General features: G+C 30.7%; 1 protein-coding gene and 2 pseudogenes across 1 annotated transcript; all 3 read left to right on the plus strand.

Moving 5' to 3' along the window:
* Nucleotides 1-12,703: 12,703 nt before the first annotated feature.
* On the plus strand, nucleotides 12,704-16,063 carry LOC129317380 (receptor-like protein Cf-9 homolog; annotated as a pseudogene).
* A 28,784-nt stretch (nucleotides 16,064-44,847) lies between these two features.
* Nucleotides 44,848-48,138, plus strand: LOC129317381 (receptor-like protein 9DC3). Its single transcript, XM_054961714.1, has one exon. The coding sequence runs from the start codon at nucleotides 44,848-44,850 to the stop codon at nucleotides 48,136-48,138; it is 3,291 nt and encodes a 1,096-aa protein (XP_054817689.1).
* Nucleotides 48,139-69,258: 21,120 nt separating this feature from the next.
* Nucleotides 69,259-72,089, plus strand: part of LOC129317015 (receptor-like protein 9DC3) — a 3,269-nt pseudogene continuing 438 nt past the window's right edge.

Below are 72,089 nucleotides of genomic sequence, written 5' to 3' on the forward strand. Positions count from 1 at the left end.
CAAAGTCATTCACTAACTTTATTTTGCATGAATCTCACAATTGTTAAATTTATATCCAATAATATAATCACAATGCGTGCACGCGAGTGAGGGAGAGTGAGATACGCACACATTCACAATTGATTAATATTTTAACTCTCATAGTAATATAAGTGGAGTTACTTGGAAATAATTCAAGTAAGCAAAGGACTGAGTAATAAAAATAATTTTAATTTTCAGATTTTGTGGTTTGTGTCCATATTTTAAAGATAAAATATTGATAGATATAGTGTTTAGCAGTTATGGGGTATATTCAAATGTTAAAGAAAAGTTTTTATTTTCTTTTTATATGACGTGTTGTTTACTTTGAATGTGAGTGGATTAGAATGATTCAAAATTCAATGCATTTGGGGCAATTTCACATCCATCAAAAATCTTAAAACATCAATTAACATTACTCACTAAAATTTTCCAAGTCAAGTGAGAAAGAAAAAGAAGCCATCCATTTTGCAAGCACTTGCATTAAAATGATTTTCAAATTTCAAAATTGATCCACAGTATGTGAACCCTGCAAAGTGAAGATTTGTTTGACATTGGTCCATTATTATAGCGAAGACTTCAAATATTTAATTCGTTATATAAATACTTCCATCCTTGCTTTTCTTTGTTCTTCAAACACACAAGCGCGCATTAAAAAAAAAAAAAGAGAAGTTTAATTCTAGAGAAATACTTAGGTAGATCAGACGCACCATGTCATTTGTGGTCTATTCAATTAAAATGTATCAAGTAGTTTAGATAAAATATTGTGTGATATTTTTTAAATTGATTTTATTTTTATATGCGCATTTGATTTCTTGTTTTTTCTCTCTCTATTATCATTAATATCATAATTAATTTATATTTAATGCCATCTAAATGTCATGTTTTTATTAGATAGACCATAAATAACATGGTGTAGTTTGTCTACCTAAATATTTCTCTTCATTCTATTATAATTAATTTTAGTAAAATTGAAAATAGGTCAATATATATTTATATAGATCATTCATATGTAATAACAGCAAGTCAATAATATAAGAGATAACCAAATCGTTGATACAAAAAATATGATAAGGAGTATCTTTTAACAAATACCCTTGTTTATAAGGAAAAGTCTTCTAATCTAAGACTTGCATCTGTTGATCCAAGTCAAACATCACGGTTTTTACAGGCTTATTTTATTCTGTTTTCTGTTTTTATGTTCTTAAAAATGATTCTATAAAATATTTTCTTAGAACAAGTTTTCAAAACAAAAAAAAAATGAAATTTGAATCATTATTTTGAAAAACATATAAATTAGTGAAATAAAGGGTGTAAGAATAAGTTATTTTATCAATATAATTGTTATTAATAAAAACATGATATTTTCTCTTTTCTCTAGTGTTGCAGAAAAAAAGGTTACAGACATCTCAGATATGTTCCGGTTTGTTTAGTTTTCCAGAACGACTTTGGTAACAGCTTTTGTTTCTATGTGGGAACCAACAAGACCTTATTATGGGCATGAGGTTGTATAAGTCAAGGGATTTAACTAATCCACATAATTGATTAATATTTTAACTTAACAGTCATAGTAATAAAATTTGTTAATATGGGACCTGTTTTGAAAATTCTATATAGGATGATTATACAAAGCTTTATTCAGGGCACATCAATTCATCTATACACATCATAAAATGTCATTTACTAACTTTTTTTTTTATATAGTAGAAGAAGTAGATTCCATCGACTAGAGAAATTATCTCCATTGTGGTATCGAAGGCAAAGTCATTCACTAACTTTATTTTGTATGAATCTCAAAATTGTCAAAATTATATCGATTAATATAATTACAATATGTGCGCACGCGAGTGAGAGTGAGATGCGCACATCCTCAATTGATTAATATTTTAACTTAACACTCGTAGTGATATAAGTGGAGCTACTTGGAGATAATTCGAGTAAGACGAAGTCTGAGCAATGCAAATTAATTTTAAAAATATATTCAAAAACAAGAAGCCTTATATTTCATTAGGTAGGATCAGCTATATGAATTGCACAATATTATTGTATTCTATTGGCAACCAAATCTTTAGGTATGTTATTAACTAAAAGATCTAGTTCAAAAAGTTAAATGTTTCCCTCCATGATCTTTCTCTATCCCTTCAAAAAAACTCAACACGTCCTAAAATAATTTTTTGTTCATGTTCAAACTGCCTAAAATAATTTTTTATCATTTTCTCCCCAATTGATTCATAATTGAGAGAAGATTTTTAATTAGGTTTAATGAAGTTGGAAATAATTAGTTAATGCATCAAAATAACCTCTCCAATGGCTTATAATTAGTTGATCTGGACCAAATAAATCATCCCTCTAGTAGCATATATTTAAGAATGGATTGAGTAGTTTCTTTTTCTTTTTATTCGACACATGGATTTTGTAGGATATAGCATATTTATTATTTGATGTTGTACTCAGTGTGTGTAGGCGCGTGTGCAGAGTAAAAAAAAAATTCCAGTACATATATATGGTGGTCGGTCCCCAAGCATTAGAACCATTTTTACATGTTTTCCGATTGTTTCTTACCATCTTTTTAAATTTTATAAAAATTAACGATCAACTTACCAATTGAATGAGATTATTCAAATTCTAGAATTATTATTATTAATTATAGTTAAGGGCATCAGACATTCAATGCTTTGCCGATAATCATTCTAGATGTGATGTTAATTTAAATATATATTAACAAAAAAGGTGTGTTTTCATTTCTTCATCCATCAAACCTTATCCTCCATATTACATGGACACATGTGGTCAATAAAATTTGTCAATATGTGGACCTGGTTTGAAAATTATTTATTGGATGACTCTACAAACCTTTATTCACGGCACAATAATTCATCTATACATATCATAATATGCCATTCACTAACTTTATTTTGCATGATTCTCAAAGTTGTTCAATTAATTACATCAAATAACATAATCACAATGCATCCACGCATGAGGGAGTGATCAGTGGGAGTGATACACGCTCACTAATCCACAATTGATTATTGTTTTAACTGGACACTCATATATAGTAGTCTTACTTGGAGATAATTCAAGCTAAGTAAGCTGAAGTCGGCGTAATGTAATTAAGTTTCATTTTCAGTTTTTTTGGTTTGTGTCAAAATTTTAATGCGAAAGAGAATTTTTTCTTTCTTCTTCTGTACGCGTTATTTACTTCGAGTGGATGAAGTTTTAATGCAAAAGACAATTTTACTTTGGGTTTTTCTGTCCAAGTCAAGTGAAAAAATAGAAGCTATCTATTTTGTAGGCATCTGCGTTAAAATGATTTTGAAATTGTAAAATTTATCCACAATATGTGGACAGCAAAAGCTTGTAAAATGGTTTGTTTAATATTTGTCCATATTATAGCGGAGACTTTTCTTTTCTTTGTTTTTATTTTGGGGGTTATGATAGCGAAGACTTTGAAGTCAAGTAGGAAAGAGGTGACAAATTTCGTTAATTCTTTCTTTTGTTATTTTCTTTATTTTTCAGTCATTTATGTGATAGTATGAATTGACGGCTCTTCAGAAAAAAAAAAACAAATTTATCTTCAAATATTTAGTTATATAAATACATCTACACTTGCTTTTTTTTCCTTCTTCAAACGCATAAGAGTTTGGCCCAAAAAAAAAAACGCATAAGAGTGTGTTGTTTTTAAAAACAGAAGTTTCTATAATAATTAATTTTACTACAACTGAAGAAAGGTCAATATATTTTAATTTCATCCATATATAATAACAGTAACATATGAGTTAAAATCAGATCGTGTTGATTAAGTTGTTAAAAAAATCAGATGATGAACGTCTTTTGAAAAAGTATTGACTAGATTAACCAACATTATTATTTGCTCAGCTTAATTAGATATCTCATATATATATATTTATACCGTGTTATTTACTTTGAATGAGTGATTTCCAAGCCCATCGTGATACAGGGAACAATTTTTTTTAATACATGAATTACATGCACATAATATTTACCAAGTCAACTGAAAATGAAATTAAAGTAAGCCAATTGTTAGTATCTGCCCCATATTGACGGATATGAGCTAAGTCTAATAACTGATCATGAGAAGGTTTTGATATTTATATTAATATATTTATGAATATTTTTGCACTTTAATCTAAATGTTAATTTTCTGTCTCTAATAAAACTCCTATTTAGGGGAAGTATCATTGTACTATATTAACAACCAAGTATTTGGATATATTATTAAACAAAAGATCTCGTTCAAAAACTTAATCAATTGTTCTCTTTGATCTTCATCAATCTTTCTTCAAAGGACTCAAGACTATATATAAGTTTTACTCTCATTAATGGCATCTCCAATAGCAACTCCGCCTATGTTTATAGCCGGTCCCAAGCCCGGGTAAAGGAGGAGGGTTGTGTTAGGCCATCAACAGTCAATGTAAAAATTTGTTGAATCTATCATGAACATGGACAATAGACGTTATAATGTTAATGCTAGGTCGTTGCCCGTAAGTAACGCGCTGCATGGCTCGAGTACAGTGATAAGTGAGTTAGAGCCGCTGCATCGGCGCCCGGATGTAGTGTTAAATAAGCAAGGGCTACCACGTCATTCTGGACGCACGCGGCTAAAGAAGTTAGTCCATAAGAGCAAAATTAGATTTGGTACTTGGAATGTTGGGACATTAAATTGTAAATCTGTAGAGGTTGTAGGGGTTATGATTCAAAGAAAAATCAATATCCTTTGCTTGCAAGAAACAAAATGGTGTGGAGAAGAAGCTAAGGATATTCAAGGTTTCAAACTTTGGTATACAGGAAAAGTAAGTGCACACAATGGAGTAGGCATCATTATAGATAAAGAGTGGAAGAAGAACGTTGTAGAAGTTAGCAGAATTGGAGACATAATTATTTCTTTAAAAATGATAATTGGACGTGAGACTGTTAATATTGTTAGCGCTTATGTGCCGCAAGTCGGGACAAAAGCCAGTCTTAAGGAATTATTTTGGGAGGATCTGGAGGGGTTGATTCAACACATACCACAGAGTGAAAAGATTTTTATTGGAGGAGACTTTAATGGGCATGTTGGGAGGGAAGCTGGTCAGTATGCGAGGGTACATGGTGGTTTTGGTTTTGGAGAGCTAAACAATAAAGGACAAACTCTTCTTGATTTCTCATTGGTGTATGATTTTAAAATTGCCAATACTTGTTTCAAGAAGAGAGATGAGCATCTCATCACTTACAAAAGTGGAGCCTCAAGGTCACAGATTGATTTTCTTTTGGTTAGGAACACAGATAGAAAACTTTGTAAAAATTGTAAGGTGATCCCCGGAGATGCTGTAACAACACAACATAGGGTCCTAGTCCTTGATGTGTGTATTATGAGTAAAATCCAAAAACATCGACAAGTAGTAACACCAAGGATTAGGTGGTGGCAATTAAAAGGTGAGAAGCAAGATATTTTCAAGCGAAATCTTTTAGATAAAGGAATTTGGAATTCTCAGGGAAGTGCTAACATCATATGGGAGGATATGGCTAAAAAGATATGGGAGGTTGCAAAAGTAGTTTTGGGAGAATCGAAAGGTTCTGGTCCGAGAGATAAGGAGTCTTGGTGGTGGAATAATAGTGTACAGGACAAAATCAAGGATAAGAAGAACTGTTTTAAAGCCATACATTTGTGTAACAATGAGGAAAATTGGGAGAGGTACTGTATAGCTAAGAAGGAAACTAAGAGAGCTGTGGGTGAAGCTCGTTCTAAAGCTTTTGAAGAATTTTATAAGAACCTTGAGATGAAGGAAGGAGAGCAAAATATTTATAAGATTGCCAAGAGTAGGGAAAGAAAATCAAGAGATCTAGAACAGGTAAGGTGTATTAAGGATGAAGAGGGAAGAATTTTAGTTACAGATGATGAAATTAAAAATAGATGGGAGACTTATTTTTCTAAACTTTTCAATGATAGAGAGGATTCATCTAGTAACTTGGAGGATTTAGTAACTGGTGAAGGAAAACAAAATTTGTCATTCTATCGAATAATACGTGATAAGGAGGTAAAGGAAGCTCTTAAGAAAATGGCAAATAGTAGAGCCAACGGACCTGATTGTATATCTATCGAAGCGTGGAAATGTGTTAGGTGAAGAAGGGGTAAGATGGTTAACTAAGTTATTTAATGTGATTTTACGGTCCAAGAAAATGCCTGATGAGTGGAGGAGAAGTATATTAATTCCTATTTATAAAAATAAAGGAGATATTCAGAATTGTACTAACTATAGAGGGATTAAACTCATGAGCCACACAATGAAATTGTGGGAGAAAGTAATTGAGCACAGGTTGAGATTGGAGACAAGTATTTCTGAAAATCAATTTGGTTTTATGCCAGGTAGATCAACTATAGAAGCGATTTATCTACTAACGAGATTAATGGAAAAGTATCGTTGTAAAGATAAAGATCTACACATGGTTTTTATTGATTTGGAAAAAGCTTATGACCGTATACCAAGAGAAGTGCTTTGGAAAGCGTTGGAAAAAAAGGGAGTACGGATTGCTTATATTAAAGCCATACAAGATATGTATGAGGGGGTAAAAACTAGTATAAGAACGCCTAGTGGTCAAACAAAGGATTTTCCTATAAAGATTGAACTACATCAAGGATCATCTCTGAGTCCTTATTTGTTCAACTTGATTTTAAATGTTTTGACAGAACATATTCAAGAGGAAATCCCGAGATGTATGCTCTTCGCGGATGATATAGTTCTTATAGCAGAGACAAGAGAAGAGGTTAATTGCAAACTTGAGCTATGGAGGAGGACATTGGAGTCGAAAGGTTTTCGTCTGAGTAGAAGTAAGACGGAATATTTATATTGTAAATTTAGTAAAGGACTATTCGAAAATAATTTGGAAGTGAAATTGGGAAATCAAATTATACCTCAAGTGGAAAAGTTTAGATATTTGGGAGCCATTATTCAAAATGATGGCGAAATCAGTGGAGATATTTCACATAGAATTCAAGCTGGGTGGTTTAATTGGAGAAAAGCTAAAGGAGTTATTTATGACCGCAAGGTGCCTAATAAACTTAAAGGAAAGTTTTATCGCACTGCTATCAGACCGGCAATGTTATATAGTAGTGAATGCTGGGCTCTAACGGGACAGCAAGAGCATAAAGTTGGAGTAGCAGAGATGAGAATGTTACGATGGATGTGTGGACATACATGTAAAGATAAAATTCGAAATAAGCACATACGCGAAAAAGTGAGGGTGGCACCTATTGAGGAAAAAATGGTAGAAAATCAGTTGAGACGGTTTGGGCATGTACAAAGAAGACCAAGGGAGGCACCAGTGAGAAGAGTGGAACATATAACTTTGAGTCCGATTAAGAGAGGTAGAGGAAGGCCTAAGAGAACACTCTTGGAAGTTGTTGAACGTGATCTCTTAATTAATAATATTCCTAAAAGCTTGATAAATGATAGAGCACAATGGCGTCTTGCAATCCATGTAGCTGACCCCACCTAGTGGGATAAAGACTTGTTGTTGTTGTTGTTGTTGTTGTTGTAATGGCATCTCCAATAGCCTTATTGGTACATGTCCAAAATCTTTTAATGATTTTCTACTATTTTCTCCTCAATTGATTTTTAATTGGAAGAAGATTTATTATATGATTTAATAAAGTCGGGAATAATTAGTTAATACCTCAAAATAATCTCTCCAATGCCTTATTTTTTATTATATACATGGGTTATATATGTAAGATATATCATATTTATTTTGCAAATGAAATAAGGAACGTGTAAAAAAATCAAATTACCACGTTAATAATGAGATTACTCAAAATCTAGAATTATCATTATTAATTATAGTTAAGAGCATCAGACATTCAATGCTTTGTTGACAATTATATTAGGGATTTAAATCTTTTAAAGTTGAGAAGTCTAAATTTCTGTAAAGTTTTTTTTAAGAAAGAAAGAGAAAATTTTATATTTATAAAAATAATAAAATAGGAAAAAATTTAAAAAAAAAAAAGAAACCTTCACGTAAATACACAGATCTCAACTTCAGGATTGAAATCCTTATTTTAGAAGCGATGTTAATTTTAAAAAAGTGGTTGCATTTGTTCATCCATCAAATCTTATCCTCCATATTACAAGGACACATATTCTCAATAAAATTTGTTAATACAGAACCATTATTGAAAATTCTATAGGATGACCATATAATTCATCTATGCACATCATAAAATGTCATTCACTAGCTTTATTTTGCATGAATCTCAAAATTGTTCAATTTAAATCAAATAATATATAATCACAACACATGCAAGCGTGAGTTAGTGAGAGTGAGAGACACACTAATCCACAATTGATTAATATTTCAACTTGACATTCTTATATAGTAGAGTTATTTTTGTAACTTTGAGATAATTCAAGCTAAGTAAGTTGAAGTCGGAGTAGTGTAAATAAGTTTTATTTTCATTTTTTGTGGGTTGTGTCCATATTAAACATAAAATAGAGTAAATTGATAGATTGTTAAGCATTTATGGTGTATACTTTAATGTCAAAGAAAGTTTTCCTTTTTTCTTGCGTACGTGTTATTTAGTTTGAATGGATGAATTAGGATGATTCAAATTTTAAAATTTGGTGCAATTTCACGCGTCACATTTACGGAAAAATCTTAAACATCAATGAACGCTAATTACACAAAAATTTTCCAAGTCAAGTGAAAAAAAGAAGAAGTAGAACCTTGTGAAACGGTTTGTTTAATATTTGTCCATTTTATAGTGAAGACTTTGAAGTCAAGTAAGAAAGAGGCAACAAATTTCATTAATTTTTTATTTTATTGTTTTCTTTATTTTGAGTCATTTATATGATAATGTGACTGTGAATTGACGGTTCTTCAGAAAATAAAAAAGAAGAAGAAATTTTTCTTCAAATATTTAGTTACATAAATACATCCATACTTGCTTTTCTTTATTCTTCAAACATATAAGTGTGTGTTGTTTTAAAAAAAGAGAAGTTTCTATGATAATTAATTTTAGTATAGTTGAAGAAAGTTCAATATATTTTAATTTCTTCCAAATATAATAACAGTAACATTGAGTTAAAAGCAAATCGTGTTGATTAAGTTGTTAAAAAATCTGATAAGGAACGTCTTTTGAAAAAGTAAACGCAAGATTAAACATTGTTATTTGCTCAACTTAATTAGATATCTTATATATCTCTATACCATGTTATTTACTTTGAATGAGTGAATGAGATTCTTTTGGTTACAAGAGTCAAAATTTAGCAACAAAGTTATAATTGGTCAAAATTACAAGGACCAAGTTATAATAAATTAAAATTCAAGAACTGAATTTCAATTGATTCAAAATTACAATAAACAAATAATTAATTTTTCCTATTATTAATTATAGTTAAGAGCATGAGAGACATCCAATGCTTTGTTAATAATTATTCTAAATGCGATGTAGTTAATTTAATTATACTTGAGTAATATAAGGTGTTTGCTTGTGTTGGTCCATCAAGCCTAATCCTCGATTTTACAATGCATATGACACATGCGGTCAATAAAATTTGTTAATATAGGATGACTACTCTGCAAACCTTTTCTCATGGCACATCAATTGAACTATACATATTATAAAATGTCATTCACTAACATTTTTTATGGTACAAGAAGTAGGTTCTACAGATTATTTCCATTGAGGTATTGAGGGCAAAGTCATTCACTAACTTTATGTTGCATGAATCTCAAAATTGTTAAATTTATATTGAAATAATATAATCACAATGCACGCACGCAAGGGAGTGAGAGTGAGACACACGCATCCACAGTTGATTAATATTTTAACTTAATGCTCATAGTGATACAAGTGAAGTTACCTGGAGATAACTCAAGTAAACTGAAGTCTGAGTATATGCAAATAATTTTGATTTTCAATTTTTGTGGGTTTTGTCCATATTTAAATATAACATAGAGTTCAGTCAAAAAAATTATAAAATAGAGTAAATTGATGGATAGAGTTTTTAGAAGATTTTTTATATACCGTGTTATTTACTTTTGAATGATCGGATTAGAATGATTCAAATTAAATTCAATATATTTGGTGCAATTCACACCGGTCAATTTTATCTCAACTTCATTGTTAGTGGGCCATAAATTCAACTTTTTAAATATTTTTATCATAGACTAAAGTATACTTTTAGTTCTTTAACTTTATATAAGATTTTACTATAATGCTTTAATCCTAAAATTATTAATTTTAAATGATTATTTTTATGTTAATCATTATTATTTTGAAAAAAAAAAATTTAATATGTCAATGTTTAAAAATATTTTATCAATATTTAAAAGTTTAACATAAAAATCTGTTGTGGACAAAAAAAAAATACTTTATAAAGTTAAAGGACTTTGTATAAATTAAAGGACCAAATATATATCTTAACCTTTATTATAAAATATTTAAGTTTAATTTAGGGTGCCCACTGATCCTTCAGAATAAAATTGAGGGTGAAAATGTCCATTGATGTAATATTTTATAAAAATATTAAAAAAATTATAACGAAGACTTTGAAGTCAATTAAGAAAGACACAACAAGTTTCGTAAATTTTTTTTTTGTGTCGTTATTTTCTTTATTTCTAGGTCATTTATATGATAGTGCGTAGAAAATTCCGCACGTCGGTTGTTCAAAAAAGAAACAAAGAAAGAATAAAGAGATCTGTCTTCAATTATTTAGTTATATAAATACTTTCATTCTTGCTTTTCTTTAATTTGTTCTTCCAAATTGATTCTAAAACTAAAGTCCTATTGATTCTTACATTGCATATGACATAAATAGTGGAGACCTAGATGATAAACAAGCCTATGGTAGTGAGGTTTAATAGGGGAACTTGAGTGAAACACTTACCTATATACATTTGAAAGTTGAAAGTTAAACACTTGACCTTTGTGAGGGGCTATTGCTTAATTTATTCTTACCAAGTGAACCCTGAAAAATTTATCCACAATATGTGAACCCTGAAAAATGAAGATTTGTTTAACATTTGTCCATATTATATAGTGAAAACTTCAAAGAGCCACCTAGTTTGGTTGGCTTTTTTTATTTTCTTTATTTCTCGTCTTTTGTCTATGAAGAAAATTCCGCATGACAGTTCTTCTCCGGGAAAAAAAGAAAGAAAAGAAAAAAGAAATCTATCTTCAAATATCTAGTTATATAAATACTTCCGTCCATTCTTTTCTTCGTTCTTCAAACACAGCGTGGGTTTTAAAAATAAAAAAGAATTTTAATTCTATAATAATTGATTTTAGTAAAATTGAAAAAAGTTCAATATACATTTATATATCATTCATATATGATAACAGTAAGTCAGTAACATAAGAGATAATCAAATCGTTGATTAAGTTGTTGATAGAAAAAATCTTATAAGGAACATCTTTTAACAAATTATAGACAAAGCATAGCCACCATTAATTTTCTCACTTAATTAAAAAAATAGCCACCATAGTATAAGGAACAATCTTCTTTTAAACATGGATTATACGCACACTAACTATTTTCCAAGTCAACTGAAAAAGAAATTGAAGTCACCCATTTGTTAGTATGTGATATTTATACTAATACAGAAGACTTTGAAGTCAACCAAAAAAGAACTAACCACCCAGTTTCGTTCATTATTTACATGTGGGACCTAAGGAGACAGGTTTTTATTACCATTTACCAACGTCTTACCAATTTTCTTATAAAAAGAATAATATTTCAAAAAAAATAATCCATATTCAAAATTTTCTACAAAAAAAAATCAAATGAGTTGTAGGATGATGATGAAGACTTGTCCGTGTATATCATATGATTTATGGACATCAATTAACAATTAACATGCGTGTGTTAGTTATATTTAATTGAGCCTTTATAGTTTGATCAATTAAATTTTTTAATCCCCAAAGGCTAAAAGCATTATATTTTTTATTTAAAAAATTAAAAAATTTTATATTTTTATTAAATCATTATATAACTTTAGAATTAACTACATAATTTTTATAACTCAAAATTTCTATAATTAGGTTGTCTTCTAAATATTTTTTATACGTATATAGAATCTTCATACAAAATTAATAAAAATGTAAACAATGCATTAGATCAATTTTTTTTTTTGGATTTTGGCTAAAAGTATTAAATTATTTTTTTTGTGAACTTCAAGAGTATCTTTGTTTTTTGTGACATTTAATAATTCATTATCAATTTTAGCCTTTAGGATTAACATATATAAAGATGACTTGGCAAGGAGTTAACTAAATTAAGAAACATAATAAATCAAAATTTTAATTAAAAAATTAGTTTTCCTTGTGCCACAGAGATGTCATAATTTCTGTATGTTTTGTTATGAACCTGGAATGTGAATTCTAAGTCAAATCAATTTATTGCGACATATTGGCTTAACGTTAAAATTAATGTTATTCAATTTTTTGTATATGAGAGTTGTTATAGCTAAATTAATTAAATACATCAACAGAAGGCATGTTAGAGTCACGCCTTTTCCGTTTTCATTTTTTTAAAAAAAATAATTTGTGGTACAAATTAAGCACACATTCGCTGTCAGAGTCATGCTTTCCACACGTCTTTGGTAAGGAAAAGGCTCCTTCTATAAATGAATCTTCATCTTGTGGATGCCAATTCACTCAATCGTTTCCTTCCTACGTTCTTCAGTTATGGCATTTGCAATGATGCTCTGTTTCTACTTGTTCTTTCTTTCTCCTTCCCTTTCTTCTTCTCTCAAACCCCCCTTTTGTGATTCTCATGACTCCTCTGCCCTTCTCCATTTCAAACACTCTTTCTCTCTCAATCATTCTGCTTCAATTGCATGTGATGAGTTTATTGAATATGACTACTACTATGACTACTACTTCGATGACTACACCTTTCAATATAGGAACTCATCTTATCCAAAGACAGCTTCATGGGAAAGTGATTCAAATTGCTGCTTGTGGGAAGGGGTCATGTGTGACTCCATGTCAGGCCATGTGATTGGCCTTGATCTCAGTTGTAGCTGGCTTCAAGGTCAACTCCATCCTAACAACACTCTCTTCCAACTTTTGCATCTCCAAACACTCAACTTGGCTTGCAATGATTTTAGTGGGTCTTGATATCTTCTCAGTTTGGTGAGCTTTCCAGTCTCACTCATCTCAATTTAAGCTACTCTAGTTTTACTGGTGAAATTCCTTCCAAAATTGCATATTTGTCTAAATTGGTCTCTCTTGATTTATCTTGGAATGGATTTTCCTCATTTGAGAAGTGGAGTACTTTGGGACTTGAACCATCCACATGGGAGAAGCTCATTCTAAACATGACTGATCTACAAGAACTTGCTTTAAATGATGTAAATATGTCTTCTATTTCACTAAGCTCCTTGTCATTACTCGTGAATTTGTCATCCTCTTTGGTCTCCCTTAGACTTCAAGATATTGAGTTGCAAGGGAATATCACAAGTGACGTTCTCTGCCTAAAAAATCTTCAGCAACTAGATTTGTCAAGGAATGGAAATCTCAATGTTCAACTTTCAAAGTCCAATTGGAGCTCTCCTCTTTCACTTTTGGATCTTAGTAACACTGTTTTCTCAGGGGCAATGCTTGATTCCATTGGCCAATTGAAATATCTTAGTCATCTAGATCTAAGAAATTGTGAATTTGAAGGGCGGGTTCCTTTGGGGTTCAGGAATCTCACCCAACTAACTTATTTGGACATTTCTTCCAACAAGTTTAGTGGTGACATCTCATTCCTTTCAAACCTACAACATCTCACTTTCTTAAGCCTTAGAGGCAATAATTTTGTTGGTGAAATCCCGTCTGAAATCTCACAGATGTCTAAATTAGAGTCACTTGACTTGTCTTTAAATTTTGGTACGAAGGAGAGTTCATCACTTAGACTTGAACCATCTACTTGGGAAAAGCTGATTCTAAACAAAACCAATTTAAGGATACTAAGGTTAAGTCATGTGAACATGTCCTCTGTTACACCAAAGTCTCTTTCTCAGCTCATGAATTTGTCATCATCTTTGATTGATCTTTCTCTTAGTGAAACTTCTTTGCAAGGTAATATCACAAATAGCATTTTCTATTTGAAAATCTTAAATATCTAGACATGAGTTGGAATACAAATGCAAAGGTTCAACTTTCAAAGCTCAACCGAAGCTCTCCTCTAAGGGCTTTGGTTCTTGATGGGACACCTTTCTCAAGAGAAATACTAGATTCTATAGGCCATTTGAAGTCTCTTGAAGACCTATATCTCAGAAATTGCCAATTTGAAGGGCCTATTCCTCCAAGTTTCAAGAATCTCACTCAACTCACCTCTTTGGACCTTTCGTCAAACAAATTTAGTGGTGGGATCTCATTCCTTTCAACACTTGTAAATCTCACTTGGATAAATCTTTCCAATAATAACTTTAGTGGTCAAATCCCATCACTTCCAACCTTGAATGTCTCCATGAGTTAGATCTTTCAAACAATAATTTTAGTGGTGGGGTCTCATTTCTTTCAACACTAGTAAATCTCACTTCCTTATCTCTTTCCAATAATAGTTTTAGTGGTCAACTCCCATCCTCACTTGGCAACCTTGAATGTCTCAAAGTCCTAGATCTTTCAATAAATAATTTTAGTGGGGCAATTCCAGATGTGTTGGGAAGCTTAGTGAATTACGCTATTTGGAACTCAATAATAATAATTTCAGTGGTCAAGTTCCTTCATCCCTTTCAAATACAAGTGTTAAATTCTTGATCTTAGCTTTAACAAGTTAGAAGGAAACCTCACAATTTCATTCTTTGGAGCTGAATTTTTTTCAGTCTCAAACAATAAATTTAAGGGAGATATTTCCTTTCTATTTTGCAATGCAAGCTCACTTGAGATACTCAACTTGTCTCACAACAACTTGTCAGGCCATATTCCACAATGCCTTGTTGCCCTCCCAAATCTCTCTGTTCTAGATCTACAGATGAATAATTTTTCTGGAACTTTACCAAAGAATTTTTCAAAGAGTAATGTCCTACAAACTTTGCATTTCAACAGCAACCGATTCAAGGGATCATTGCCTATGTCTTTGGGTCATTGTACTGAGCTAGAAATATTTGATGTTGGACAGAATGAGATTGAGGATACATTTCCTTGTTGGCTTGATGCTCTATCAGAGTTGCAAGTACTTGTTTTAAGAGATAATAGGTTTTATGGGGTGATTCCTAGTTCCAATACCAAGCATCCATTTCCTAAGTTAAGGATTTTTGACATTTCCAACAACCACTTTAATGGATCTTTGCCAAAAACATACATCAAGGAGCTTAAAGGAATGATGAAAATAGATGATGTTGAAGATGGTTCACAATATATGGGAAGTAAAAATTATTCTGCATATAAGGATTCAGTAATGATCACATGGAAAGGTTACATTATAGAGTTGGAAAGGATCTTGACAATATTCACCACCATTGACTTGTCAAATAATAAATTTGATGGGGAGATTCCAATTGCCATTGGAGAGCTACATGCACTAATAGGGCTAAACCTCTCCCACAATAGAATCACTGGTTCTATTCCAAAATCATTGGGGAATTTGACAGGTCTAGAATGGTTAGATCTATCATGTAACAAGATTGTGGGTGAGATTCCTCAAGAATTGACAAATCTCAACTTTCTTGCTGTTTTGAACCTTTCACAAAATCAGCTTGAGGGGAACATACCAAGAGGTAAACAATTTGATACATTCCAAAGTGATTCATATGAGGGAAATGTAGGATTGTGTGGTGTTCCATTGTCAAAAACTTGCGATATTAAGGATGGATCTTCATCAACTTTTGAATCTCATGAGAAATTAGGATTTGATTGGAAACCAGTAGCCTTGGGATATGGATGTGGAATGGTATTTGGAATCCTCATGGGATATGTTGTGTTCTCAATTGGGAAACCTCGTTGGCTTGTTAAAATTTTTGGAAGTCAAAATATGAAACAAGCAAAAAGGACAAGAAGGAGGGCTCATGCAAATTGAAGAAGAATGAAGCAGCTAGAGATTGGGGATTTGGATGTTGTTGTGGTTTCGTTGTAATTTTTTTTTTTTTGGTTCTTTGTTTGGCTTGTTGTATCATGTCAATTAAGTATTGTACTGACAATAAGATCAGTGTATTATGTTTTCTTTTAAATGTAATAGCTTGAATATTTTTTTTTATGTAATTTAAGTGATTTGTTATCACTATCGTTTTTTTTTATCCCTGTGTTTTGAAGTATGAGCAACATTAGTTAGTTTCTTTATTATTTTATTTAAACTAGCAGACCATTGAAAAAATAAAAATAATTAAGATTCTATTACAAAATCTGAATTACATTCAATCTTATTATTGCATTGTTTTTCTAAAACAATCTTATTGCATAAGTTGGTCTGTCTTCAAACATCATAGCACATCTTACATATTTTCCAAATCTTTCTTGCGAACTTTTTAAATTTACAAAAGCAAAAAAAAAAAAAGAAAAATCCAAATTACCAATTGTATGTGATTACTCAAATTTCAGATTAATTAATAATAATGATAGTTAATTATTATTAATTTTGAGCATCAGGCCATCAGACATTCATTACTTTGTTCATGTATAATTATTTCAGATTTGAAATTTGATGCTAATTTAAATTATAAATAGAAAGTCCTTGAATTTGTATCCAAAAAAGAAAAAGAAAAGAAAAGCCCTTGCATTTTCCCATCAAATCTTAGTCACATATGGTCAATAAAATTTGTTAATATGGGACCCATTTTGAAAATTCTTTATAAGATGACTCTGCAAACCATTATTCACGGCACCTTAATTCTTCTACACATGTGACATATCATAAAAGGTCAATGACTGATCGACTTTTTTTTTCTTTGTACTTTTAACAAAATGAAATGAAGATCTTTGTATTTTACTCTAAATTGTATGAGAATGATCAATTTAACGAAATTAATATGGAGACAATTTGAAGGAATTTTAAATTTTGAGGACATAAATTCTTCAATGTGTTAGGTGCAATCTCCCCCTCCTTCATGGAGCCTCAATCTCAACAGTTATTGAATTTCTCACGGCAATAGTCATAATTTGTAAGTTTGATCGTGATCAAGCTAATCGTCATGAAATTATTACATTTTTATCTCTATTAAAATATTATATAAAAAACCAAAGACCTAATATATAAACTAATATATAAATTTAAATAAGTTAATATACATTCATATTCACAAATTGAACTCAAAATAAGTAGATGATAATAATCAATAATCAGTGTTCATTAGTTACTCATGTAACATTAGCATTTAGAAAACTGATTAACTCCAATTTGATAAATATGTAGAGGCTTCAAGCACCAATTCTTAAGATGATAGATTATGTTAGCATCACACCATTATATTTTAAAATTTCTTCATATATAATAATAACTCTTATTAATAATATGGAACACTATTTTAAAATTTCATTATACACCTTCTTGCACATCATTCACTGTCTAAAAGGTCAATTCTTACATATTTCACACAGATAAATTATTATTATAAAATTATAAAATAGCAGAAAAAAGATTTAATAAAAGGACTTTTGTTTCCTTGCTATAAGTAGGCTCATTCTTCCATACTAAATTTATTAAAAAGTACATGACAATTTTTTTTATGCCCTTGGGATCATTTCAATATTTTTTAATTCCTAGGGACTAGTTTTTTTAGTCTTCCTTATTTTTTAAAAAGATTGTCCAAATTATTTGTAAAAATGATGCGTTCACTTTTTTTTTAATGAGGTTCCTTTAATACAATTTAATGTGCATCTCATCATAAATAAAAGTCTCTGTACAAGTTGTGATTATTTGTTTAATATTTGTCTATGTTATAGAGAAGAGTTTGTAGTCAAGACAGAGCCGCCAAGGTTTGTTAATTTTTTTTTTCAGCAATTAGTTTCTTTATTTATGGGTCATTTATATGATAGTTGAAGAAAATTCCACATCTCAAGTCATGCATTGATAAAAAAGATTGAATTTATTAAAAGGGTTAAATCCTTAACTGGATTGCCAAATTTTAGGGGATTTCTGCTATGCTATTAAAAGGTTGTTGTTGATAGGTTAGCTAAAGCTGGACATTTTATTCCTTCAAGGGCTTCTTACCCTAGTCAACAGGTTGCAAAGGCATCTGTCAATTATATAGTCCAGTTTCTCTCCATTCTCTATTTTCCTTTCTCTCTCTCCTCTTATCTCTCTTTCCTATTCCCCTGTACTTTATTGTCTCCTTTATTTCTCTCTTCCTGTCTTTCTACAGTATCATTTTGCTACCCTTCCAAAGTCCCCAACTTTATGAATCTTCCATAGCCTTCCGCTGATTAGTTTTAGCAATTACACGGACATGCTTTGGCACGAGACATGAAAATCCAACAAAAATCTTGGTACACTCAATGTATAGTGCAGCAATAACCTTCTGAACATGTTGTCTTAAAGAGGAAGGCTAACACTCAAGTAAGACTGTTAGTAGAAGAAGCACACTTTTTTAATATTAGAGGGCAATGGAAATTCATCAATTATTACTCTCTTTCATACAAATTCACTTCAAAAGAGTCAGAACTATTGATTTGTTACACATATATACGAGCAACAAGCCCGTCCTTGCACAGATCAGGAAGTTCCAGCTACGAAACCTGTAAAATATCTAGCATGATTAAAATAAATTTAGGTTGTGTTTGGATGGATGGATTTAAGTTGAGAATTTAGATTTAAAATCTCATATTTGAAATCTCACATTTCAAATTCATAGATTCTAAATTATTTGTTTGCATGATATAAAAAATTTCACATTACAATATTAAAATATTTTGTTTGGATCTAAATTAAAATTTTAAATTTTAAAATTTTTTTTAAAGATCGGTCAAACTCGACGATTCAAATGTCCAACTTCCAATAGAATCAGATAGCCAAAGCCGATAGGGACTGTGACACCGGTGACAATCAGGTTAGGACGCCTAACTTCCACCTAGACTAGACCATCATGATGACAGGGACCGAACGAATGGGGCCAGACAATCAACTCCTACTGGGACTGAACAGACAGAGACTGAACAACTGACTTCCACTGGAACTGGACCAATAACAGTGACAGGGATTTGACTGTCAACTTTCGCTGGGAATGAACCAATGATAATGACAGGGACCTAATGGTCGACTTCCACAGAGACCGGACTAATAACGACCAAACAGTTGAATTCTACCGAGACTAGACCAACAACGACGATAGGGACCTGATGGTCTACTTCCACCGAGACCGAATCGATGGTGACGACGAAGACTGAATGATTGACTTCCACCTGGACTAGATTATAGGCAATAGCGAGGATCGACCAACCACCTTCTACTGGGATAGGATGGCCGACTTCCATAAGGACCAGCGATGATGGCCATTCAGACCAAACCCATGATGACGATCTGAATAGGATGGTTGACTTCAATTAGGATAAGATGGCCGACTTCCATCAAGACGAGGCCCATGCAAAATTCGATTGTTGGGTGGTCCTGTCATCGCCATTGGCCCGATCCTGGTGGAAGTCGGTTGTGTTGTGGTTACCGTCACTCCAATCCCAATAGAAGCTAGTCCTTCATTTCCTGTCATCACCATTAGTTTGGTCCCTATAGAAGTCAATCGTTCAATCCCTGTCGTCGCCATCGGCTCAGTCCTGGTGGAAGTTAATAGTCCAGTTTAGTGGTTGTTGTTGATCCGGTCCCAATGTAAGTCGGCCATTCAGTATGATGGTCACCGTTTGTCTTGTCCTTATAGAAATTGGCCATTCGGTGCCCTTCATCGCCATCAGTCCGATCCCAGTGGAAGTTGGGCTTTGAATCGGTCCAATCCCAATGGAAATTGGCTGTCCCCATCCTGAATGTCGCCGTCAGTCAAGTCTCGATGGAAGTTGGCCGTCCTGTCTCGAACATCACCATAGGTCCAGTCTCAGTGGAAGTCGGTCATCTCGTCCTGATCGTCGCTCTAGGTTCGGTCTTGGTGGAAGTTGATCGTCTAGTCTCGATCAATGGTAACAACTTGTTTCCATCAACTTAGACTATCTAGTCCAATTACCATTAATAAGTCGATCAAGCCTTCATGGATTCGAGTCAAATTACAAAAGAGATTGAGTTAGGATTTGAAATAATAAAGGTTTAGAGACTGAGGTAGAACTTGAATTTGGGTCCAAATCAATCCGTACATTTTTAATTACCCAAAAAATGAATTTCACTCCAATCCAAATCTAAATTTAGATATATCCAAACATAGCATTAAATTTTTTTCCTGTTGAATTAAATTTTGTACAGAAATCACCTCTTCGAAGAATTTTGGCAATTCGTTGTATACTTGCTTGAGCTCATCCAACTACTTAATAACAAAATTGTCCACAGCTTAACCTCATGAAAGAAGGAGCATTTATCAAACATGCATAGACTGAACCTGAAAATCCACGGACTAAATTATTTGTTACAATCTCTTTCAAGAAGCCCCGTGTATGAAGAAAGATGTTGTTGTCAAAGCTCAATACCAGGAGCATATTTTATAATTTCATTTTATTGGCATATTAAAGTGGAAATAAAAAGCAAGGAAATTAGGTTTAACCTCATCACAGAAACCCTCTTTAAACACCGTGGCATGCCCCATTTCTTTTTGTCCTTTTTACATCAATTACACCAATTACTTGCAAAACATGTCACCACTTAAGGCAAGGATCCAATCAAACCAGGTTATACCCGACTTGAATAAAGTCTGTCAATTACATTGACTATTAGCAGTGATGAAATCAGACGCCTTAAAGCATGCATCCTTTTTACAACAAGCTTGATGCAATAAAAGCAGAATCAGCTGAAAATAATGACACATGACTTCTGCTGTCTCAAATTTGATTGTCCCATACCAAAGGAGCAATACAATAATCAGTTTTCAATCTTGTGAGTGAAAAGTAAATGAAAACCTTTTATGGGGTAATTATTGTCAAGATTTGTTAAAAACATACTTGAAAGGGCAACTGAATAGTTCAGTATTTTAACATCTATAAACTACATTTTAAGCAGGCATATTCTTGATAACATTGATGCAAGAAAAACATAATGTCGGCTAAGCAGAAAAATGACGACATATGGGTCCTCTCTCTCAAGATGAATTGTCCTCTGTTCAAAACTTCTAAGAAAGGAACAATATAAGTTTTCAGTCTTCTAAATGAATTGAAAAAATCACTCTTTTGAGGGGAATTATTGTCAAGATTAATTTAAATCCGCTTAAAAGGGCAAGTAAATAGTCCAACATTCTAACTTTCATATACTACATTTTGGGACAAAATCTGAAGGATAGGGAACTATGATAAGTTGGGAGTAGAAGTGAAACGGTTAAAAGAAGAAAGTAAATAAAAAGGTAATTAGTGTCCATTTAGTGTTTATTGCAATATTTTAATCTTACACCTGAACATAGGAACCGAGTAACAGCAAGACACTCACTCAAAGGAGAAATATACAATTGAAATGAAGTTAATGGATAATTTTGTTTGTGGCAATGATGAGGCCCGATAACTTATTTAGGCCTGTTTAAATCAGTTTTATGCTTCAGCACATCTACATTAACACAAATTTTACTGCTACTTTTAAATTAAACTTCCACCCACCCAATTCAAGGGAAAGTTTTGCACAAATACAAAATACATTTCCATGCCATTAGTTTCCATAAATATGACAAACAATAGTCACCATTTTAATGAAGTTGAAGCTGGTGAAATTGAATAAGTTACCAGCTCATAGACATAAGCAAGCTCTGTCATTATGCATGAAACTGCTTGCCAGAGAGCTAAACACCAAGAAATCATTTAGACTTTGACATAATCGTACACATGCATGCTTTAAGAAGAAAGATTTGCACCTACTCAATGATATTCAACTTCAAGCACGTCAGTTCTTCTCGTACACCTTCAGATATTCCAACTTCAAACATCTTGTTTATGTGCAACAGTGCACAAATACTCTAAAAGATGTAAAGAATACAAAACAAGAAATAGTCTTTTTATCAACAGGTAAAAGTAAACATTGATTCACAGCAAATGTGAACAAGAAAAAATTAGCACGCATTCTTCATGCCAGCATCTGAATAAGAAACTGAAAGTTTAAAGATGTTAGGAAAATTCACTTTCAAAAGAGCTGTCCAATCAGAGCTGTTGCATATCAAGCTTGGGGAATCAAATTTCTTCGGTGCTGAAATTAAATATCTAAAAATATTAGTATGCAGGGAATGCAGAACAGAGAAGCATTGAAAGCAAATTTTAGTAAACAATTGTCACATCATAATTTTTTCATTGTACCGAATCATGTTGGCCTATCTTCAAATAACAGTAGTTTACGCTTTTAGGAACCCAGCATAACAGAATGAAAACCACCCTACTTCAACGATTAATGCAAAATTTCGACCTATGCAATTAGCAAACATATATAGTTAGTGTTGCGCACATCATGCTTTTTTCAATTACCTGAGGGTCTTAAGACTCTTGAACATTACTGAAACTAAAGAAGAGAACTTCACAAATAGTCCTATAAGTATCACATCCCAAAAATCGAGGGTAACCGACACAGAATGTGAACCACATCGCACATCCCTCAAGAATCGAGAGATTTTTCAATTACCAAACATAATTATATTTATATTAATTTATAACATGCACGACCATTTTCATCTTAATAAAAGTTTTAATATTTTTATAGAAATTTTGGTAGAATCTCCTTATAAATAGGATCTCCCAAAAACTCTACAATACAATGTTTTACACAAAAGATCATTTTAATTAGGAGCTCAACTCCTTCCAGCTAGTAGGCAGAATATACAATAAAATAAAGAACCTAGCTATAGACTACGTGGAGTACCTAGATATAAATTTACAAAAATAAAATTTCATAACTCAAATTTTACATTGAAAAAAAAAACTTCAACCTTAGGTCCTTCAATTTTGGTCAAGAATAAATTCCCTCAATATTCATTAGCAAGAGGTTCAGCATTGGCTACATTATATGGACCATAATCATTTCCAGTGAATAACGCCCCAATAACAAATAATTAAACATGAATAAAAAGAAAGCTAAAAATAATTATGTAAGTTAAAAAAAACAACGATCTCCATAAAAATTCAAATAAATTCAGAATAAAAGACTCTACATAACTTTAAATGAAATCTTGAACCATTAGGTTATCATATCAAATACTGTTATCACTTAATTTCAAGGAAGCAAATAAATGAAATAAGTAATTAAAAATAGATTATTAATTAAAACCAATGTGATATAAAATCATTAAATAATCAATTTCATATTTATAAGGACTTGTTAGGATAATTAACAAACGTGGACACACAGTCTACAATGATAAGTAATCAGATGTGATCGAAACCACAAAACAGACGTGAACACACAGTCCACGAGAGTAAGTAACCAGACGTGGTCAAAGCCACGAAACAGACGTAAACACATGGTCTACGAGGATAAGTAACCAAACATGGTCGAAGCTACAGATGTAGGTAGGAGACCCACGAATATCAAACGTGAAAATAGAGCTCACGAAAATCTAACTAGCTAGTCATTTACCATGACGCGCTAAAGGCTAACAAAACTGCCGTTAGCAATCAGTGTTCTGTATACAATCCCTTCTTAAATTCACTTTCAGACATGTGAGAAAATCATCACTTTCAAAAATAAAATTTCTCTTCCAAATATCAAACTCGCATGAAATGTATAAAAACATTGATTTATCTAAATATGAAAATTCATAATTAATATCTCATAAATTGTTCACCAATTTTTATAGTTGACTTTATCAATTAAAGGATTACTAGAATTTGTAAAAGCACTTTCGTCAATCTGAAAAATATAAGTCATGACTCTAAGAAGCAAAGCAATTTAATTAACATAAATAGCTAAAGCAAGAGAAATATATAAGTATTTGTAAATTATTAAAAATAATATTTTGATGAAGAAAATTTTCTAATATATAAATTGATTGGGACGTTATCCACTTACCTGAAATGTTTTCAAGATTCAAAGTTCCCCTCTTATAACTTCAATCAAATTTCTTCTCTTATAAACACCCTATAAAATCTATCAAGGTCTTAGTTAACACTGAATAAGTTCAAGAGTTTCCTCCCAACATTATCACCCCAACTATAATAGATTTGAAATTTTTAAACCAAGACTTTACACATAAAAATTGCTCAATAACCATTGCTAATTACTCCATTAAATTAAGTTTTTTGTTAGGACACCAAGAACCACACACTAAAGCTCTTTAACATTCAACTAGCTATACACATATCCCCACCACGCTTTATTGTTAAATTCCTTCATAATATTCAAGTTAGGCTCAAGAATCATTAACATTCAAATTAGATATACTTTTTATATGTGAGTTATTTAAATCTCAAAATACATCTTCAGACAAAATTGCTTTTAGCAAGCATTTTATCAAACACTTCATAAGCATCAAGTCATAAACTAATACCAACTTTTCCCTCATCGATTCCAACTTTCAAAATTTACAATGAAGATTTTTAAATCCTTCAAACTCCAACATATATATATATATATATGCCTTAACAGAAAATTAATCTCAACCACATAAGTCCCAATTCTTATCTATGCATTTCACATGGTTAAACGAAAATAAAAGTCCACAACTTAGCCAAAACACACGCACAGGACAGCAAAAAGAAAGAGAACTTAAAGTTCTATACCTCATATTACCAACTAGAGACAGAGAAGGGAAGGAGAATTCGAAACTCATGCTGAACAGGGGAATGGAGACTTTCAGTTATTGCAGCAACAGAGGAAGAAAATAAAAGGACCAACAGCAACCTCTTTCAGTACAAAGAATTTTCAGCTAGATTCCAGCTGAATCACGTTGACAGCAGCAAAAAGAGGAAGAAGAAGGTGTAGCTCAGCAACTGTGAAGGAGGAGGAGGAGGAGGAGAAAATCTGAAGCACTCCCACCAGCACGCCGACGATGAGTAAAAAGAGAGGAAGTCGGACGGGAAGCAGAGTAGGGAGAACTGAAATTCGAGGTTCACACGCACACCGGACGACGTCACAGCAAGGGAGGGGAAAACGATCGACGACACACCTAGGAGAACTCGCGACTCAAACTCTTAGCAGCCGCGGACGAAACTCTGGACTCATCAGTACCGGCGACAGCTGAAAACCAAGAAGGAAGTACAGGGGAGAAGCTTCCCGATCGGTCTCCATTGGCGGTGAAGAATTAGAGCGTTCGTGTCGGTGAAGGAAAGGAAGGAAATGGATTGGACGAGCGCTCTGTTTTCGCGTAAGTGATATAAATTCTGAACAAAATGAATAATTGGGAAAACTACAAGAATATCACAAGGAAAAATTACAAAAATTGGCACAAATTTTTTTTATAATTTAAAACAAGATAAAATTACATTATTTTTAAATAAAATTCAAACTCTGGCCCTTAAAATTTTAAGATAAGTTTCTCTAAATTATCGCTCTTTACTTGTTATAAAACTAATTTAAATAAAATATTAGTTGAGAGAAAAATTAATTTACATTAACTTTAAAAAATTTGGGTCATTACAATAAGAAATTTAGTCCGATTAGTGAGAGAAAAGAAAAAAGGAATTGAGTTAATCTGTTAACTTCAGCAAGTAAGGAATGTCCTTCACAGATTTCAGGGTTTTGTGTAAAGAAGCAACCAGTTCTTCTGAGCAAACAAAGAAAAATATCTATTTTCCACCAAAGAAAATTTGCATTTAATGGTTAATTGAAAATTCAGTGGATGTACAGAGGGATTTTATATTAGGAAAATAATATTGTAGTTTAACCTCATTCCCATGAATCTGAAGCTAACAAAATTATAGCGAGAGCTTATACCAGGTGGTGTCACACACTGCATGAAGTAGAAATGGTTAGTTATGCATGCTACGACATTGGCATAATCTAAATTTGAAAGCAACAAACCTTATTCATGACGTACAGAATCTCTTGTGATTGATGCATTGCCAGATTCCTTTTATTCGAGAGTGTCTACAATCCTCTCTCTCTAATATTGGAAGAAGGCCACTGCTGGCCCGAACTTGCACTTCACTTCTCATGTCCATCATGGAATTCAACTGCAGTTGCAACAAGGAAGTAAGAACATGGAAACACACAAGAAGTTTAGAAAACTGAGATTGACAGCAGAAATCAAACAAAATGATTGGGTAAGCAAACATAGGAATATTACACATTTAGATCACTTTACAAAATCAAAGGAAGGGCCTTCAGTAAGAACACATATTGAAAAAGAGACCATATAAAATACCTAGTTAACTTAAGCAAAGAACATAAAACAAATTTATCAACAATAAAAGTTCCTTAATTTTCATAGTGATGAGAGATTAAATATACAATGTACCCTGTGGGTCCAGCTATTAAATGCTCACCAGTTTTTGGAATCATGTCTTTATGCAAGTAACAAATAGTCCAAGAACAAAGACTACAATTACTAACCATGTGCATGCATTTATGTTAGTTACTGGATGACAACCTCAGGAAATGGACCATCCATTGTTATGATATCCTTAGACATAGATGATCGAGCACAATACTAGATATATCCTGACTCATGTAGCAAATCCTCTCCGTGACATTTAATCCATCATCCATTCCTGCTACCTGAAGATAGATTAATTTTCCATTCGCGGTAGGTTCATGAAAAAGGTGTCATAATATCAATAATAGTTATATGTGTTCTGATTAAATAAACTGGAATTTAATATGAGAATTGAGAAGTTTTGATGAAGCTACTATAAAATTATAGGGTAGCACCTAGATTAAATAATAATAATAATAATAACAACAGTAATAATAATAATAATAGCCTACTAGTTCACTGCCATTACGCACCTGATTTGGATAATTAAAAAAGAATATACATTAAAGTTAACAGAGGAAACTCTCCTGCATACACGTCAGCACATGTAGTAACAGAGGTGATGATACCCGGTCGCCATTATATATGCTAAAAAGGATGGCCCTAAACATCCACCATTATTTGGTAAAAAATAAAAAAAACATCCACCATTAACTAGAAGGTGTCTACAAATCACTAAACGTCAACCAAGAATACAACATAGGTCTTTTGTTACTTTTGTAAGTGAAACCACTTTAATTTTGATGCGTTGCAAAGAGCAAACATATCATTGTGAATTATGAAGAACGGACATCCAAGTTTAGTATTTATATATTTCAACACCAAAAAGATACAAAACCATATCTTCCCTTCAAGATCATGACAACTTCAATACCAGTGCCATGCTTGTACATAGCTAAATATTGAGATTTTCACAAGCTTTACTGTAGGAGCATTGTCTACTTGACCATCTGCATCACTTAAATAGTTACCTCAACCACATAATAAGCATTATACCACTTCGTTGCAAAGCAGACAAGAGGGCTTATCCACATTTAGTGCTGCTGTAAATGACCAAAGGGTTCGCTTGATATTTTACTGTAAAAAGATATTATAGCTATGAGATACATAAAAAAGTAGAATGCCACAACTACCAAATAAAAAACTCAACCTAAAGTCAAGAATGATAGATATTGATGCTACGAAACATACATGCAACGTGAGACCTAGGAGGAATATAGAAATAATATTCAAATATAAAACCAAATGAGCAGAAATTTCATAGGTCTTGTGAAGAAACTATTTGAGGCATCCCGTTAGCAGCTTAAAAGTAGGCATCGACTCAGACGGAAATGAGCAACAAAATGATGCCATTGTCAAAATCAGTCGCATTGTAAATGAAGAGGAGTGCGACTCTGAAGCTAATAGTCTTAACACTGAAAAATTCAATGAAGGTCCTAAAATTGAAAACGTTGATCATTCCCAGTCTCTTATTCTGTAGGATAAACAGACAGACTTGCTTCAGGAGTTCGGGTTGAACTTCTACCCGTCACACGCATTAAAACTTAAGCTTCAAGATTCCCCCAGATAGCGGTCTCAACAGGCCAAAATTGATTCCGTATTTGCTAGTTCGTGCTGTTGGAGATCAGTAGCAATGAAACTGAATTTCAAATCGGAAGCCAGGTTAGTGATCATCTTTCCTAATCATACAATTCTTTTTTACGTCAAATTACTTTACAACAAAAAGAAAAAGAAAATCCCTCTTTTATTTTTACTTGATTCCCGGGGGAACCGATCCGCCACGAGGCTTTGTTCTTCTGGAGCAAACGACTCCATAGAAGACACATAGCAACAGTGTGTTGGAACTTCAGTATCTCCGGAACGGAAAGGAAGCGAAGGGCTCGCTCTTATATATGTTTTACTTTTTAGTGTGCTCTAAATTTAAACTTGCCAAATTAATCAAATCAAGTCAAAATATAACAGCTATTGGTTAATGTTATAACAGCTGTCAATTTTTTTTAAAACATAAATTGATTATAATTACAATTATAAAGATTTAAATTTTGACAGTCTTACAATTGCTGTAAATTTTGAGTAATATAAATTGATTAAGTATTAAAGTTATAACTGCTGTGAACTTTTAAAAAATATAATATAAATTGATTGAACAGGATATCGATTAAAGCAATGGCATTTATATTTTGCCAGTCTTACAATTAATTACAATAGCCGTCAATTTCAAAAAATATACATTGATTAATTATTAAAATTAAACAGTTGTCAAATTTTACTTTTGTTAACATTATTGCCTTTTTACTAAAAAAAAAAAAAGGGTGTCGAATCTCTGTCTTTAAAGACAGATTCCAAGCAACGGTCTTCTCTTGGTCTTTTTTTTTTTTTGACCTGATCATCTCTTGGTCTTTGGGCCATATACATGTTGGAATTAATTGCATTTTTTCTTTCATCGTTTGTCCATCGTTTGGTTGGGCTTTATGTAAGAAAGCCCATTCGATTAAGAAACTTGATTGGAGTAACAAAAAAAAATGTTAATGCCTTAACTCAAGATCAAATATTAATTTTACCAACAAAAAATAAAATATTAATTGAATCAATTACTCAATAATTTAGTATTTCATCTATCTATTATTATAAAGCACATTTAACTAAATTACATTTTCAATGAATTAGTTAATTTTCTTTAAAAGATCATATTTTTATATTTTTACCTTTTTTTAATATAGGTATTTGATAGGGTTAATTCGAGCATTGTCGTGCTTAATTGAAAGTAGTTCTTCGAAAGACATTTTTTGCATTTATATGGATTTGAATTTAATACCTCATACTTAAACAGCCATAACCCTTTTTACTATAACCAACTTCTATTGGTCATATTTACCTTTATTCAATTAAATATTTTAATTGAAAAACATTCTTAATTACACCTCCTAATTAAAAATATTTTTTTAAAAAATTATCAATTACATCTTTAAATATCTAAGATACTTATAATAATTAATACCCACTAAATGCCTTATATTAAGTATCAAGAAATTATTTAGGAAGGTGGTCTATAATAGGGACATGGGTATTTTTAAGGGAGAATAACAGCTAGGTCCTAGAATATTGAATTAATAATAATTAAGTCCCTAACAAAATAACCGTTGTATGGTTCTAACTATATAGTGATTGGTTTCAAATAATTGTTAAATATCCAAATTATATAACAGTTATTTCAAAATAACTGTTATATATACCCCAAATATATAATAGTTATTTCAAAATAACTAGAAGACTTGTTTGGAATTTTTCTTTTCAAAATAGTTGTTGGCTATTCTCACAAGTATATACTTTTGTTAGGAATGTGTGTCTATATTATCTAAAGTAGGCAAAAGTCCTACATTTAAAGTTTGAAAATAATTCAATGGATCTATCTTTCCATAAGAAAGGATTACTAATAAAAGGTTGAAATATGGTAAATATTAAGGTATTTACAAGATTAGAGACCGTTATATATATTCAGACATTTCTTGCCCAAGGACAAAGGAATAGAGCATGCTCCAAAATTTCTACCTCCTTAAGATATACAGGACACATATCAAAATAACAGCAACTCCTCCTTTTTTGGGCTGCTCTAACAGGTACTGCTCTAGCAAACATATCCATAGGAAATGATTTATTTTTGGAAGAGCTTTAACCTTCCATATCATCTTCCAAACGATTTATTATACGCTTCAACAGACCCATTTCAGCACTCTTACTAATCATGCAAGACAAGACTTCTGCCATTATGATAAAGATGTATGGAGACAAGGATCACCTTGCCTCAAACCTCTCCCTGGAACAATAGAAGCTAATGCAAACTCACTTGTCAAACCAGTTCTTCTATTCCTCAAATAATGAAAAATGTCGTGCAATAATGACATTATCATGTATCAATTTTCCAGGTGTGAAAGCCTCTTGACTTTGAGAAATACAGAAGCTTCATAAGGGTTTTAGTCTGTTAGCTAAGACTTTTGACGCAATTTTGTAAGAAAAATTTCATAAACATACGTCTAAATTGTGAAACATAGTCAGATTTTTCAACTTTTGGAATTGAATTGACATTTGTCTAGTTAAGCTTAGCTATAGTACCCTTGCTTTCAAATAAATGTTGCACCATGCTACAAACTTCTTCTTTCACATCACTCCAAGAAGCTTGGAAAAACTTGCCATTAAACCCACCAGATACCTTTATTCCCTCCCAATTGACATACAGAATCATAAATTTCTTCTCTAAGAACAGGCCTCACCAGATCTGAATTCATATCTCTTGTTATTCTACAGTCAACATATTGTAGCACCTTACTAAATCCCAAGTAACAGAAGGCCAAAAGAGAACTTCATAATAAACAACAAATCATCCTAGAAATATCACTTTCTTCCTCCAACCATTGATCATTCCTACCTTTTATCTTCAAAACAGTATTTATCTGTCTTCTCTGGACTGTGGACAGGTGAAAAAAAAAAAAAGGGAATTCTTATACTCGATTGCAGCCAAGAAATTCTTGACCTTGGTCTCCAATATTCCTCCTCCCTCTGCCAAATTTTTCTACTTCTTCCATATTTCACAACTTATCTGCGCGGAAGAACCATTAGAGTAGTCATTAACCTTTTTTTCTCATTAGTTCATCAATAAGTTTCTTATAAGGATATTCTCTTCTGCTCCATTCCTTTAACACCTTCCTACAGTGATTCAACATTTTAATAACATCATTCACAGCATTTCCAGCTTCCCATCTAACCTCTTTCCACCCTTGTCTCACCACTTCATTCAGCATAATCAGGATGAGTAGGCCACATATTCTAAAACTTAAATATCTGTGGAGACTCTTGTAGCACAGATCCACTTGTATCATATTATGGTCAGAACCAACAGCCTCAAGATGAAAAACCTGTGCTCTAGGAAATTTCTCCCTTAAATCCACATTACCAAACACTATCAATTTTTTCTTTTATATGATCATCTCCTACTCTCTTATTACTCCAGGTGTAATTTGAGCCATTATAGCCCATATCTTTCAAAATACAATCAGCAATAGGCTGCTGAAATTTCAATATCTTCCTTATTGCCCTTGGCTTTCTCCCTAACTTTTCACTTTGAGAAGTCATGCCATTGAAATCCCCAGTCCACAACCATTCATCCCTCACTACCCCAGCCAAATTCTGAAGATTTGTCGACACCTTATCTCTCTCTCTCTCTCTCTCTCTAGGAGGGCCATTTACAGAAGTTATAAACTCTGCAGACCTGACCTGATTTGGACATGAATAGAGTGATCATAAGAAGCTAATACTTCTACTACCACCTCATTAGTCCGCCACAAACTTAAGCCACCACTTTTCCCTCTAGGCTCAACCAAATACCCCTCCCCCTCCTTTTTTTTTTTTTAAAAAACATTAATTCTTTATAGGTTTCTATAGCACATTACTTAACCTACCCTTGCAAATTATTTCCTCTTTTTAAATGTTAAACTAACTTCTACTTTCCATCTTTTTTGTTTTTGGACTACGTACTGTACATTAATTTTCTTGTTTTTTTAATATATTGATCCATTTTATCAAAAGAATTATTTAATTTTTTATTTTCAGAAATTTGAAACAAATTAAACTGTTGAAAATAGTTGAAACATTGTTTTCCCTCATTACTGAACCTTGTGCATTTGTGTGGCCCAAAAAAAAAAAAAACCTTGTACATCGCATGCAGGTGGGATGGCGGATCTTAGTTTTTGTCATGCTTCTTTTGCTTACAATTAAATTTAGCTGGTGAAAAATATTTGATCGTTCACATGCCTTCCATTTCCAGCAAATTGTTTTAGTGTTAGAGCTTCGCTTTCTTGATGAACGTATAACAAGCTTAAATCTAGATCATGCATATTAGTTTTGGCAGACCAAATTGTTATTATATACGTTTAATGTTTAATCGACCCAAAATTCTTGTGAAAATCTAATGTTGAGAAGCAAAGTAGCGTTGAGTTTCAAACACATTCTTTTAAACTGTAACATGGATAGACCATAAAAAATATTAAACATTCAAAATTGAGTATTGCATTAAGCATATATATATATCAATCTAATAACTTTTAACTCATGTAATCTGTTGTTTTGAATTGATTTGATTGAACACCCTATACAACAAATTTAATTAGTTTTTTTTTGTTTTTATATATTATATCTTAATATCTTTTAAACTAAAATAACTTCCCTAACATACGATGAAATCTTCCCCGTGCATCGGATAAGGGAGTTCTAATTAGAAATGATCAATGATGGAGTCAAGTTCATGTGAGGAGGGGCAAATACACCCCCTCACATGAAAAAAATTACACATATATTTGAGGTCTAAATTTAAATTCTATATCATGATATATTTTTGACAAAAAAAATCTCAATATATTTTGCCCAAATAGATGTATGTATAAATGTGCTGACATGGAAAACAATTCTGTTTGGTCTCAAATTATTCTTCATTACATTCACATGCAAAAAAAAAAATAGTGATAACAAATCATGTAGATTACATATACAAAATATTTAGGCTTTAACATATAAAAGAAAAGATAAAACACTGATCCTATTCTCGCTACAATACTAATTGACATGATACAACAAGCCAAACAAAGAACAAAAGAAAATGACATAGAATTCATGGCAGAATCCAAAGCCCTAATCTCTACCTGCTTCATTCTTATTCAATTTGCACAGGCCCTCCTTGCCATTTTTGCTTTTTACTTAGATTGATCCCCAAAAATTCTAACAAGGCAATGAGGTTTTCCAATTGAGAATACAGTATATATCCCATGAAATCGAATCCAAATTTCTCATCAGATTAAAGGTTGATGACTTATTGCATGTTTTTGACAATGGAACGCCGCACAATCTTACATTTCTTTTATATGAATCATTTTGGAATGTATCAAATTGTTTATCTCTTGGTATGTTCCCCCCAAGCTGATTTCGTAAAAGGTTCAAAAAGCAAGAAAGTTGAGATTCATCAATTCCTGTGGAATCTATTGACCCACAAGCTTGTTACATGATAGATCTAACCATTCTAGACTTATCAAATGTTCCATTGATTTTTAATAGAACCGGTGATTCTTTTGTGGAAGAGATTTAGCCCTATTAGTGCATGTAACTCCCCAATGGCTTTTAGAATCTCCCCATCAAATATATTATTTGACAAGTCAATCGTGATGAATATTGTCAAGATCCTTTCCATTTCTATGGTAAAAACCTTTCCATGTAATCATCACTGAATCCTTATATGTTGGATAAGTTTTAATTAACATACACTATAAAAAAAATGACTTTCAGCGGCGACACTAAAAAGTCGCCGGTGAAAGTGTGACTTTCAGCGGCGACAGTAAACGTCGCCGCTGAAAGTGTGACTTTCAGCGGCGACAGTAAACGTCGCCGCTAAAAGTGTGACTTTCAGCGGCGACAAGATATAGTCGCCGCTAATTGTTAGACTTTTAGCGGCGACATTTGATGTCGCCACTGAAAGTCACACTTTCAGCAGCGACTTTTACTGTCGCCGTTGAAAGTTGAGAATCAGCGGCGACTTTTTAGTGTTGCCACTGATTGGCAGCATTTTTTTATTTGTTTTAAAAAAATTATGTTGCAAGTTTCAGCGGCGACATAGTTGAGAATCAGCGGCGACTTTTTAGTGTCGCCGCTAATTGTCAACATTTTTTAATTCTTTTAAAAAAATTATGTTGCAAGCTTCAGCGGCGACATAAAAGTCATTGCTGAAAGTGGACTTTCAGCAGCGACTTTTTAGTGTCGCTGCTGATTGTCAGTATTTTTTAATTCTTGTAAAAAATTATGTTGCAAGTTTCAGCGGTGACCTGAAAGTCGCCGCTGAAAGTCAACTTTCAGTGGCGACTTTTTAGTGTCGCCGCTGATTGTCAGCATTTTTTTGTGTTTTCAAAATTAGATTAAAGTATTTTTCATAGGAAAAAATATATTTTTGTTTTAGCAATTTCATGATGTTCTTTTTATTTAAATTTTAATTTATTTTCATTTCCATTTATTTAACCAAGTTGTATGTATGTATGCATGTATGCATAGATACACATACATATGTTGTAATATTACAAGTAGAGAGAGGTTTATATTAAGAGATAGAGAAGGGGCCATTTAACTCAATGCCTGCAAAATCAAAAGTCTTCTAATTTTATAGAAGTTTAGAAAAATCATGGTTAAATTAACTCTTTTAATTTGCTTCACTTAATTACCTTTTTTTTTTGCTTAAATTATTTTTTGACAAGATTCAACTCTTGTTTTTCTTTTGCTTTTTCTTTTTCTTCTTTTGTCATATTTGTTTTTCACCCATGATTTCTTGTGTCTTTTTCTATTTCAAAAAGAATTTGGATATTCTGCACAAATATCTCTTTCAAATTTTTCTCTTATTTAATTTATTCTATTTTCTATTTTTGAGATTTCTATTTGTTCTTCAATTCTTTTATAATGTATTTCTTTATTTCTACCTCTTCTACTTTTCTTTCAGGTTCACTATTCCTATTTGGCTATAGACTAAGACTCTTAAGACTTATCTTATTCTTCTTTTTTGACTTAGATCCTAATATCTTATTGAACTATCTCATATTTCTATTTCTACAAGTTTTATTTTCTATTAATATTGTTCTTCCTTGGCTTAATAGGAACACCACTGCCTAACTTTCCTATTCTTTCACAGGATTTTTGAATATTATATTTCTTGAATATTCTCTGTTTATTACTAAACTTACTTGGCAATATCATTTTTTTATAAGTTAAATGTGATATTATGTTCATGTATCTTTGTTGATTTATTTGAAAAGGGGTGTTATCTATTTCATTGTCTATATTTTCTTCTGCTTTTATTTTACTAGTTATAACGAGGAACAATAAATTCTACTGTTTTAACATATAGACAAATAATTAATATTATAAAACCTTTAGAAAAGATAATTTTAAAAAATATAAAATAGAAATAGTTTGTTATAAATGTGAAAGATTTGGCCATTTTTATAATTTTTTTAAAAAAATTATGTTGCAAGTTTCAGTGACTTTCAGCGGCGACTTTTTAGTGTCGCTGCTGTTTGTCAGCATTTTTTAATTCTTTTAAAAAATTATGTTGCAAGTTTCAGCGGCGACATAAAAGTCGCGGCTGAAAGTCGACTTTCAGCGATGACCTTTTAGTGTCGCCGCTGATTGTCAGTATTTTTTTAATTCTTTCAAAAAAAAATATGTTGCAAGCTTCAGCGGCGACATAAAAGTTGCCGTTGAAAGTGGACTTTCAGCGGCGACTTTTTAGTGTCGCCGCCGATTGTCTGCATTTTTATAATTTTTTTACTAATGTATAATTATCAATATTTTTACTATTTATTCTTAGATATTTTTTATATTTTAATTATAAATATGAATATTAAAATAAATAATATAACAACCTCAAGAAGTAAAAAAAATTAAAATAAATAATACAAATTATATTGTACCAATTATATTTATAGTTTACTTTAAACAAAATAAATAATATAATTTATAATTTTCTAAATTGAAAGAATTAATTGAAGTATTTAAAGATAGTAATGATATTTTATAATATTTAATATTTAATATATATGTGTGTTTGTATAGTTTAATAATATGTGTGTATATATATATATATATTTAATTATGCAATAATAGACTACAGGTTCATTCCAGCTTAGTGGCAAAATGGTTGGACACAAAAGGAGGAGGTCACGAGTTCAAACCTTGGAGGAGACAACTTTCAAAATGGAAATATAAATTGATGACATGATGACATGTGGCGTGTGTGAGAGCGACACATGGAGAGTGACATGGGGCCACATGGCATGAGGTGAGGGGCGACACATGGAGGATGACATGGCGTCACGTGGTGTGAGGTGGGCCCTATGTGGAGGGTGACATGGCACCATGTGGCGTGTGGTGAGAGCAACACAGGGAGAGTGACATGGTGCCACGTGGCGTGAGGTGAGGGCGACACGTGGTGCGAGATAGGGCCTTATGTGGAGGTGACATGGCGCCATATGGACGGTGATGTGGTGCCATGTGTGTAAGTAAACCAACATTACTTTTCAACGACAACTTTTTGGTAGCTTCAGCGGCGATAAGATATAGTCGCCGCTGATCGTTAGACTTTCAACGATGACTTTTACTGTCGCCGCTGAAAGTTGAGAATCAGTGGCGACTTTTTAGTGTCGCCGCTGATTGTCAACATTTTTTTATGTTTTAAAAAAATTATGTTGCAAGCTTCAGCGGCGACATATAAGTCGCCGCTGAAAGTCGACTTTCAATGGCGACAGAAATAGTCGCCGCTGATGCGTGGTTTCTGCGGCGACAATTGTCGCCGTTGATTCTCAACTTTCAGTGGTGACTTTTATTATCGCCACAGATTGAATTAGTGACAAGAGCTTTCGTGGCGACATTGTGGCGACTTTTTGACTTTCGACGGCGACAAATGTCGCCACAGATTTTCAACTTTCAGCGGTGACTTTTTTTGTCGCCGCAGATTGAATCAGCGACAGAAGCTCTCGCTGCGACATTATGGCGACTTTTTGTCGCCGCTGAAAGTGTTCAGCGGCGACTTTTGACTTTCAGCGGCGACATTTGTTGCCGCTGAAAGTCAATTTTTTTATAGTGATATAATGTGAACCATTTTCAACATTATCTATTTTCAACATTCCTTTAAACTCCTTCATGTATGTTGTCGGCAAAGATCCGTTGAAATGGTTGTTGGAAATGTAAATCCTTAAGTTTGGAAATGGTTGCTTGGTATTGGAAATAGGAATGCCCCAAAATCTATTCTCTCTTAAAACAAGCATTTGTAAAATTGAAAAACATTTGTATTAATGTTAAGCCAAAATATGGCAATAAATTGATTTGACTTATAATTCATATTCCAGATTCATAACAAAAGATGCAGAAATAATGACATATTTGTGGTACAAGGAAAACTAATTTTTTAAATTAAAATTTTGATTTATTATGTTTCTTAATTTAGTTAACTCCTTGCCAATTCATAATTTACATCAAAGTAAAAAATATAACTAACACACACATGTTAATTGTTAATTGATGTTTATAAATCATTGAGAGTAATTTGCACGGACAAGTCTTCTAAGTTTTGCTTTTGTCCGGACATAGGTAAATGTAGCTAACACACACGCATTAATTGTTAATTGATGTTCATAAATCATATAATTTACAAGGACAACTCTCTTCTAAGTTTTTGAATATGGATTTTTTGAAATATTCTTCTTTTTATTAGAAAAACTGGTAAGACGTTACGTAAATGGTAATAAAAACTTGTCTCCTTAGGTCTGACATACAGACATGAGGGGAAATAGCATATATATGCTCAGTTTTGACTCCATGCAATAGACTTGACTTGACCCATAAAAGAAAATAATTGCAGGAATAAAATAATGAACGAAACTGGGTGGTTGGTTCTTTTTGGCTTGACTTCAAAGTCTGCTCCATTAATATAAATATCAAATGCTAACAAACGGATGACTTCAATTTCTTTTTGAGTTGACTTGAAAAATATTTGGTGTAATTAATCCATGTTCAAAGGAAGATTGTTCCTTACAAGATGATTGCTATTTTTTCATTAAATTGAGAAAATTAATGGTGGCTATGTTTTGTCTATAATTTGTTAAATTTTTAACAGATTTTTTTATCAACAACTTGATCAACCATTTGATTATCTCTTATGTTACTGACTTACTGTTGTTATGTATGACTAAATATAATAAAATTTTCATTGCCATTTTTCAATTTTTTAAATAGTAAGAATTTGTTTAGTTTTTTAATCATAGGATAATATCACGTATCTTTAAATAATAAAAGACGATCCTCTCATATCATTAATTAAAAAAATAAACTTAATGAAAAAATAAACATAGTATTTTGACCTGTTTATAATTTGTGAAAAGATTGATTGGAGAAATAAACCACCAGTTCAATACAAATCATTTAAAACCTGTCTGGTTTCTATTTTAAAAAAATTAAAACAAAAAAATTAAGCAAAAAACTTGTTTGGAGGAGTATTTTGAATTTAATTGATTTTAAAATTGTTCTATTTTTAAAAATAAAAAATGAAAACATTTTAAAGCTATTTTTATTTTATTTTTCTTGTTTTCAAAATACATTACATTTGATTATTAAAGATCATAGTTACTTTAGCTAATAATTATCATAAGCTATAACCATTAACCATCGGCGACGATTACTATTAACCAATTTTTTTAATTATAAACCCTATTTTTAAATTAACACAATCAAACAGATTTTTCTTTTGTTTTGTTTTGAAAAAAAAAATTAAAACTGTATTGCAAAATAATTTTTTAAAAAAGTGAAAATAAAAATTAAACGGCCCATAATTTTCTCATAAAATGATAGAATGCGAATCCCAAATTTTGCTTTTCCCCCATTATAAGTTGTAATAAAGTTGGCAGGGACAAGTCATTTTACTCTTCCACTCTTCATTTTTTTTTTTAATTGTCCAAAGCATCGTAGAGAATAAGGCATTCATTTTTCGGAGTCATGTGTGGTTCCTTTTAATGCATTTTCATTGCTATATCACATCACAAAGAAAAGTTTTTGTAGTTATTCATAGTTTTTCAATTATTCCAAGTCATGCTTGGAAAAAGAAAATCAGTGTTCATTTTTTACCAATTTCAGTGGACGTCTTTCACTATGGAGTCATCAATGAGATTATTACAAGTCAAGTGAAAAGAAACACGGCAATGAACATTTGAGCAAATAAAATTACTTTGAATATTCTAAGCTTATGTCAAGATCAAAATTTAAAATAGAGTAAACTATCATTATTCAATTTTGTTATTCTTTATTGATTTTCAAGTAAAGAGTGACTTGAAGGACAATGGGATCGATCATCTCAATCGAGGGGTATATTTGAATGGTAAAGAAATTAGTTCGAGTAAACTAATTAGTTCAGCGTGATAATAAACTATAAATGTTTTTATTAGCAAGGGACCGCTTTGAAATTTCTCCTCATATAATGACTTTTTATCTAAAATAATTTCTTAAATATTAATTTTCATATGATGGATAATATAATCAAATTGATTAGCGGGCGAGGTCAAGCTTTTTATGTATGGACTAATTAATTAAGATCTTTGCACCGATGAAGTAATAATATTAACGGAACTATCCTTAAGTTTAATAGAACACCCAATTCATATTAAACCACAACCGCTTTACAATAAAACATAGAGATGAGAAAAAAAAACTTAGGAAGCATTTAGATTGGTGGATTTTGATTTAAATTTTCATTTAAGATTCTTTATTTGAGTAGTATAAAAAATTCGAATTCAAATTCAAAAATAATGAAAAGAGGGAGATGGTGGAAATGAAAACAAGAAGAAAAGAGAAAGCTACAGTGAATGACATTTCGAATGACTTAAGTGTATGGGAGATTTGAAATTATCAAATAATTATAATAAAATATTGTAAATTGTCATGCGTGTTTCTTTTGTCACTTTAACCCAATGAACAAATGTGCAATTAACAATGGAATGGAAGAACATCACATCTTAGTTTAGAACATCAAAACTCAAGTTTATGAGTGCTTACATTTTATTGTATATTAGTTATGAAGTTTGAAATTATCTATTGTGAGACTTCTCGCATTAACACAAATTCACATACACTCGAACATTATTTACACTTAAATATTCTGAATCAAAGTAATCCTCCCTCTAGTATCTTATATTTGAGATAAATCTTAAGAAATCTAGACAAAACATGAGCTTCATTCTTCCATATTTAACAAGAATTAAATAACATATGCTTGGCCTTTATATATGGTCTTTATTATTTGACTCTGACAATGCCTGATATAATTGTTTCGGGGAGTCTTGATTTATTGACTCAAGCTTCATTACAGAACAATGCTTTTCAGCTAACAGCTTTTGTAATTTCTTGGTGGGAACCAGCAGGACCTTATGAGGTTGTATAAATCAAGGGAGAATTATATTTAAGTCTTAAATAAGAAATTAAATCAATTGATATTTTGACTAATCCACAATCCCCATCCACAGTTGATTAATATTTTAACTTAATACTCTATCATGATTACAAGTCCAAAGAGAGAGTCAATTTCAAAAGACTAACTTATTATATGAGAAAGTCTTTTATGCTTATAAATCTCACTCTACTTGTATGGCTTCTCGATATAAGACTCATGACAATGCTACTCTATTAAAGAGCTGATATCCTTAGCAACTCCACTTCACAGTACTTCACTTTACTCGGCCTTCTATTGGTCAAAACCTTTGTGGGTAGCCCATTTAAGTGACACCACCAGCCTTTCAATGGAAGTGCTCATGACATTGAGGCTTTTATTTAAACATCAGTTGACATTAATTGCACAAACTTTTCAAGTCAAGTGAAAAAGAAATAGAAGCTATCCATAAGTGTGTGTAGAAAAAGTAGAGAGAAGTTTCTATAACAACTAATTTAAGCAAAACCGAAGAAAAGTCAATATATTTTAATCTCATGCATATATAATAAAAGTAACATGAGTTAAAATCAAATTACGTCGATTAAAGTTATTACAAAGTCTTATAGGGTACCGTCTTTTGAAAAAGTATAGACAATTGATTATTAACCAACATTATTATTTTCTCAACTTAATTAGATATATCTCAAATATCTAGATACCGTGTTATTTACTTTGAATGAGTGAATGAATTTTTGTGATTCATTTTCAAGCCAATCGTGATATAATAAGGAACAATCTTCTTTTAGACAGGAATTACATACACAAAACATTTTCCAAGTCAACTGAAAAAGAAATTGAAGTAATCCATTTGCTAGTATCTGCCCATAGTGGGGGATACTAAGTCTATATACTGAACATGAGAAGCTTTTGATATTCATGTTAATATATATTTATGAATATATTTGCACCTTAACCTCAAAGTTAATTTTATCTCTATAATAAAACTCCTATTTGGGAGAAGATTTATGCAATAACCATAAGCAAGTGAGATCAATTACATGAATTATACAACTTTATTGTGATATATTAACAATTAAATATTTGGATATATTGTTAATAAGAAAATCTCGTTATTAAACTTAATAAATTATAATAAAAAACTCAAGATAATATATTTAACTCTCTACACTGGTACCTTCAACAGATTTCTTTGCATTAAAGTTGGAAACATAATTAGTTAATGCATGAAAGTAACCTTTCCAATGTCTTATATTCAGTACCAAAGAAATCCTCCCTCTTGTATCTTATTTGAGAATGGATGGAATTGTTTCTCTTTCTTTTTATTCAACATATGGGTTTTGGAGGATATATCAAATTTTTTTGCAAATAAAAGAATGAAGCAGCTAGAGATTAGAGCTTTGGATGCTATTATGATTTCTTTGTCACAATGGATTAATATTTTAACTTAATGCTCCTAGTAATAAAAGCGGAGTTACTTGGAAATAATTCAAGTAAAGCTGAAGTCTGAGTATATGGAAATAATTTTGATTTTCAATTTTTGTGGTTTGTGTCCATATTTAAATATAAAATAGAGTTCAATCATAAAAAAAATACTCCCTCCATTCAAAAATGTAAGGTATTTTTTGAGGAGTTGGATGTTTAAAAATGTAAGATATTTTTAGTTTTTCGAGGTGTAATCATTGCTTTTTTTTCCAAAAGTGCCTCTATTGATGGTGACTTTATATTTATTATAGGGTAGTTAATTGGGATAAATATGGAAAGAGAGGGTTAGTTTGAAAGTAGGTAAGAACTTTATTGGGGGGTGAGATTCAGTTAAAAATACCTTACATTTTTTAACGGATGGAGTAAAATAGAGTAAATTGATAGATATAGTGTTTAGCAGCTATGGGGCATGTTTTTATGTTAAAGAAAAGTTTTTTTTTTTTTTAGATACCGTGTTATTTACTTTTGAACGAGTGGATTAGAATGATTCAAATTAAATTCAATGCATTTGGTGCAATTTCACACTGGTCAAGTTATATATAAGGAAAAGTCTTAAACATCAATTAACATTGCTTACACAAAAATTTTCCACGTCAAGTGAAAAAGAAAAAGAAACCATCCATTTTGTAAGCACTTGCATTAAAATGATGGATTAAGTATCATTTTTGCCTCTCAATTTTACTCAAAGGGTCGCTGGACACTCTTAACTCAACTATAGATCAATTTTATCTGTCAATGTTAAATATTTCCTCCCTCATCACCTTGCTATTTACTCATTATCTGTTCACTATTATTGGGCTCAACATTTAACTTTTTTTAATTTGTTTATTATAAAATATGTCAGTTGAGGGTGTCCACTAATCCTTCAAGGTATAAAGTTGAGAGGGAAAAAAATGACAGTTAACCCAAAATTTTATAACAAAAATATATTAAAAAAGTTATAACGAAGACTTCGAAGTCAAGTAAGAAAGACCCAGGTACCCTGCAAAATCTTGTAAAATCATTTGTCTAATATTTGTGTATATCATAGCGAAGACTTTGAAGTCAAGTAAGAAAGAGCCACCAAGTTTCGTTAATTTTTTTCCTGTCATTATTTTCTTAATTTCTAGGCCATTTATATGATAGTGTGTAGAAAGTTGCACATGTCGATTCTTCAAATAAAGAAAGAAAGAAAGAAAGAAAGGCTAAAAATAATTTTAGCCCTCTAATTTTATATAAGGTTTCAATTTGATCCTTTAATTTTGCAAATTATATTTTTAATCCTTTAACCCTAATATCATTAGTTTCAAATGATTATTTCTTGTATCAATTATTGTTATTTTAAAAAAATTAAACTTAATATGTCAACATTTAAGAATGTTTTGTCAATATTTGAAAGTTCATTATAAAAATTTATTGGGATAAAATGAACAGTGTTAGGGTTAAAGGACTAAAAAGATATTTTATAAAATTAAAAAACTAAAATAAAATGATATATAAAGTTAAAGAATTAAATGTATATTTTAGTCCAGAAAAAAAGAAATCAGTCTTCGATTATTTAGTTATATAAATACATCCATACTTGCTTTTTTTTGTTCTTCAAAGACACAAGTGTGTGTTTTAGAAATAACAGAGAAGTTTCTATAGATTACGTGCACAAAATATTTTCGACAAAATCTGATAAGGAGCATTTTTAACAAATTATAGACAAAATATTAGCCACCATTAATTTGCTATAAATTAATTAGATATCTCATAGACCTCTATAAGTGTTATTTACTTTGAATGAGTGAATGGGATTCTTTTGATTCATTTCCAAGCCCATCGTATTATAAAGGAACAATATTCTTTTACACATAGATTACGTGCACAAAATATTTTCGAAGTCGTCAATAAAAAATGACAAAATATTTTCCAAGTCAACTGAAAAAGAAATCGAAGTGATTTATTTATTGTATTTAATATTTATACTAATAGCGAAAAAAGGTCTACTAGTTTTGTTGGAACTTGGCTTATCTTTGTTTATTTGTTCCTCCACTTTTTTCTTTGCACATTTTAGCCATTAAATTAAATTTTCAATGTTCCAGATTTAATATTTACAAACTATATGTTTTTATATGCTTTTTACTACAGTCCTTAACAGTTTAGATCAATTTTATGTATAATTTAGGGAAAAAATTATTTATACGAGACTATTTATAGCTAAATTAAATACATCAACAGAAAGCATGTTAGAATCATGCCTTTTATTCCTTTAAAAAAAAAATTACGGCACATATTGGCAGCAGAGTCGTTCTTTTTCCACGCTCTCAAACGAAATTTTATGGTCCTAATTAGTGACAAATTCCCACACGTCATGAAGTTCTATTTTAATTTGTAGCGAATTAAGAAATAAAAAAATATGAGATGAATTAAAAAAATTTTAAAGAGTAATAGCTTCCTTAATTTCTTAATCAACTAACACTGATTAATCAAATTTGGAATTCATTTATTTTAAACAAGTTAAGCAATAATGCGAATGCAAATTCCAGATAGCTCTCCAACCTCATCCACAATATAGAAACACAGTACTGATTTATTTTTTTTAACAAAAGTACAGAACCATTTTGTACAATGGTCGATCTTATAGTTTGAGGATACGCCAATTTAATTTGCAATAGACACAACTATTTTTACTATTCGTCCTTTGAAAGAACATTTATTGAAAAATTTTAAAGAAAAAAGTATTTAGACATTTTAGTTTAGTTGAGATTTCATGAATTCAAAAGACGAAAAACAAGACACAATAATTATAGGCTTTGAAAAATGAAAAGTCTTGATGTAGGTCCCTCGCGCCATTACGAGACTCCTTCTATAAATGAAGCTTCATCTTGTGGATGCCAATTCACTCAATCATTTCCTTCTTATGTTCTTCAGTTATGGCATTTGCAATGATGCTTTGCTTCTACTTGTTCTTTCTTTCTCCCTCCCTTTCTTCTTCTCTCAACCTGCCTTTTTGTATTTCTCATGACTCCTCTGCACTTCTCCAATTCAAACACTCTTTCTCTCTTAATCATTCTGCTTCAATCGAATGTGATGAGGATTTTGATGACTACTACCCATATACCACTCGGTTTGAGAATTCATCTTACCCCAAGATGGCTTCATGGGGGAATTATTCAAATTGCTGCTTGTGGGATGGGGTCACATGTGACTCCATGTCAGGCCATGTGATTGGCCTTGATCTTAGTTGTAGCTGGCTTCAAGGTCAACTCCTTCCAAATAATAGCCTCTTCCGACTATCTCATCTCCAATCACTCAACTTGGCTTTCAATAATTTTAGTGGGTCTTTGATATCATCTCAGTTTGGTAATTTTCCTTCTCTCACATATCTAAACTTAAGCCACTCTTTTTTCATTGGTGAAATTCCATCAAAATTTGCATATTCGTCAAAATTGGTCTCTCTTGATTTGTCTTGGAATGGATTTTACTCATTTGAGAAGTGGAGTCCTTTGAGACTAGAAACATCCACATGGGAGAAGCTCATTTTAAACATGACTTATTTGCGAGAACTTGCTTTAAATTATGTAAATATGTCTTCTATTTCACCAAGCTCCTTATCTTTACTCATGAATTTGTCATCCTCTTTGGTCTCCCTTAGACTTCAACATACTGAGTTGCAAGGGAAAATCACAAATGATGTTTTTTGTCTGAAAAATCTTCAGCAACTAGATTTGTCATGGAATAGAAATCTCAACAATCATCTTCCAATATCCAATTGGAGCTCTTCTCTTTCATTTTTGGATCTTAGTTACGCAGCATTCTCAGGAGTGTTTGATTCCATTGGAAAGTTAAAATATCTTAGTCATTTAGATCTTAGTAGTTGTAAATTTGAAGGGCGGGTTCCTTTGGGTTTCAAGAATCTTACCCAACTAACTTATTTGGACATTTCTGACAACATGTTTAGTGGCAAGATCTCATTCTTTTCATACCTAGAACATCTCACTTTCTTAAACCTTGAAGGCAATAATTTTGTTGAGGAAATCCCATCTAAGATCTCACAGTTGTCTAAATTAGCCTCACTTGACTTGTCTTCAAATTTTGGTATGAAGGGGAGTTCATCACTTAGACTTGAACTATCTACTTGGGAAATGCTGATTCTAAACTTAACTAATTTAAAGGTACTAAGGTTAGACCATGTGAACATGTCCTCTATTACACAAAAATCTTTTTCTTTGCTCATGAATTTGTCATCATCTTTGATTGAACTTTCTCTTGAAGAAACTTCTTTGCATGGTAATATCACAAATAGAATTTTCTATTTAGAAAATCTTAAATATCTAGATATGAGCTGGAATACAGATGTCAAGGTACAAATCTCAAAGCTCAACCGGAGCTCTCCTCTAACAAGTTTGATTCTCACTGGGATCCCTTTCTCAGGAAAGATACCAAATTCTATAAGCCATTTGAAGTCTCTTGAAGAGTTAGATCTCAAAAATTGCCAATTTGAAGGGCCTATTCCTCCAAGTTTCAAGAATCTCATTCAACTCACTTCTTTGGACCTTTCGTTGAACAAATTTAGTGGTGGGATCTCATTTCTTTCAACACTCGTAAATCTCACTTACATAAATCTTTCCAATAATAACTTTAGTGGTCAAATTCCATCACTTTCCAACCTTGAACGTCTCAATGACTTAGTTCTTTCAAACAATAATTTTAGTGGTGGGGTTTCATTTCTTTCAACACTTGTAAATCCGATTTCCTTATATCTTTCCAATAATAGTTTTAGTGGTCAACTGCCACTCTCACTTGGAAACCTTGAACGTCTCCAAGATTTAGATCTTTCAATAAATAATTTTAGTGGTGGAATACCAAAAGTGTTTGGAAAGCTCAATAAATTACACTCTTTGGAACTTAATAATAATAATTTCAATGGTCAAGTGCCTTCATCCCTTTCAAATACAAGTGTCACAATTCTTGATCTTAGCTTCAACAAGTTGGAAGGAAACCTCCCAATTCCATTCTTCAGAGCTAGATTTTTTTCAGTCTCAAACAATAAATTTAAGGGAGATATTTCCTTTCATTTTTGCAATGCAAGCTCAATTGAGATACTCAACTTGTCTCACAACAACTTGTCAGGTCCCATTCCACAATGCCTTGTTGCCCTCCCAAATCTCGTTGTTCTAGATCTACAGATGAATAATTTTTTTGGAACTTTACCAAACAATTTTTTAAAGAGAAATGTCCTACAAACTCTACATTTCAATAGCAACCGATTCAAGGGATCATTGCCTCTATCTTTGGCTCATTGCAATCAGCTCGAAATTTTTGATGTTGGACAGAATGAGATTGAGGATGCATTTCCTAAGTTGCTTGAAAGTTTTCCAGAGTTACAAGTGCTTGTTTTAAGAGAAAATAGATTTTATGGGACCATTCCTAATTCCAATACCAAGCATCCATTCCCTAAGTTAAGGATTTTTGACATTTCCAACAACCACTTTAATGGATCTTTGCCAACAACATACATCAAGGAGTTTAAAGGAATGATGAAAATAGATGATGTTGAAGATGGTTCACAATATATGGGAAGTAAAAATTATTCATATGAGGATTCAGTGGTGATCACATGGAAAGGTTTTACCATAGAGCTGGAAAGGATCTTGAAAATATTCGGCACTATGGACTTGTCAAATAATAGGTTGGATGGGGAGATTCCAGAAGCTATTGGAGAGCTACATGCACTAATAGGACTAAATCTCTCCCACAATAGAATCACTGGTTCTATTCCAAAATCAATGGGGAATTTGACAAGCCTAGAATGGTTAGATCTATCAAGTAACAAGCTTGTGGGTGACATTCCTCAAGAATTGACAAATCTCAACTTTCTTTCTATTTTGAACCTTTCACAAAATCAGCTTGAGGGAACCATACCAAGAGGTAAACAATTTGATACATTCCAAAGTGATTCATATGAGGGAAATGTAGGATTGTGTGGTGTTCCATTGTCAAAAACTTGCAATACGGATGGACCTTCATCAACTTTTGAATCTAATGAGAAATTTGGATTTGATTGGAAACCAGTAGCCTTGGGATATGGATGTGGAATGGTATTCGGAATCCTCATGGGACATGTTGTGTTCTCAATTGGGAAACCTCATTGGCTTGTTAAAATTTTTGGAAGTCAACCTGTGAAAGCAAAAAGGACAAGAAGGAGGGCTCATGCAAATTGAAGAAGAATGAAACAGATAGAGATTCGGGCTTTGGATGGTTTTATGAGTTTTTTTGTCTTTTTTTTTTTGTTTGGTTCTATGTTTGGCTTGTTGTATCATGTCAGTTAAGTATTGTCGTTAAGATTAGTGTATTATGTTATCACTACTTTTTGAAGGTGAATGTATTGAAGTTTAAGTATTTGAGGCCAATCATAATTGTTTTCCATGTTAATTGGCACATTTGCCACATATAATTAAGCAACTTTGGTTAGTTTGTTGGTTATTTCATTTGAATCAGCTCACCATTGAAAAAATAAATATAATTCATAAGAATCAATTATAAAAATTAAAATTACATGGGATTGATCAAAGGGTTTATATTTCATTCTTTGTATCTTTACCGCTTCCTGAACAAAAAAAAAATGTGCGACAAGGGTTTAATAAATTAGTGAGGGAAAACGATATTTAAAAACGTGTTTAACAATGATTTTATACTTAAAAAACTATATTATTTAGTTGTTGTACTTTTACTCGTTTATGATTTAGACGTTAAACTTTAACTAGTTCCACTTAAACTTTTTCAAGTTTAAGTCATTTAATAAATCAGTCCCTACAAGTTTAGAAAATATTTATTTCTGGAAAGACTAGTTGTAGTTGAGTCATAAAGTGCAAGGATCAAGAAATTAAAGAGCCTGAGTTGTATCAAATTTAATTTTATGGAATAAATTATAAGGGTGTTAAAACTATAAGCTACAAAGATTAAGGAAAGCCTATTTGATTTTAGAAAAAAAAAGAAAAAAAAAACTCACGTGAGTGCGATTGTGGATTTAAAAACAAGGACATGTGATCAAATCTTGCGATGTGAGGACTGTCAATGAGCAATTTGTATGTACTTTTATAAGAGTTTTTGTGTCTTAAAACTCTTATAAAAGTACATACAAATTTAAACTTTTTCTTTTATATAAAAAAGTTAAAATATACTTTTGATCTTTTAACTTTATACAATATTTCAATTTAATCCCTTAATTTTATAAAATATCTTTTAAGTCTCTTAATCTTAACATCGTTAGTTTCAAATGGTTATTTTGTATGCTGATCATTGTTATTTTAAGAAAAATCAAATTTAATATGTCCACATTTGACAATGTTTTGTCATTATTTAAATGTTTTGTCTCCACACTATATACATCTTCTTCCTCTTTATGACAGAACTATCTATGAGCAATTACAGGTATAACCCCTTGGTGTCTACAATCTTGCAAGCTACTCTATAATAACCCCTTAGTTACCTACTCAAGGTTGTAGAAAGATAATTATTTACCCCTCATTTTGCTACTCTATGCATTATTTACAATAATACATAACAATCAAGTAATCTAGCATTATTACAAAAAAAAAAATTATAGGAACACTCTAATGAGTGCGCTTTTATAGAGAAATGCTCCTAAAATTTGAATCGGAACCTATGGGAATGCTTATGGCGCTCTGCCAGGTCTTTCCTTCCAAAATGCTTCCATGCATAACATATAAAGCTCTCTAGTAGGCGCACATGAAATTGAGAAAAAAAAAACACATTTCTATCGGAGCATTTATGAAAGAAGTGCTCCAATAGGATAACAACATATCAGAGCACTTTTATGTAGAAGCGCTTTGGTACGCCAATAGAAATTGGGTTAGAATAATTAATTTCCTGATAGAAAATGAGAGAATCCAAATCCCAGAATTTGTTTATTCGCATTATGCATTTGTAAAGGATACAGGGACCGTGTCATTAAAAAAAAAACTTTTTTTTTTGACAGGGTCTAGTTTCTTTCTATAGGTCTTCCTTGCTTTTTCTTTGTGTTGGACCAAATCTTCCGTAGAAAATAATGCATTTACTATTTGTAGTCGTCGGAGGATCCTGTAATTGATAATTTTCATCAGCATATCGCACATCACAAGAAAAATCCTCTATAGTTATTGGAAGACATGAGTAGAAAATACTTCAGTGTTCATCTTTAGAGCAAAGTGCTTTTCCATCCAATTTTGCAAGTCGCTTTATAAAATAATGCATCATGTGTTTATCATTTTGCCAACTTTGTTTTTGGCCATCAAATCTTTTTGCCACCTTTAACGAACCACTCAAGTCCAATAAGACTAGCTAGTTTTGTCATTTAGTGTTTTTAATCTAAAAGTCTAAATATTAGTTATTTGCAATTCTTTGTAAATTTTAAATTATTTTTTTTTAAAAAATCAAGTTTCTCTAATATTGTAAAAAACAATGTTCTCATCACCGAAATAGAAAAAAGATTAAAATTATTAAAAATTTCAGGAACGATGTGTTTTTGTGGCCGTTCGTAGAAAATTATAGGAAATGCTTTTGGGAGTTGATCCTTTAATTCATCTGAGGATTGATTCTCTATGTTATTCTAAAAGTCTGAATTTTAGTTATCAGAACTCATCTGAGGATCGATCCTTTAATTCATTTCATCATGCATGTCGATTGCGTCACAAGAAAAAAGCCTTTGGCTTTGGGAGGCGTTGTAGAAAATAAAGCATTCACCTTGCATATTTTCAAGTAGTGTTTGTCTTTGGAACTAAGTGCTGTTCTTCCTAATTTTCCAAGTCTTTTCAGAAACTAATGCATTTACTTTTCTGACAAAAATTTTCCATTAACTTTCCAACCTTGAAATCCTTATTGATATAATTACTTCACTGTTTTTTATTACATGGATTTGAATCTTGATTTGCTATGTTGTGAGGAACTAGTATCTTTTGCTAAACTCAACCCTCGTTGGTAATTATTTCACTGTTTTTTTTTTCATGTCATCATTCTATTTTTGTCTTTTTCTTGGAATAAGGAGTATTGCTAATTTTATAAGCCAAACTTGCTAACTATATAATGAAAAAATAAATAAATAGATATATACTGTTAAAATCTGATTTGAGCATTTCACTAATGTAAACTAACTGTAGACTATGATTAATATATGAATTTGACTAAATCTCAACTGTTGAATTTTTAATCCATGGGTGACTATGAGATGAGGAGAAGAAGAGGAGAGAAAGGATAATGAGATGATCCAAATCCGTGGATATGCAACAACCAATGCCAGCATTGGTTTGAGAGATCCAATGGTTTACATTTGCAATTGCCATGGCTATTGAATCAAGAAGTCAATTTCTGGTCGTTATATTTTGTTGGATTGGCTTTGCACTGCACCCATATGCAGAGAATATGAATCCCAATTTGCAGGAGTCTCATACACTTTGTGATTGCCTCTCTAAAAGATATCATTTGATTACTGAAAAGAAATGGAATAAAATGAATTAAAAAAATATATTTAAAATTAAAATGATTGTGGAGTAAAAATAAATTAACCATGTTCATAGAAGCGAAGGGTAATTTATTTTATAAGATTGAGAATCATTCATAAGATTTGTGGAGTACATGGTGATTCTTATGTTTGTAATATGTGGTATTAGGTTTTATCATATTTATTATAAGTGGGAAGGTGATTTAATTCATTTTTATTTTTATTTTTTTAATCCATTTCATTCTATTTTCTCCAGCAACCAAATGAGTTCTTAATCTCTGAAGAAATCCAAATGACCCATATCCTGATGTAATCTTGTTTGAGTTTCCGATTTTTTCTTCATGTGGCTGATCAGCATGACTTGGTTTGGTTGTTATGTAGGTGTTTTTATGACATTATTGTTCAGGTCTATGCAAAGAGTAAAGAAGATTGATAAATTTGAGAAAATGATATAAATAGACACCGATCAAATTCATCTGATAAAAGGTTAATAGATCACAGTTTTCATGATTTAACTTTTTTTTTCTTTTGATAAAAGAGCAATTATATTCACATGGCTATTCCAAAAAGTGATGTTCTAAATGCTCATCATTTGAATTGCTTCCAGCATTGTGTTTTTGGTTGTGACACACAAGAAACCAATCATTAAAGCAATCTGGTTTCAAGCTCTGTCTATAGTTATTGAGATCATTAAACCAACAAATATTTCCAGTTCAAATGTGATCATTCACGCGAGTGAGATACACACACATCCACGCAATGGATTAATATTTTAACTTCATGCTCACAGTAATATAAGTGGAGTTACTTGAAGATAATTCAAGTACGCTGAAGTCTGGGTATATGCAAATAATTTTGATTTTCGATTTTTGTGGTTTGTGTCCATATTTAAATATAAAATAGAGTTTAATAAAAAATTATAAAATAAAGTAAATTGTTAAATGTTAAAGAAAATTTTTAATTTTTTTATATACCGTGTTATTTACTTTTGAATGAGTGGACTAGAATGATTCAAATTAAATTCAATACATTTGGTGCAATTTCTCACAGGTCACTTTATAAGGAAAGGTTTTGACCATCAATTAACGTTGCTCAATTACCAAAAAAAAAAATCCATGTCAAGTGAAAAGAAGAAGAAGAAGAAGAAGCCATCCATTTTGTAAGCACTTCCATTAAAATGATTTTCAAATTTCAAAATTTATCCACAATATGTGGACCCTGCTAAAGCTTGTAAAATCATTTGTCTAATATTTATGTATATTATAGCGAATACTTTGAAGTCAAGTAAGAAAGAGCGCCCTAGTTTCGTTAATTTTTTTCTGTCGTCATTTTCTTTATTTCTGGGGTCATTTATATGTGAAGAAAATTCCATCCTTGCTTTTCTTTGTTCTTCAGGGGGAAAAAAGAAAGAAAAAAGAAATCTGTCTTCAAATATTTAGTTATATAAACACTTCTGTCCTTGCCTTTCTTTGTTCTTCAAACACACAAGCGTGCGTTTTAAAAATAAAAAAGAAGTTTAATTCTATAATAATTAATTTTAGTACAAACTGAAAAATTTATTGTGTGTGTATATATATCATTCACATATATAATAACAGTAAGCCAAGTAACATAACAGATAATTAAATCTGGTAAGGATCATCTTCTAACAAATTATAGACAAAACATAGCCATCATTAATTTGCTCAACCTAATTGAAAGAAATAGCCACCACAGTATAAGTAACAATCTTCTTTTAAACATGGATTATACGTACATCAAATAGTTTCCAAGTCAACTGAAAAAGAAATTGAAGTCATCCCTTTGTTAGTATGTGATATTTATATTAATAGAGAAGACTTTGAAGTCAATAAAAAAAAAAAAAAAGACCAACCACCCAGTTTCGTTCATTGCTTTTTTCCTACAATTATTTTCTTTTATGGGTCAAGTCAAGTATTTCCCTTCATGGAGTCTAAACTGAGCATATATACGTTATTTCCCTTCATGTGTATATATGGGACCTAAGGAGACAAATTTTTATTACCATTTACCTAACGTCTTACCAGTTTTTATATTTCTAATAAAAAGAAGAATACTTCAAAAAAATTCAAATTCAAAATTTAGTAATAAAAATCAAATGAGTTATAGGATGATGAACATCAAATATTAAAATATTTTTTAACATTTACCTAAGTTCGGACAAAAGCAAAACTTATAAGAGACTTGTCCGTGTAAATTATATGATTTATGAACATCAATTAAATTATGAATTGGCAAGGAGTTAACTAAATTAAGAAACATGATAAATCAAAACTTTAATTAAAAACTAGTTTTTCTTCTGCCACCTTTATGTCATAATTTCTGCATTTTTTTAACGAACCTGGAATGTGAATTCCAAGTCATATCAATTTATAGCCACATTTTGGCTTAACATTAATATTAATGTTATTCAATTTTATGTATATGAGAGTTTTTATAGCTAAATTAAATACATCAACTTAAGACATGTTAGAGTCATGCCTTTCACGTTTTCATTTCAAAAAATAATTTACACTGCCAGTTAAGCAAACATACACTGTTAGACTCATGGTTCCCACACGTTTTGAACTTTTTTTTGTAGGTCTTCCTTTTTTTTTCTCTGTGTTGGACCAAATGTTATGTGGAAAATAATGCATTTACTTTTTGCAGTCATCGGAGGATCCTTTAATTGATAATTTTCATCAGGCATATCACGCATCACAAGAAAGCCTCTGTAGTTATTGGAAGACATGAGTAGAAAAATCAAGAATTCACTTCTTTGCATATTTTCAATTATACGTGGAGAAAATAATTCAGTGTTCGAGCCTGTTTGAATTTCAATTAGATATAATTAATTATAAAAATAATTAATAAATATTTTATTTTAATCATAATTGATTATGTTATAATGCAATTTGTTTGAATACTATTTTTCTAAAATTAATTTTAATAGAATTAAAGATGTTTGGATAATTTAGTCAGGATCAATTTTAGTTGTATAAATTACCATAAAGAATATTTCTTTTCAAAATTAAATTATTGATAAATTTGTATCTAATATTATTAAATTTGTTAAATTTTATTTTAAAAGTAAAATATATAACTTAAATTACAAATCTGATTAATTAAAAAATTTAAATTATATTAATATTAACAATTAAATTTACATAAATAAATAACTCAATATATCTTAGGTAAAATAAATTTAATAAAAGAAAGAAATTTAATTCTTAAATACCTAAAAGAAAGAAATTTAATTCTTAAATACCAAATATCAATTTCATATAATGAATTTTTCTGCACATACATTACTAATAATATTACAGAATATACAAATAAATAGAATAAATATATAGCTTCACATAATAATATCATATCAATATCCTTTTCTCCAACCAATCATCTGGAGCATCCACCGTATTGTTTGCGTAATCCCATCTCAATCCTATCTTGTTTGAAAGCAAGTTATCCCAAAGCAACCACTCTTTTCTCATATTATGCCACTTGTTCTTGAATTGCTATCTGCCATATTTCTTTCTAGTCTTCTCATTGAAGCTAGAAATTATATTTAGTCATCCTACTTTGGTGAAGCTACCACCATTTCTTTGTGATTTTCATGCTTGTTCTAAACATATGTCAATAAATATTTTAGTATTTCTCCAGTCCCATGAAGCTTTGACTTATCGTTATTCATTGTGTGGGGACCTATAGTAAAACTCGAGCAAAGTATAGGAATCCAATTTAATGTTTTCCTTTAATATTTATAAAATTATTTAAAACACACATGTTGATTAAAAATATAAATATAAATTAAATTAAATTATAATATTAATGTTTTAATCTATACAAAAGAAAAGGGAGGACTGGTATCTGACTCTCCGATGTATAGTCAAGCCTTCAAGTCCTTATGTTTAGAAGATTCAATCGCAAGCCACACAACAACAAGTCATGGGGGTATATTCGGTATGTTTGAAATTCTGACAAGTAATAAAAGTTCCAACACATATAATTGATATTGAGAAGTAGATAAGATGAGCTTCAGTCAAAACGCCGTTTAGAGCCAGATAATCGATTATGTGAAAAATGGGACGTTTGGGTACCTTTTACTAAAACTCGATTTCTGTATAGATAATCGATTTTCCACACAAATCCAAACAGGCACTTCGTCTTTGGAGGAAAGTGCTTTTCTATCCAATTTTCCAAGTCGCTTTAGAAAACAATGCATTGTGTATTAACGAACCATCTAAATCCAATAAGACTAGCTAGTTTTGTCAATTAGCGCTTTTAAGTTATTCTAAAAGTCTAAATTTCAGTTATTTGCAATTCTTTGTAAATTTTAAATTATTTTATTAAAAAAATCATGTTTCTTTAATATTATAAAAACAATGTTCTCATCACCGAAATAGAAAAAAAAAATTACAATTATTAAAAGTTTCAGGACCGATGTGTTTTTGTGGCTGTTCGTGGAAAATTACAGGAGATGCTTTTGGGACTTGACCCTCTAATTCATCTGAGGATTGATTCTCTAAGTTATTCTAAAAGTCTAAACTTTAGTTATTAAAACTCATTCGGGGATCGATCCTTTAATTCATTTCTTCATGCATATTGATCGCATCACCACAAGAAAAAAGCCCTTGGATTTGGGAGACTTGTGGAAAAGTAAAGGATTCACTTTGCATATTTTCAAGCAGTGTCTGTCATTGGGGTTAAGTGCTGTTCTCCCCAATTTTCCAAGTCTCTTCAGAAACTAATGCATTTACTTTTGTAACGAAATTTCCAAACTTGCTTTCAGTTTAAAGATTGCCAATAAATCTATAAAATGATAGAGAAAGTGGGATAAGAAAAATTATTGTTTATTTATCTTTCTGCAACATGTAATGAATCCAGAGCACATTCGGTGCTCATCAGCTGTGCTCATCACCCCTGAACGAATCTGGACCATCCAGATTTAATCTGGAAATACCTTTTTTTTTATTTTTCAAAATGAAAATTTATAAAATTTTAAATAAATATTTATTATTAACATATACCATTTATATTTAATTAGATGAGTCTAAATTTTATTTATTTTTTATAACTTTTTATAAATTGACCATACAAATTTAGTCTGTACTGTTCAAATTTAAAATTCTTAACTTGTTATATTTATCATATTCAAAACAGTTTAAAGTAAATCTGTATCGTCAATTTGTAAAAATTATTAAAAATTAATATAAAATTTAGACTGATTTGGTTAAATATGAATGGTACATGTTAATAACGAAATATATTTGTTTAAAATTTTATAAATTTTTATTTTAAAAAAAACAAGATAGTTAAATCTAGACTGTCCAAATTGATTCAGCATGCTTATCACCCTGATGAGCACTGAATGTGCTCCTATAGTGAATCATCCATCAATTTCGATTTTGTCTTAAAGAATTATTTTAAGTATTGCCTCCGCTTCAAATACAAGGCATTTTTAAAAAAATTCTATGTTTCAATACGTAAGGATAATTTTTATATTTTTACCTCATATTACAGGAGGAGTTTTAAACAAAATTCTACTAGAAGTGTATCAAAATTATTTGTCTTCAAAATTTGATATTCCAATTCCCTCATGCTTTTCTTAAAAAAAATGTGAAAGAATTAACAAAAATATGTCGGAATCAAAATTGATAATTTTCAAGATATAGAAGTTATAAAGGGACTAGTTTTTTGGTAGTCTTCCTTGCGTTTTTGTTGTTGGTCCAAATCATTTGTAGAAAAATAATGCATGTAATTTTTTCAGTCATCTGATTTTCGTTTAATTAATTATCATCATGGATGTGATGTTAGGGAAAAAAAAGCCTCTTTAATTAGTTGGAAGACGTGTAGAAAATAATGCATTCACTTTGCATATTTCCAAGGCCGAGTATAACAGAAAAATTTCAGTCTTCATCTTTTGAGTTTAGTGCTTTTGTATCCAATTTTCCAAGTCACTTTAGAAAACTATGCAGTTACTTTTTGACAAAAATCCTGAAGTTACTTTTGTGTTGGACCAAATCGTTCGTAGAAAATAATGCATTTTCGTTTTGTAGTCATCTGATGAGGATCGTTTTATTCATCTTCATCGTGCATTTCACATCATTGGAAAATAAAGCGTTCACTTTGCGTGTTATTTTCAAGTCTAGGTGGAAAAACTTAATGCTCATATTTGGAGCAAAGTGCTTTTCTTTCCAACTTTCCAAGTCGCTTTAGAAAATAATGCATTGTGTATTTATCTTTTTGGCACCTTTAACAAACCATCCAAATCAAATAAGACTAGAATGGTATAAAATAGTGCTTTTAAGTTACTCTCTCCAAATCACAATAAAAGTTATTATTAACTAATTTAAATTTTTTTAACAAAAAGTTGGCCAAAATCTTGATTTTCTAATTTTTTTTACATGTTTTCCAATTTTCACATTTAAATTATTCAAAACACCCTCGTTAATTACTTGAGTACAGAGTTTGATAAAACAAAGGTATAATTAAAAATATATATAAAACCTACCTGATTCCTCATGTTTTGGACTGACTGAGGTTTCTAGAAAACGCAAACAAAGGTATAATTAAAAAAATATATAAAACCTACCTGATTCCTCATATTTTGGACTAACTGAGGTTTCTAGAAAACGCCTTGTAATGTGGTCTAGAGGGAGTACTTTTAACATCTAAATTTTAGTTATTTGCAATTCTATGTCAATTTTAAATTATTTTATTAAAAATATCATGTTTCGTTAATATTGTAAATAACAAGTTTCTAATCGCCCAAATAGAAAAAATTAAATTTATCAGAAATTTCATTGCCGATGTGCTTTTGTGGCCCTTCGTGGAAAATTATAGGATGCTGTTAGGAACTTCAATTTATATATATATATATATATATATATAATTTTAGAGAAATAGGATCGATTTCCAATCAAAATAACGTCACAATTGTCTGAGAGGAGAGAGGCAGAGTAGTTAAATTCACTTTCCATCCATTTTTCATTAAAACGATTTTCAATTGGCAAATTTTATCCACAATCAATATGTGCACCCTACAAAAGATTGTAAAATCATTTGTTTAACATTTGTCCATATTATAGAGAAGACTTTGAAGCCAACTAATTAAGAAAGAACCACCTTTGTCCCAAGAAAAAGAAAGAAAGAAAGAAAGAAAGAACCACCAAGTTTAGTTAAATTTTTCTTGTCATTATTTTCTTCTTTTGTGGGTCATTTATATAAGAGTGTGAAGAAACTCCAGGTGCCGGTTCTTCAAAAAAGAAAAAAACAAAGAAAAAGGAAATCCGTCTTCAAATATTTAGTTATATAAATATTTTCATACTTGCCTTTCTTTGTGCTTCAAATTTCAAACACACAATGGGTGTTTTAAAAATAAGAGAAAAGTTTCTATAATCATTAACTTTAGAAAAAATTGAAGTAATGTTAATATATTTTAATCTCAATCCTATACAATGACAGTAACATAGGAGATCGAGCTAATCAAATCATTGATTAAGTTGTTAAAAAAATATAATAAGGAGAATCTTTTAACAAATTATACTCAAAAGTTTAGTCATCATTAATTTGCTATAACTTAGATATCTCATATATCTAATACCGTGTTATGTACTTTTAATGAGTGAATGAGATTATAACGAACAATCTTCTTTTGGACATAGATTACATACACAAAATACTTTCCAAATCATCAATAATAAACAAGAAATATTTTCCAAATCAACTGAAAATTAAATTGAAGTGATTTATTTGTTTTATTTGATATTTATATCAATAGCGAAGACTTTGAAGCCAAGTGAAAAATATCACCTAGTTTCGTTGAAACGTGGCTTCTCATTGTTTATTTATTCCTCCACTTTTTTTTCTGGGTATGCACATTTTAGCCATTGGATTAAATATTCAGTGGTCCAGATTTAATACTTAAAAAATATATGTTTTTAAATAATTTTTACTACAGTTCTTAACTGTTTAGATCAATTTTATGTATAATTTAGGGCCAAAAAATTATTTAAACGAAAGTGTTTATTGCTAAATTAAATATATCAACAGAAAGCATGTTTGATTGCTGCGTTTTCCTTTTTTTTTTCCATTTTAAAAAATAAATTTACTGTACATTTTAACCACACATGCCCTGTTAGAGTCATGATTTTTCGACGTTCTTAAACGAAATTTGAAGGTCATAGTTAATCATAAAAAGCCCACTAAAAATACTGATTAATGGTAGGTGGTACGCTATCCAGTTTGAAAAAAAGCTTTCAAGCATTAGTTGAACAAATCAGTTTTATTGTAAAGAGCAACAGCTTCTTTAATTTCTTAATCAACTAACACCGATTAATCAAATTTGGATTATTTATTTATTTTAAACAAGTCAAGCAATAATTCAAATGCAAATTCCAGATGGCTTCCAACCTCATCCACATATAAACAGAGTACTCATTAAAAAAAAAAAAGGTACAGAACCATTTTTGTACAATAGTCAATCTTATAGTTTGAGAATACGCCATTTAATTTGTAATAGAGACAACTATTTTTTGTTATTCGTCCTTTGAAAGAACATTTATTAAGAAATTTAAAAGAAAAAAAGTTTTTAGACATTTTAGTTTTGTTGAGATTTCAGAAATTCAAAAGATGGAAAATAATAAGACCCAATAATTCTTTGTTTAGTTGAGATATTGAGGGAAAAATCATTCACTAACTTTGTTTTGCATGAATCTCACAATTAGTAAATTTATATCCAATAATATAATGACAATGCGTGCACGCGAGTGAGAGTGAGATACACAAACATTCACAATTGATTCATATTTTAACGCTCATAGGAATATAAGTGGAGTTACTTGGAAATAATTCAAGTAAGCTAAAGTCTGAGTAATAAAAATAATTTTGATTTTCAGTTTTTGTGGTTTGTGTCCATATTTTAAATATAAAATAGAGTGATAGATATAGTGTTTAGCAGTTATGGGGTATATTCAAATGTTAAAGAAAAGTTTTTATTTTCTTTTTGTATAACGTGTTGTATACTTTGAATGTGAGTGGATTAGAATGATTCAAAATTCAACGCATTTGGGGCAATTTCACATCCGTCACATTATAAGGAAAAATCTTAAAAACATCAATTAACATTACTCACTAAAATTTTCCAAGTCAAGTGAAAAAGAAAAAGGAGCCATCCATTTTGTAAGCACTTGCATTAAAATGATTTTCAAATTTCAAAATTTATCCACAGTATGTGAACCCTGCAAAATGAAGATTTGTTTGACATTGGTCCATTATTATAGCGAAGACTTCAAATATTTAATTTTCTATGTAAATACTTCCATCCTTGCTTTCCCTTGTTCTTCAAACATACAAGCGTGCGTTTCTTTATTTAAAAAAGAAGTTTAGTTCTTGAGAAATACTTACGTAAATCAGATACACCATGTCATTTCTGGTCTGTCCAATTAAAATATTTTAAGTAGTATAAATAAACTATTGTATGACATTTTTTAAATTAATTTTATTTTTATAACAGAATGCACATTTGATTTCTTATATTTTCTTTTTCTATTATCATTAATATCATAATCAATTTATATTTAATGCCATCTAAATATTATTTTTTTTATTGGACAGACCACATATGACTTGGTACACCTAGTCTACCTAAATGTTTTTCTTAATTCTATTATAATTAATTATAGTAAAATTGAAAATAGGTCAATGTATATATATCATTCATATATAATAACAGTAAGTCAGTAACATAAGAGATAATCAAATCGTTGATTAAGTTGTTGATACAAAAAATATGATAAGCAGCATCTAAGACTTGTATCTGTTGACCCAAGACAAGCATAGAAGCATCACGGTTTTTGCGGGCTTATTTTATTCTGTTTTCTGTTTTTATGTTCTTAAAAATAATTCTATAATTTATTTTCTTAGAACAAGTTTTCAAAACCAAAAAAAATTGAATCATTATTTTGAAAAACATATATAAATTAGTGAAATAAAGGGTGAAAGAATAAGTTATTTTATCAATATAATTGTTATTAATAAAAACATGATATTTTCTCTCTTTTCTCTTGTGTTGCAGAACAAAAGGTTATAGAACATCTCAGAGATGTTCTGGTTTGTTTAGTTTTCCAGAACAACTTTTATTTTATTTCTTTTTATTTGACACATGGATTTTGCAGGATATAGCATATTTATTATTTGATGTTGTACTGAGTGTGTGTAGGCGCGCGTGCAGAGGAAAAGAAAAACATAAAAGAAAAATTCCAGTACATATATATGATGGTCGGTCTATCTCCAAGCATTAGAACCATTTTTACATATTCTCCGATTGTTTCTTACCAACTTTTTAAATTTATAAAAATTAATGATTAACTTACCAATTGAATGAGATTATTCATATTTTAGAATTATTATTATTATTAATTATAGTTAAGGGCATCAGACATTCAATGTTTTGTTGATAATTATTCTAGATGTGATGTCTATTTAAATATATATTAACAAAAAAGGTGTGTTTGCATTTCTTCATCCATCAAACCTTATCCTCCATATTACATGGACACATGTGGTCAATAAAATCTGTTAATATGGGACCTAGTTTGAAAATTATTTATTGGATGACTCTACAAACCTTTATTCACGGCACAATAACTCATCTATACATATCATAATATGCCATTCACTAACTTTATTTTGCATGATTTTCAAAGTTGTTCAATTAATTACATCAAATAATATAATCACAATGCATCCACGCATGAGGGAGTGATCAGGGAGAGTGAAATACACTCACTAATCCACAATTGATTATTGTTTTAACTTAACACTCATATTTAGTAGTGTTTCTTGGAGATAATTCAAGCTAAGTAAGCTGAAGTCGGAGTAATGTAATTAAGTTTTATTTTCAGTTTTTGTGGTTTGTGTGAAAATTTTAATGCGAAAGAGAATTTTTTCTCACTTCTTCTGTACGTGTTTTTACTTCGAGTGGATGGAGTTTTAATGCAAAAGACAATTTTACTTTGGGTTTTTCTTTCCAAGTCAAGTGAAAAAATAGAAGCTATCTATTTTGTAGACATCTGCATTAAAATGATTTTGAAATTGTAAAATTTATCCACAATATGTGGACAGCAAAAGCTTGTAAAATGGCTTGTTTAATATTTGTCCATATTATAGCGAAGACTTTTCTTTTCTTTGTTTTTTTTTGGGGGGGTTATGATAGCGAAGACTTTGAAGTCAAGTAGGAAAGAGCTGCCAAATTTCTTTAATTCTTTCTTTTGTCATTTTCTTTATTTTTCAGTCATTTATGTGATAGTATGAATTGATGGCTCTTCAGGAAAAAAAAATAAAAACAAATTTATCTTCAAATATTTAGTTGTATAAATACATCTACACTTGCTTTTTTTCGTTCTTCAAACACACAAGAGTTTGGCCCCAAAAAAAAAAAACACGTAAGAGTGTGTTGTTTTTTAAAAAGAGAAGTTTCTATAATAATTAATTTTACTACAATTGAAGAAAGGTCAATATATTTTAATTTCATCCATATATAATAACAGTAACATATGAGTTAAAATCAAATCGTGTTGATTATGTTGTTAAAAAAATCAAATAAGGAACATCTTTTGAAAAAGTATTGACAAGATTAATTAACACTATTATTTGCTCAGTTTAATTAGATATCTCATATATATCTATACCGTGTTATTTACTTTGAATGAGTGATTGAGATTCTTTTGATTCCTTTCCAAGCCCATCGTGATACAGGTAACAATTTTTTTTTTAATACATGAATTACGTACACATAATATTTACGAAGTCAGCTGAAAATGAAATTAAAGTAATCCAATTGTTAGTATCTGCCCATATTGACGGACATGAGCTAAGTCTAATAACTGATCATGAGAAGGTTTTGATATTTATATTAATATATTTATGAATATTTTTGCACCTTAACCTAAATGTTAATTTTTCTGTCTCTAATAAAACTCCTATTTGGGGGGAGTATATATCATTGTACTATATTAACAGCCAAGTATTTGGATATATTATTAAACAAAAGATGTCGTTCAAAAACTTAATCGATTGTTCTCTTTGATCTTCATCAATCTTTCTTCAAAGGACTCAAGACTATATATAAGTTTTACTCTCCTTAATGGCATCTCCAATAGCCTTATTTGTACATGTCCAAAATCTTTTAAACGATTTTCTACTATTTTTTTCCTTAATTGTTTTTAATTGGAAAAAGATTTATTATAGGATTTAATAAAGTCAGGAATAATTGGTTAATACATCAAAATAACCTCTCCAATGTCTTATTTTTATTATATACATGGGTTATATATGTAAGATATATCATATTTATTTTGCAAATGAAATAAGGAACGTGTAAAAAAAAATCAAATTACCACGTTAATAATGAGATTACTCAAAATCTAGAATTATTATTATTAATTATAGTTAAGAGCATCAGACATTCAATGCTTTGTTGATAATTATATTCGGGATTTAAATCTTTTAAAGTTGAGAAGTCTAAATTTCTGTAAAGTTTTTTTTTTAAGAAATAAAGAGAATATTTTATATTTTATAAAAAATAATAAAATAGGAAAAAATTAAAAAAAAAAAAAAGAAACCTTCACATAAATACACAGATCTCAACTTCAGGATTGAAATCCTTATTTTAGATGCGATGTTAATTTTAAAAAAGTGGTTGCATTTGTTCATCCATCAAATCTTATCATCCATATTACAAGGACACATATACTCAATAAAATTTGTTAATACAGAAACATTATTGAAAATTCTATAGGATGACCATAAAATTCATCTATACATATCATAAAATGTCATTCACTAACTTTATTTTGCATGAATCTCAAAATCGTTCAATTTAAATCAAATAATATTTAATCACAATACATGCAAGCGTGAGTGAGTTAGTGAGAGTGAGAGACACACTAATCCACAATTGATTAATATTTTAACTTGACACCCTTATATAGTAGAGTTATTTTTGTAACTTTGAGATAATTCAAGCTAAGTAATTTGAAGTCGGAGTAGTGTAAATACGTTTTATTTTCATTTTTTGTGGGTTGTGTTCATATTAAACATAAAATAGAGTAAACTGATAGATTGTTTGGCATTTATGGTGTATACTTTAATGTTAAAGAAAAGTTTTCCTTTTTTCTTGCATACGTGTTATTTACTTTGAATGGATGAATTAGGATGATTCAAATTTTAAAATTTGGTGCAATTTCACGCGTCACATTATACGGAAAAATCTTAAACATCAATGAATGCTAATTACACAAAAATTTTCCAAGTCAAGTGAGAAAAAAAAAAGTAGAACCTTGTGAAACGGTTTGTTTAATATTTGTCCATATTATAGTGAAGACTTTGAGGTCAAGTAAGAAAGAGCCAACAAATTTCATTAATTTTTTCTTTTATTGTTTTCTTTATTTTTGAGTCATTTATATGATAATGTGACTGTGAATTGACGGTTCTTCAGAAAATAAAAAAGAAGAAATTTTTCTTCAAATATTTAGTTACATAAATACATCCATATTTGCTTTTCTTTATTCTTCAAACATATAAGTGTGTGTTGTTTTAAAAAAAGAGAAGCTTCTATAATAATTAATTTTAGTATAGTTGAAGAAAGGTCAATATATTTTAATTTCTTCCAAATATAATAACAGTAACATTGAGTTAAAATCAAATCTGTTGATTAAGTTGTTAAAAAATCTGATAAGGAACGTCTTTTGAAAAAGTAAAGGCAAGATTAAACATTGTTATTTGCTCAACTTAATTAGATATCTCATATATCTCTATACCATGTTATTTACTTTGAATGAGTGAATGAGATTCTTTTGGTTACAAGAGTCAAAATTTAGCAACAAAGTTATAATTGGTCAAAATTACAATGACCAAGTTATAATAAATCAAAATTCAAGAACTGAATTTCAATTGATTCAAAATTACAATAACCAAATAATTAATTTTTTCCTATTATTAATTATAGTTAAGAGCGTGAGAGACATCCAATGCTTTGTTAATAATTATTCTAAATGCGATGTAGTTAATTTAATTATACTTGAGCAATATAAGGTGTTTGTTTGTGCTCGTCCATCAAGCCTAATCCTCGATTTTACAATGCATACTACACATGCGGTCAATAAAATTTGTTAATATAGGATGACTACTCTGCAAACCTTTTCTCATGGCACATCAATTGAACTATACATATTATAAAATGTCATTCACTAACATTTTTTATAGTACAAGAAGTAGGTTCTACAGATTATTTCCATTGAGGTATTGAGGGCAAAGTCATTCACTAACTTTATGTTGCATGAATCTCAAAATTGTTAAATTTATATTGAAATAATATAATCACAATGCACGCACGCAAGGCAGTGAGAGTGAGACACACGCATCCACAGTTGATTAATATTTTAACTTAATGCTCGTAGTGATACAAGTGAAGTTACCTGGAGATAACTCAAGTAAACTGAAGTCTGAGTATATGCAAATAATTTTGATTTTCAATTTTTGTGGGTTTTGTCCATATTTAAATATAACATAGAGTTCAGTCAAAAGAAATTATAAAATAGAGTAAATTGATGGATATAGTTTTTAGAAGATTTTTTATATACCGTGTTATTTACTTTTGAATGAGTGGATTAGAATGATTCAAATTAAATTCAATATATTTGGTGCAATTCACACCGGTCAATTGTATCTCAACTTCATTGTTAGTGGGCCATAAATTCAACTTTTTAAATATTTTTATTATAAACTAAAGTATACTTTTAGTTCTTTAATTTTATATAAGATTTTACTATAGGCCTTTAACCCTATCATTATTAGTTTTAAATGATTATTTTTTATGTTAATCATTATTATTTTGAAAAAAAATAAATTTAATATGTCAATGTTTAAAAATATTTTATCAATATTTAAAAGTTTAACATAAAAATCTGTTGTGATCAAACTAACGTTTAAGGACAAAAAAAAAACACTTTATAAAGTTAAAGGACTTTGTATAAAATTAAAGGACCAAATATATACCTTAACCTTTATTATACAATATTTAAGTTTAATTTAGGGTGCCCACCGATCCTTCAGAATAAAATTGAGGGTGAAAATGTCCATTGATGTAATATTTTATAAAAATATTAAAAAAATTATAACGAAGACTTTGAAGTCAATTAAGAAAGACACAACAAGTTTCGTTAATTTTTTTTTGTGTCATTATTTTCTTTATTTCTAGGTCATTTATATGATAGTGCGTAGAAAATTCCGCATGTCGGTTGTTCAAAAAAGAAACAAAGAAAGAATAAAGAGATCTGTCTTCAATTATTTAGTTATATAAATACTTTCATTCTTGCTTTTCTTTAATTTGTTCTTCCAGCAGTCCAACACAGAAGTGTGTGCTTTAAAAATAAAAGAGAAGTTTCTAGAACAATTAATTTTAGTAAGATTGAAGAAATGTTAATGTATTTTAATCGCAATCATAAATAATAACAGAAAGCATGTTAAAATCATGCCTTTTACGTTTTCCTTTGTTGAAAAATAATTTACGATACATATTAAGCACACATTCACTGTCAGAGTCATTCTTTTCTCCTCGTTCTTAAACAAAATTTTATCATTTTATAGTACTAATTAATGAAAAATTGCCACACATCATGAAGTTCTATTTTAATTTGTAGCTAAATAAGGAAATAAAAAATATAAGATGAACTAAAATTTTTGTGAAGAGTAACAGCTTCTTTAATTTCTTAATCAACTAACACGATTAATCAAATTTGAATTATTCGTTTATTTTAAACATTAAGTCAAGCAATAATTCAAATGCAAATTCCAGATGGTAGTTAAACTCAAATTTTCATGTTTTTATTTTTTTTTCTTTTTTATATAACGTGTTATATACTTTGAATTTGAGTGGATTAGAATGATTCAAAATTCAACACATTTGGTGCAATTTCACATCCGTCACGTTATAAGGAAAAGTCTTCAAAACATCAATTAACATTACTTACACAAAAATTTTCCAAGTCAAGTGAAAAAGAAACAGAAGCCATTCATTTTGTAAGCACTTGCATTAAAATGATTTTCAAATTTCAAAATTCATCCACAATATGTGAACCCTGAAAAATGAAGATTTGTTTAACATTTGTCCATATTATATAGTGAAAACTTCAAAAGAGCCACCTAGTTTGGTTGGCTTTTTTTATTTTCTTTATTTCTCGGTCTTTTGTATATGAAGAAAATTCCACATGACAGTTCTTCTCCAGGAAAAAAAGAAAAGAAAAGAAAAAAGAAATCTATCTTCAAATATTTAGTTATATAAATACTTCCGTCCATTCTTTTCTTCGTTCTTCAAACACAGCGTGGGTTTTAAAAATAAAAAAGAATTTTAATTCTATAATAATTGATTTTAGTAAAATTGAAAAAAGTTCAATATACATTTATATATCATTCATATATAATAACAGTAAGTCAGTAACATAAGAGATAATCAAATCGTTGATTAAGTTGTTGATAGAAAAAATCTTATAAGGAACATCTTTTAACAAATTATAGACAAAGCATAGCCACCATTAATTTTCTCAACTTAATTAAAAAAAATAGCCACCATAGTATAAGGAACAATCTTCTTTTAAACATGGATTATACGCACACTAACTATTTTCCAAGTCAACTGAAAAAGAAATTGAAGTCACCCATTTGTTAGTATGTGATACTTATACTAATACAGAAGACTTTGAAGTCAACCAAAAAAGAACTAACCACCCAGTTTCGTTCATTATTTACATGTGGGACCTAAGGAGACAGGTTTTTATTACCATTTACCCAACGTCTTACCAATTTTTCTTATAAAAAGAATAATATTTCAAAAAAAATAATCCATATTCAAAATTTTCTACAAAAAAAATCAAATGAGTTGTAGGATGATGATGAAGACTTGTCCGTGTATATCATATGATTTATGGACATCAATTAACAATTAACATGCGTGTGTTAGTTATATTTAATTGAGCCTTTATAGTTTGATCAACTAAATTTTTTAATCCCCAAAGGCTAAAAGCATTATATTTTTTATTTAAAAAATTAAAAAATTTTATATTTTTATTAAATCATTATATAACTTTAGAATTAATTACATAATTTTTATAACTCAAAATTTCTATAATTAGGTTGTCTTCTAAATATTTTTTATACGTATATAGAATCTTCATACAAAATTAATAAAAATGTAAACAATGCATTAGATCAATTTTTTTTTTTGGATTTTGACTAAAAGTATTAAATTATTTTTTTTTGTGAACTTCAAGAGTATCTTTGTTTTTTGTGACATTTAATAATTCATTATCAATTTTTAGCCTTTAGGATTAACATATATAAAAGATGACTTCACAAGGAGTTAACTAAATTAAGAAACATAATAAATCAAAATTTTAATTAAAAAATTAGTTTTCCTTGTGCCACAGAGATGTCATAATTTCTGTATGTTTTGTTATGAACCTGGAATGTGAATTCTAAGTCAAATCAATATATTGCGACATATTGGCTTAACGTTAAAATTAATGTTATTCAATTTTTTGTATATGAGAGTTGTTATAGCTAAATTAATTAAATACATCAACAGAAGGCATATTAGAGTCACGCCTTTTCCGTTTTCATTTTTTTTAAAAAAATAATTTGTGGTACAAATTAAGCACACATTCGCCGTCAGAGTCATGCTTTCCACAGGTCTTTGGTAAGGAAAAGACTCCTTCTATAAATGAAGCTTCATCTTGTGGATGCCAATTCACTCAATCATTTACTTCCTACGTTACATTCTTCAGTTATGGCATATGCAATGATGCTCTGTTTCTACTTGTTCTTTCTTTCTCCTTCCCTTTCTTCTTCTCTTAACCTCCCTTTTTGTAATTCTCATGATTCCTCCGCACTTCTCCATTTCAAACACTCTTTCTCTCTCAATCACTCAGCTTCAATTGAGTGTGATGTGTATTTTGATGACTACTTCCCATATACCACTCAGTTTAAGAACTCATCTTACCCAAAGATGGCTTCATGGGGGAATGATTCCAATTGCTGCTTGTGGGATGGGGTCACGTGTGACTCCATGTCAGGCCATGTGATTGGCCATGATCTCAGTTGTAGCTGGCTTCAAGGTGAACTCCATCCTAATAGTAGCCTCTTCCAGCTTTCTCATCTCCAATCACTCAACTAGGCTTTCAATAATTTTAGTAGGTCTCTCATATCATCTCAATTTGGTGAGCTTTCCACTCTCATGCATCTAAACTTAAGCCACTCACGTTTTATTGGTGAAATTCCTTCCAAAATATCAAAATTGTATAAATTGGTCTCTCTTGATTTGTCACAGAATTGGCTTTCCTTTTATGATCAATTCTTGAGTTTAAGAGTGAACCATCCACTTGGAAGAATCTCATTCTAAACATGACTGATCTACAGGAACTTGCTTTAGATGATGTTAATATGTCTTCTATTTCACCAAGCTCCTTGTCTTTACTCATGAATTTGTCATCATCTTTGGTCTCCCTTAGACTTCAGGATACTGAGTTGCAGGAGAATTTCACAAGTGACATTCTCTGCCTAAAACATCTTCAACAACTAGACTTATCATGGAATGGAGATCTCAATGGTCAACTTCCAAAGTCCAATTGGAGCTCTCCTCTTTCACTTTTGGATCTTCATTTCACGGCTTTCTCTGGGGCACTGCCTGATTCCATTGGCCAATTGAAATATCTTAGTTATTTGGATCTACGTTACTGTGAATTTGAAGGGCAGGTTCCTTTGGGGTTCAGGAATCTCACCCAACTAACTTATTTGGACATGTCTTCCAACAAGTTTAGTGGTGAGATCTCATTCCTTTCAGACCTAGAACATCTCACTTTCTTAAGCCTTAGAGACAATTATTTTGTTGGTGAAATACCATCTGAAATCTCACAGATGTCTAAATTAGAGTCACTTGACTTGTCTTGGAATTTTGGTATGAAAGAGAGTTCATCACTTAGACTTGAACCATCTACTTGGGAAAAGCTGATTCTAAACAAAACCAATTTAAGGGTACTAATGTTAAGTTATGTGAACATGTCCTCTATTACACCAAAGTCTCTTTCTCAGCTCATGAATTTGTCATCATCTTTGATTGATCTTTCTCTTAGTGAAACTTCTTTGCAAGGTAATATCACGAATAGCATTTTCTATTTTGAAAATCTTAAGTATCTAGATATGAGCGAGAATACAAATGTTAAGGTTCAACTTCCAAAGCTCAACTGGAGCTCTCCTCTAATTTACTTGCAACTCAGTGGCATACCTTTCTCTGGAAAACTAATAGATTCCATAGGCCATTTGAAGGTTCTTGAAGGTTTATATCTCAGAAATTGCCAATTTGAAGGTCCTATTCCTCCAAGTTTCAAGAATCTAACACAACTCATTAGTTTAGACCTTTCCTCAAACAAATTGACTGATGGGGTCGCCTTTCTTTCAACACTTGCAAATCTCACTTCCTTATATCTTTCCAATAATAGTTTTAGTGGTCAACTCCCATCATCACTTGGAAACCTTGAATATCTCCAATTTTTAGATCTTTCAATGAATAATTTTAGTGGCAGAATACCATATGTGCTTGGAAAGCTTAGTGAATTGCAATATTTGAAACTACATAACAATAATTTCAGTGGTCAAGTGCCTTCGTCCCTTTCAAATACAAGTTTCACATTTCTTGATCTTAGCTTTAACAAATTAGAAGGAAACCTCCCAATTCCATTCTTTAGAGCTGAATTTTTTGCAGTCTCAAACAATAAATTTAAGGGAGATATTTCCTTTCTATTTTGCAATGCAAGCTCACTTGAGGACTCAACTTGTCTCACAACAACTTGTCAGGCCCTGTTCCACAGTGCCTTGTTGCCCTCCCAAATTTCTTTGTTTTAGATCTACAGATGAATAATTTTTCTGGAAGTTTACCGAACAATTTTTCAAAGAGTAATGTCCTACAAACTTTACATCTCAATAGCAACCGATTCAAGGGATCATTGCCTATGTCTTTGGGTCATTGTACTCTGTTAGAAATTTTTGATGTTGGACAAAATCAGATTGAGGATACATTTCCTTGTTGGCTTGATGCTTTACCGGAGTTGCAAGTGCTTGTTTTAAGAGAGAATAGGCTTTTTGGAGCCATTCCTAATTCCAATACCAAGCATCCATTTCCTAAGTTAAGGATTTTTGACATTTCCAACAACAACTTTGATGGATCTTTGCCAACAATATACATCAAGGAGTTTAAAGGAATGATGAAAATAGATGATGTTGAAGATGGTTCGCAATACATGGGAAGCAAAATTTTTTCATATGAGGATTCAGTGGTGATCACGTGGAAAGGTTACACCATAAAGTTGGAAAGGATCTTGACAATATTCACCACCATTGACTTGTCAAATAATAAATTTGATGGGAAGATTCCAATTGCCATTGGAGAGCTACAAGCACTAATAGGGCTAAACCTCTCTCACAATAGAATCATTGGTTCTATTCCAAAATCAATGGGGAATTTGACAAGCCTAGAATGGTTAGATCTATCATGTAACAAGCTTGTGGGTGAGATTCCTTAAGAACTGATGAATCTCAACTTTCTTGCTGTTTTGAACCTTTCACAAA

Source organism: Prosopis cineraria, unplaced genomic scaffold, assembly GCF_029017545.1.
Source record: "Prosopis cineraria cultivar Desert tree isolate PC_DT_omini unplaced genomic scaffold, ASM2901754v1 PC8, whole genome shotgun sequence".
Lineage (NCBI taxonomy): Eukaryota > Viridiplantae > Streptophyta > Magnoliopsida > Fabales > Fabaceae > Prosopis > Prosopis cineraria.

Bases quoted from the DNA above. Each gene is read 5' to 3' on its own strand.
- LOC129317381 (XM_054961714.1), top strand. From the start codon at position 44,848: ATGGCATTTGCAATGATGCTTTGCTTCTACTTGTTCTTTCTTTCTCCC.